The following is a 72,089-nucleotide window of genomic DNA, read 5'->3' on the forward strand; positions in this document are numbered from 1 at the left end:
TAGTACACCCACTATCAATAATCCATTCTGAAGCAGCTGGTGTCGTACCCTACAGTGCAGTTAGGGGGATATGCTTCACGAAGAGAATTGTGAAGCATAAACATTTGACGAGCAAGTGGATTATGAAAGCTTAGATCAAGGTTAGGACTGATCGGCAAGTAGCAAGCGACTCAGGAACAAAATACATAATAAGACCATTTGGGCATTTGATCTTGCGCCCTACAAGATGTTTAAGGTCCCCAACAATAGCTTCAGACGATTTTGGTTTTCGGCTGGAGACCTTTCCCTGCAAAAGAGAGTTAAGCTTTCTTAGCCACCCACATCTTCAAGGGTGGCTTCGAAGCAATGAGTCTAAGTGCAACATCTAAGAACTTTGGCTTTGGAGCCCTAGCAAAAAGTCTTGCAGGTGGACAATAGTACTCATAAGAATAAGCAGAGTAGTTCTTGGTCTTATGAACATGGCGGTTTGATGAAATGCGCTCATATTCATAGGCCTGAGTATGGCTTCCCTGCAAAACATTTGCATTAGTGCGACTCAGGTGAGTCCTTTGTCTGTAGGAAGCCTTTGGACCATATGAAGCCTGTGGTCTGGGGGTTGTCTTCTTCACTTGTGGTGTCATGACGACATTCACAGGAAGATTCTCCAAACACCTTTTCGGCACCCAGACTTTCTTCATAGGCGGCCCATTCCTGCAGTTAGTACCAACATACCTGGCAAACACTTCACCATTCTGATTCTTAAACAATTTATAGTTTGCATCAAAGGATTCATCAATAACAATGGGATTAGCACAAGTGAAGCCAGATAGGGTGGATGGATCCACTGAAGGTTCCTTTGCAGCAACCCATGTGGTTTTGGGGTACTGCTCAGGTTTCCAGTAAGAGCCATCAGCATTCATTTTCCTTTCGAACCCAACACCCTCTTTCCTAGGGTTTCGGTTCAGGATCTTCCTTTTGAGGACATCACATAGTGTCTGATGCCCTTTGAGACTTTTGAACATCCCTGTTTCAAGCAATGTCTTCAACCTAGCATTTTCATCAGAAATAGCTGTGGCATCCTCAGCAGAGGGGTTAGTTACCACATCAACAGTTGAAGATATTGCAACAGTAGTAGCAGTAGAACATTCAGCAACAGAAGTAGCGTTATCACGCTCAAGGCATTTAAGACACGGTGGTTCAAATCCTTCCTGAGCGGGACTGATCTGTTCAGCGCGAAGTGACTCGTTTTCCTTTTGAAGATCTTCATGAGCCGCTCTCAATTTCTCAAGTTCTTGCTTCCTTTGAAGATAATCATAGGAAAGCTTTTCATGAGTTGTTGAGAGCGTTTCATGACGACTTTCAAGTTCCTCATACTTAACATGAAGATTTTTTATGTCTTCAATTAAGGACTGAGATCGAGTCATTTCAGCGTCCAACAGGTCATCGTTTTTGTCTAACAGTTTTTGAATATGTTCCATAGCTTTCTGTTGTTTAGTGGCAAGGGAAGCAAGTTTGACATAGCTGGGTCCAAATTCATCACCAGATTCATCATCACTGGATTCAGATAGATAGCATTCAGTTACCTTAGCATCTTTTGCCATAAGGCATGATGCAGAAGATGATGATTCTGGTTCGAATGTCATCGCTTTGAGAGATTCCTTAAAGTCCTCAAACCAAGGATCATGATGAGTTCGATGACCTTCATAGACCTCAGAGAGACGGTCCCAGATAAGCTTCGCATGATCGAGATGCATGATATTCCTGAACTGATTTTGAGACAGACAGGAGCAGATGACGTCCTTCGCTGTGAGGTTGAGAAGAGTGTACTTGCGAATGTCATCAGCTTCCGCCATCTTGCACAGATCGGTCAGACCAATCTCAGTGACGGTCCACAGCTCGCTGTTCATCGCCATGAGGCGCTTCTTCATCATGGCCTTCCACTTGGGATACTCGTGACCGTCAAAGATGGGGCATGACACAGTCTTCATTCCTGTGGTCGACATAACTAAAACTCCAGGCGGTTAAACCAAAATCACATAGAACAAGGGAGTACCTTGCTCTGATACCAATTGAAAGTGCGTTATATCGACTAGAGGGGGGGTGAATAGGCGATTTTTAAGAAAGTCTTCAAAACATGGAAGTTTCGAAGACAAAAGATAGAAATAAACCTATTACCATGCAGCGGAAGGTAGACTACACTAGGCAAATCATAGTCAAGTATTCAATGAAGTGAAAGCACAATGACTAATAGCAGCTAGGCAGTAAAGATCAGGTAGGAAGATATTGTGAAGCCAATCAGAACAAGCAGTCACTCAGTGAAGACAAAAGATAATGCAATCATACAATGACTTCACGAGGACCAACAGTAAGTAAAGGTAAGGGAAGGATGAAACCAGTGACTCGTAGAAGACAATGATTTGTTGGACCAGTTCCAGTTGCTGTGACAACTGTACGTCTGGTTAGGGCGGCTAGGTATTTAAACCTGAGGACACCCAGTCCTGAACACGCAGCTCAGGACAACCAGTCCTCACCGTATTCCTCTTGAGCTAAGGTCACACAGACCTCGCCCAATCACTCTGGCAAGTCTTCAAGGTAGACTTCCAAACCTTCACAGACTTCATTCACCGGCGATCCATAATGACTCTTGTTTGCTCAGAACGCGACGCCTAACCGGCTGGAGGATTCACAGTCTTCAAGTGTAATAAGTCTTCAGATCACACAGACAGGAAGACTTAAGTGATGCCTAACACTCTTTGGCTCTGGGTGTTTAGGGCTTTGTCCTCGTAAGGAATTCTCTCTCAAAGGCTTCGAGGTGGGTTGCTCTCAAACGACAAAAGCCGTACTCTAACTCTGAGCAGCCAACCGTTTATGGTTGTAGGGGGTGGGCTATTTATAGCCACTAGGCAACCCGACCTGATTTGTCCGAAATGACCCTGGGTCACTAAGGAACTGACATGTGTTCCAACGGTCTGATTTCAAACACACACGTCAACTTTACTTGGGCTACAAGCAAAGCTGACTTGTCCAACTCTGAACAAGATTCGCTCTCATAGTCTTCACTCGAAGACATAGGATTTTGGTTAAGCATCAGTTTAGTCATTCTGACTGGTTCTCTTGGACCCCACTTAACAGTACGATGGTGCCTATGAATCAACACAGAAGAAAAAGAACTACGAAAGATCTAAGTCTTCGCGCTCCATAGTCTTCATGCGATGTCTTCTCTTGTCATAGTCTTCAATGTGAATGTCTTCACATACCACCTTTGACTTTGATGTCTTCATACTTTTTAGGGGTCATCTCTGGTACGAAAACCGAATCAATGAGGGACTTCTACCTGTGTTATCCTGCAATTCTCACGAACACATTAGTCCCTCAACTAGGTTTGTCGTCAATACTCCAAAACCAACTAGGGGTGGAACTAGATGCACTTACAAACCTTATGTCACATGCCATAGAGTTCTATAAAAACCTATTCGGCCCAGCTTCGAGCAACTTGTTTCGCATGGACCCTGGCTCGTGGGATGAATCATAAAAACTCACTCAAGAGGATAATGTTGATATGACTAGAACCTTCTCAGAAGAGGAGTTGAAAGAGGCCTTGTTTGCAATGGATGTTAATAGAGCACCTGGCCCCGATAACATTCCTGTGGAGTTTTATCAACATTGCTGGAACATTGTTAAAAGTGACATTATGCGGCTGTTCAGCCACTTCCATGCTAGAACACTTGACGTGCAGCGCCTTAATTATGGGGTGATTACTCTTCTCCCTAAAGTGTCAGGTGCGGATCGCATTCAGCAATTTCAGCCTATTTGTCTCCTTAGGTGCCCATATAAACTGATTACTAAGACGATGAATCGGAGAGTAGAAAAATACGCTGACAAACTGATAAGCTTGTCACAAAATGCTTTTGTAAAAGGGAGGAATATTATGGATGGGATCATGACTTTACATGAGCTCCTCAATTACACCTATGTCAAGAAAAAAGTAGGGGTGGTGCTTAAGCTCGATTTCGAGAAAGCATACGACAAGGTTAACTGGGAGTTTCTGTTGGATTGTCACAGAATGAGGGGCTTCAACGAAACCTGGTGTGGGTGGGTGAATCAAATCCTATACAATGGTATTGTTAGTATCAAGCTTAATAACTTAGTGGGCCCATATTTCCAAAGTGCTAAAGGGGTGCGCCAAGGAGACCCCCACTCCTCCTTTTTGTTCAACCTAGCTGTAGAATGTCTCAGCAAGATGATCCGTAAAGCGCAGCAGAATGGCCTCCTAACTGGACTAGCATCTGATCTTGTCCCGAATGGGGTGGAAGTTCTGCAATACGCAGATGACACGATCATTGTCTCGAGCATGATGTGGAAAAAGCTTTAAATCTGAAGCTCCTCTTATACATATTCGAGCTCATGTCTGGACTGAAAGTAACTTCCAGAAGAGCGAGATCCTGACTGTCGGGGGGACACTGACATTGATAGCAAATATGCCGAGATCTTTAACTGCGAGATCGGGCACTTTCCAATTAAGTATCTTGGTATGCCTGTGAGTTTCACAACCCTTAAAGATTCAGTGTGGGAATTTATTGTGGATAAATACCTTAAGTGTTTCGGGTCCTGGATTGGCAATGCTGCATCCAGCGGGGGCAGACTTACTTTGCTTACCTCGGTACTGTCGCAGCTATCTTTATATCATATGTCCATGTGGCTTATGGGTAAAACTTTCATAGAAAGGCTGGACAAGCACCATCGTAAATTCTTCTGGCACGGATGCAATAAAAAGAATAGATATTACCTGGTCAAATGGAAGAGGGTGTGTAGATCGAAGGGCAAAGGGGGGTCTGGGTGTCAAAGACCTCAGGAAACAAAACACCAGCCTGATGGTGAAATGGTGGTGGAAATTAGAAACCCAAACTGGGGTTTGGCAAAACTTGGTGAGAGCTAGATATTTAGAAAACAAGTCGGTGGCAACTGTGCAACCTAGACAATCTGACTCCCCATGCTGGAAATCTCTTCTGAAAGTCAGGGAGTTGTACATGATGGGGAGAAAGATTAAACTAGGATGCGGCAACCTGAGCAGGGTGTGGAAAGACTCAATTGATGGGCTGCCCCCACTCAATTCGAGGTTCCCTCGGCTGTTTGAAATCTGTACAGATCAGGACTGTACGGTCCAAAACTTTAACAGGATAGAGGCTCCGACCTTTTTTAGAAGGCGTTTATGCCCTAACCTTAGAGAACAGTGGGATAGGGTACGACAGTACATCTTGGGGCTCAATACTATAGCTGAGGAAGATGTAGTGTTTTGGGGTCTGAGCAAGAATGCTAAGTACTCCACTAAATCTATGTATAATTGGCTGGAAAAACCTCTTCATGGAAGCAACTATAGATGGATCTGGGAGGCGAAACTACCTCTTAAGATACATATCTTCTTGTGGCAGATGGCCCAAGATGCGGTGCTCACTAGAGCGGTGATGAGGAGGAGAAAATGGCCGGAGAACCCTGTGTGTTCCTTCTGTAACAATATTGAAACTGCGTCCCATCTGTTCTTTACGTGTCCTGTGGTGCGTGTTGCCTGGAGGGCAGTTGGAGTTGTGTTGGGGACTGACTTATGCCCAAATAACATCTGGCAATTCTATGTGTGGTGTAATATGTTCCTACCCAATGAAACCAGATTTTATACCGTTGGTTTGGCGGCAGTAACTTGGGCTATTTCGCTTGCGCGTAATAAGGCTACTTCTGAAAAACAATTGATCAAATCTCTTTTTGAGATTGTGTATTCGGCTTGTTCGTTTCTCTTGTATTGGGCGGGTCTTCAGCCGGTGGAAGAAGTGGCAAGATTGCGACTCGGAGCTGAGATGATTAGAGCGAGCACAACCAAGTTGATGGCAATGTGTGAAGGGACAAGGCGCGCCACGGGAGACGAGGGTGAGGTGTTCTCTGGATGATGCTGTTGTTGTGCTCTACATTCTGCCCTGGATAGGGGGCAGTGTGCTAGGGTCTAAGTCTCAGGCTCCACTGTTGGAAAACTTTTGAAGTATACATGCTTTATGTTCTTCTGGCACCTCGTGTCTGTGCCTTTTTCCCCTGGTTTGTAATAGCTAGATTTAAACTAAGTAGGTGCTGTCAGGTTTTCGCCCCATGATGCTCGTTTCGATGGCGGGCAAGCACAGTGGGTTTCCTGGCAGTGCGTTGAACTCGCTGCTTCTCTTTCCTTGCTTCCTGGATGTATCGGAGACTGTTGTATTTCCGTTTATCTTAAATGGAAAGGGGCACGCCCGGTTAAAAAAAAAGACCGCTCTGGAGAAGGCGAAAACCACCTTGTTATTGGCTACTCTTCCCAACTCATTATTGCCTTGCGGGGATAAGTATGGCTATTCATTCATCTTTGTTGCATGTTTCATCAGCTTCTTATGCACACTGTTACTGAGTACGTACAAGTCTTGTGCCAGAGAAACAGAGGAGATCGATGTCTACATTTGTGAAGGATGCACTTTGCAATGACCATTGTGTAGGACACTGCATTTACATTCACGGCCGTCGTGCTCGTTTGACTTCTTTTGCTGTGGCATTTTCTGCACTTGCTTTGTTGACTGGCAGACTATGAGTGTACTTGCAGTCATGAGGAGGTTCAGATCTGAATTTGATTCTGGAACTCTGAGGCCGTATTGTTTTATAGAAATCAAATTAGCTTCTCCAGAGAATATCTACGATGGATGAAGGAATAAGGAGTAAGAAGAACCTAAGCTTGGGGATGCCCCGGCATTCCAAGCTATTATCCAAAGAGAGGCAAGCAGCTAAGCTTGGGGATGCCCCCGAGTGGCATCCCCTCTTTCTTCTAACGACCATTGGTATTTCATTCGAAACTATATTTTTATTCGTCAGATGATATATGTTTTGCTTGGAGCGTCTTGTATGATATGAGTCTTTGTTTATTTGGTTTTACTTTTTAAGTTATCAATCCTTGTTGTACACACCTATTAGAGAGAGCCAAAATTATGACCTGACTTGTTAGAATAGCTCTTTTTGGTTCACTTAAATTTTTATGAGCTATGGATTTGCTCTAGTGCTTCACTTATGGGAATGGGAGAATCAGAGACCATTTGCCCATTCCCTGCTTCCCTGAGGAAACTTGATGTTCACGGAGAGCCAAGCATGAAGTCAATGGCTCTGCTCCCAAACCTCACGTCTCTCACCAGTCTAAGTCTGTCAAGCTGCAGTAATTTAACAGTGGACGGATTCAATCCTTTCATCGCAGTCAACCTCGTACAAGGAAATTAACCGATGGATGGACCTCAGCTTAGACATTTAATCCGATGGATGCCAAAGGAGGGCCTCCCGGTTTCGCTGAGAAAACTACATATGGATTGTCGCAGCGCTGAGATAGACGAGCAAATTGAGACAATCAAAAGAACCAACCCAGATTTATCCATCTCATATTACCCCTCAAGCACCAGCTGTGAGATAGACCTGAGCGCTTTATTCGCATGAAGCAGTAGGACTGAGCAGGCCAATTTAACTGTTGGCGAAGAGGAGGTATTTAACTGCTGTTATTTCCTCTTACCATGAATTGAATGAATCAAGTGCCTTTATTTCCTCTTTCTTGAATCCTCTCCTTTGACAGGATGATGTTATTGTAAACGAGAGAATGCTTTCCAGTTTGTTTGATTCTTTCTTGAAAATATTTAGCCTGATATCACTGAATTACTCTTCTAACTAGGACGGAAGCAATGAGGATTATTATTTGGTCAACCACCAAGTTTAGTTTATGCTGGCTGGGGCAGAGTACTGAAACTATTGAACCCAGCTACGGTTTGATTGGCTCTATCTAAGGTAATGAATGATTGGGTGTTTAAGTTACCTTAGAGAGAGTGCTTTGTTCATACTCTGTCTGACCCAAGTTCATTTATTCTACTTATTGGATTCTGCAGTCCCACTAGTAAATTTCACAGTTGATTCAGAGCAAACAACCAGAACAGAACACAAGTGAAGCAATTGTCTGTGTTGACACTCTGTTCTCATTTTTGGGTTTCCATAATAGAACAGTAATGTAATTCTCAAACGTGTTGTGCACTGAAACATTAATTGTAATCTCTCTTTGAATTACTCGAATCTACATGTCGCTAGAATCCTCAAGCACCAGCTGATACAACAATTGTGTGTTGCCTGTTTGCAGAATAGAATATCAACGTAAGTGATGGCTCGCACTGGGATGTCCTTCTTTTAAAGAAGTGTGCTTTGTGGATGCAGAGGTATGCAGCAAACAAAGCAGAGCATAGCATTCCAAAGGCATCCAAAGGGTGCCAAGGTGCGAGGTGGTTATTGGGATTCAGCATCAGCCTCGCATGACTTGAGAATTTTTTTGTTTTGCCTCTGTAAATTAGATTGGCAGAATTGAGTTTTTTTCCTAGTGTTCCGATCATGATTTTGTTCCGTGACCACGGACCAAGTCATCAATGATGCCAATGTTGTTCGGTGTAACTGTCGTTAGCACAATGCTATTTTAAGATTTGGCAGCTTCAAATCTGAATATGATATTGAAGGCAAAAGTTGTGTGGTTAATTAATCCCTCAGTGACCCAAAATTGTGTGCCTTGAGCTTTGGGGTTAGCATCTGCTTTTGCAAATAAAAATAAAGAAAACACATTTCTACTATCTTTGTATGGTCACCTCTCTACACATCTGTTTTCAATGTATCCACTTGCAATTTCAGTCAGCCTTGCCTTTCGATGTAGATGTTCGTTGTTACACAGATTGGATTGGATTTTTGATTATTACTGGGAACAAGCATATTAATTCCGGTATAGCATCTGCTCATTTTTTTTAATAAATAAATCTAGGTACACTTGAAATTTATTTTTTGTATGGTGATTTTGACTCATCTACACATCATCTGTTTCAGTCAGCCTTTAATCATTGATGACTTTCAATGTTGATTGTTACAGTTTCATCAGACCAATACTTCAGTCAGTCACATTCTGCTGTTAGTGCTTGGAGAGAGCTTGGCTGGGGAGCAGCCATGAGCATGATTGGTGGTGTGAGGCGCCGTGGGGAAGCAGATCGCACGCTGGGGAGCTCAAGGAAGTGGCCAATACTTCAGAGATAGTGGATTCGAGGTTTTTTTGATGGTGAAACAGCTCTGTCGATACTTACTGTTGTGATTCAGAAAAAGGAACTAAAGGTCATGGTTCTTGTGCCTGAGGAGAGTCAGGTCTGACCCTGTAAGTAAGATTATTAGTTTCAACTGAATCATTTTTTGGGCAGTGATTCATTCATTCATCTATGTAAGTATTTTGTCTATTGTATTACTGCCTTTACTTTGTATGTTTATTAATGTGGCCATTAATTTTCTTCCAGTTGGACCTGCGTGTGCATATATTCAGATAGTGCATATGTTGGACCTGCCTGTGCAAAATACCACTACACAAGGGCGGCATCGCCGATCCTGCTCGTAATTAAGTTGCTTGCTTCATGATGCTTCATGACGCTGAAGGAACGGAAGCAACACAGCTCAGTCTTCTTCAAACCAATGGCCGTCTAATTTCTCCATGCTGAACTGGGAGAAGCTAGCCTTGTGGAGGGTACATACATACTTGTTCGTGATCTGGTTTCTTATATAGAGCAAAATTATATCTTCAGTTTCAATCTTGTGCTAGACTATCCGCTCTTCCATGTCTTTGTGAAAATTCAATCCAACCACCACTAGTCTACTCTTCCATCTGAGGTGATTCATTTTCCATATATACGGTACACTTCTGTTTGTACTCTCTGACATGCTAGTTTATTTTTATGGAATAATACTGGAACTGCTTGAGTCTTATGTCGTAGCCTAGCCTTGTGGAGGGTACTTACTTGCTCATCTGGTTTTTTAGAGCAAAAGGTCCATTACTAAGAATGAAACTTGACAGGTTTTACATCCTGTTTGTTTGTTTGTTTGTTTGTTTGTTTGTTTCTGAAACCTAGCTTGCCAAGCAAAGCCAAAACAGGGAAGAACTGCTAATGCATTACTGCAACCTTCATATAAGTACAAATTAAGATGATGAAGTTAGTTTCGTCTTGCAATTTTATTGAGAAAGAAAGCCCTTTGCTGTTTCCTGGAGTATTTTCTTTGGAAGCCTAACTTAATTGGTGGTGCCACCAATCCTACATTTTCCGGAAAGGGGGAAGACCCCAGCCTCTGCATCATCATGATGCACAGCCAATCCTCGATACAAATCGTTGTTTATGGTTAAATCTTGCATTGTCGGTTCATAATGGCACATGATGCCTACGTTGTTTGAGATGCGATGCGAATTGGACTTTCCACCTCTCTGGCGTGTGCCAATCTATATTTCCAGCTCCGTTTTTGCTGTACTAATTAGCTATGCTAATTTTGCATTTTCCTACTATATTTTAGCGTGTTTTTCTAGTAAATTAGTTTTCTTCTGCAAAAAGCGCATATGTTTTTTAAATTGTGAAAAATATAACGTGAATATTTTAAGAATTCTGAACATTTTTTGAAAACACAAATGTTTTGAAATTCCCGATCATTTTTAAAGAATGTGAATGTTCTCGTAATTCCCATACATTTAAAAAAATGGGATCAATTTTTTAAATGACAAACATGTTCTGAAAATCTGAATATTTTTTGTAATTTGGTTCATTAAAATAATTACAATTTTTTTTTGCAGTTTCCCAACATCTTTTACAAAAAAATAGAAGTAAAAAAAACCAGCATACGTATGCATGTCGATGTCGGCAGCCTAGCTAGCTAGGTGCTGCAGCTGGTTGCAAGTATTATTCATGTATGTACGTTCAAGTCACGCTTCAAAACTCACCTTATGTTTACAGTTCAAATGTAAACATACTACTCCCTCCGTTCCATAATATAAGACCATTTTTTGCATTAGTGCAGTGTCAAAAACGCTCTTATCACTATTGGAATTTTCATGTATCCGGATGTAATGCTTTTCGCCGAGTGCTAAACCACGGACAGTTGCCGAGTGTCCCTCTCGGCAAACCCACCGTCACGGCAAACTGACAACTTTGCCGTCACTGCCTCATGGCAAAGAGGCACCGCACGGTAAAGTTGTAGACGCCAAGAGCCGCTCACGGCAAAGAGGAGCCACGTGGCATGCCCGTCCGCAACAGACGGCTCCGTCAGTTACTGCGTACTTTGCCGAGCGTCACCCTCGGCAAAGCATATGCAACATCCTGTTTTTTTCCATGTGTGTGTTCTTTCTAACTGACATGTGGTCCCACTGGTCACATTTATCATTTGAAAAAATGACGATATCTTTGCCGAGAGCTGCTCTCGGCAATCCTTCTGACCAATACGACAGTGTGGCCCATATGGGGGCTGACACTTTACATAGCTTTGCCGAGAGCTAGGCTCGGCAATGCTCGCCTTCTTTTCCGAGAGCTGCTCTCAGAAAAGTTGTGGCACAACAGTAGTGTCCCAGATGACCATGTTTCCGAGAGGTGTTCTCGGTAGTATATCCTTTTCCGAGTGTTGCTCTCGGAAATCTTTCCCATCCATTCTGCTGTCAAGCTATTTCTCTTCTGATCCCTGCAGATAAAAACAACTGCAGTGCAATTTAATCATATATAGGCATAATTTGATCTAGTCCACACATATATAGGCATAATTAGGGATAGTCCACATATTGTCACACACAAGTCGAATGTATTATCCTAGTAGACGTCACACACAAGTCGCAAATTCATACATATTGTCACTACTTGCAAAACACGTGCACGTCACAATAGAAGTACACTTGTTCATATATAAATCATCTTGAGGAGGAGAGGCCATCGGGTTAACATTCTGGAGAAGGAGGAGGAGGGGCATCACTTGCACTGCTTCGAGATTGCATAAGAACCTATAAGATTGTTCATATATAGATCATCTTGAGGAGGAGAGGCCATCGGTTAACATTCCGGAGGAGGAGGAGGAGGAGGGGCATCACTTGCACTGCTTCGAGATTGCATAAGAACCTATAAGATGACAGTCACGTGAGGGTGGTTCGTCCATATGTAATGAATCTTCTACTCTAGTTTAGACAATGTTCTACCTGTAGTTGATCCTCAAGCAGCTTCAACCTCTTGTTCGTGTCTTCCCGTTCCTTTTCTCTGGACTCCTGCTCAGCCTGCCGCCTTTGCTCCTCTTCAACAGCCCGCTGCGCCATTAAATCCTGTAACATGGCATTAGGCTCATATAGGTTGGAACGGTGCTATTTCGAGGCATGGACATAAATGAAAGGTTAGGATGCTAACCTTGAGACGCGCTATCTCACGTGATGCGGCATTTGGGTGACTCCGTATGGACGGAGTTGAGCTGGTGCTCGACGCGCGTATCTCGTGCAGCTTGCGATGCGAGGAGGTGGCGATCGTCCCGTTGCAAAGGAGGTGGCGGCCATGGCCCTTCCCCTCGCCAGCAATGATGAGAAGCTCAGGATCAAGGGGCTTGGACGTAGGTTCGGCTTCCTGCCCATGCACCTCCTGGAAGACCTCTTTGAAGGTCCCCCACTTCTCCTCCGCCGACTCGCTGCAGAACTCGGCGCCATCCTTCCCCTTGTGGCCTTCTCTCCAGGCTTCCAGGATGTGGACCGGGCGACCAGCCTTCGCCTCCTGCAAAATTAACCATCAAGTTGAATGAACCAAGATGCACCGTGCGAAAAAGTTAACATCTTAATCCACATACCATGTATTGCTTGAGAGCGGTTAGGTTCCGGCTCCCCTGGACATGAGCCAGGCCTGGCATTTTGGCTCGTTCGTTTCCCTTCTCCACATGCTGCGCCTACCATGCTGGGTCACACCACATGTCAACCAGGGCCTCCCAACAATCCTCCTTCATCCAGGGTTCCTTCACCTAGTCAGACAAAATCGAATAATTGAGGAACAAGAGGGATGAATCAAAGTACTAGCAACCGATGTAGTCACTTACCACTGACAGGTATTCTTCTCGCGACAAGTTGGTCTGGCAAGCAGTCTTCCTTGTCATCTTCTCTCCCTTCTCATCGACCGGCCGACACTGCATCACAGCTTTGTACCACAGCGTGTGCTTGAGGTCAGAGAGTATCTTTCGGGCAGATTTCACGATGCCTTTGATCGCCTTCTGCTTCTCACCATCCACGCAAGCAAATGTTTCCTACAAGAAAGCATATGGCATCTTCTCACCATCCACGCAAGCAAGGATTTGGATATGGAAAAATGCAGTGGTCGGAGTGAAGATACTTACAAAAAAAGCATTGATGGCCCGAGTGGCCATGGTGACATTGTGCTCGTCCGTGTTGTGTAGGTAATGCTCCCAGGTTAAACATGGCGACGGCTGATCGTCATCACCCGGCTTGGACAATCCAGGGAAGTGCTTCCTCAAGAGGGAGCCGATGACGTGGTTCGGCGGGCGTGCCCCCTTAGGTTGTGTCGGGATAAATTCCCACTGACTGCATGATATAAAAGACAAGCATATGTGAGTGTCAAAGCTGTGGCATCCAAAATATGATGGAAATGAAATGCTTGCTTAACCCTCTCCTGTCGGGCAAATGACAGGACGGTTGCTGGCAGCAGTTGGTTCCGGGACCTTCCCCGGACCACGCCCGGATTTCTTCCTCTTGGAAATGTTGCTCGAGGTAGACCCCGAGTTGTCTGAGACCTCCATGTCGCCCGACTCGGTAGCGAGCGGATCTGGTCCATCTAAGTCCACTCCGACATCGCCATCCGATGATGACTCGTTGTCGGGAGTGGACTGGTGGGAGGCGGACGACTCGGTCCTACCAATCGGGACTCTCCGGTACTTACTAGTGCCCCCATCAGAATCTGAAAAACAAAATATATATGGTGAATATTAACCACACTACTTCAATAGGAATCAAACTTTTTTTTTGATCAGAGAAGGGTTTCCCCCTTCCGATTTTCATTAAAGAAAACCAAGCCAACAGGTATTCACTTTGTTGATTAGTTTACATATCTATGTTAGGGACGATGACTAGTTGGATGCTTGGTTTCATTTCAATATTTCAATATAAAAGTGGAGCCGGCCTATATGTCCAAACTAAAAAAAATGTAATTTATGTGAAAGAATGGTTTATTCAAGCTTCATTTTAACTGGATGTACTATATGCCAACAAGCATAATTCATATATGATTCCCACTCTTTAGATCTTATCAAATCTGACTTCGCACATCCAAGATTTTTGCAAACTTGTAAAACTAGAAACTACAAACTTGTAAAACTACAAACTACAAGCAAACTACAAACTTGTAAAACTACAAACTACAAACTTGTAAAACTACAAACTACAACCAAACAACAAACATGTAAAACTACAAACTACAAACTTGTAAAACTACAAACTACAAACTACTAACCTGAGGGCATCTCCAGCTGCCGCGCTACCCGAGGAGCTCCGCTATGGCGGCTGTCCTCGCGCCGCATCGAAGAACCGCCACGCCGGCCGCCGGCCATGAAGCTTGGTGGTGACGAAAGTTGGGGGCGGTGGCCGCAGTTGGTGGTGGTGGAGGAGGGGTGGCAGTGGCTGTAGTTGGGGCAGTGGAGGAGGGGTGGCGGCGGCGATTTCGGCGGCGGCGGCGGTGGTGGCGCGGTGGTGGAACAAAGAGGAGAACAATGAAGATAGAAAGAAAGGGGAACTGTTAAGATCTAGGTTAGATGCTTTACCAAGAGTGACTCTCGGAAAAAGTGGCCATTACCGAGAGCCGAGAATCGACCCTCGGTAACCACTGCTCTAATTGTTTCCCTTCTCTTTTTGTCTTTGTTTTGCACTATCTTTTTTGTATCTCATATTTCATATGATTTTACGACCAAAGTTTATAAATTCCATGACTTTTGATGAATTATTTCAAAACTCAACTTTAAAGAGTGTAAAGTAATAAACATGAGAAGAAGTAGTTGTTGAACGTGGCCTACCCCCTCTCTCGGTGCCGATCAACTTTCTAGACCGGCACCGAGAGAGAACTTTAAAGAGTGTAAAGTAATAAACATGAGAAGAAGCAGTTGTTGACCGTGGCCTACCCCCTCTCTCGGTGCCGGTCAACTTCCTAGACCGGCACCGAGAGAGAACTTTAAAGAGTGTAACGTAATAAACATGAGAAGAAGCAGTTGTTGACCGTGGCCTACCCTCTCTCTCGGCGCCGGTCAACTTCCTAGACCGCCGGGGCCATCGGATAGCCCATGCATATACATGCGATGGCCTTCTTTGAGAGCACAAGAAGTTTCGAGGCCAACGGAGCAACAGGACCCGCACTTCGTGCAGAAACCGGACACATTCCCTCTCGATACCCATAGACTATCTCGAAGAACGGGCCTAGACTTGGTCTGTTATCTCGCGATGACATGCACTAACACGGAGAAGCAGTTATTCACCGTGGACTACACCCTCTCGGTGCCGAATAATGCCCTAGGCCGCTGGGGCCACCGGATGGGTGCTCGATATAGAGACCGCCGAGGGGGGCGAGGGCACCCCTACATGCGTGTGGCCCATGCATATGCATGCAGGGGTGGTGTGCTATTTGAATAAGCAAAGCACGTCCTTGACGTGACACGTGCCTCACAAACCACACACACGGGCGGGAACGTCGAGGACCGGCTGTGTCCGTCCCCGAGACAGAATCTTCGGTGGGTGATCCCGTGACAGAACGAGCCTAGACTTGGTCTGTCAACTCGCGATGACATGCACTAACACGGAGAAGCAGTTATTCACTGTGGACTACACCCTCTCGGTGCCGAATAACGCCCTAGACCGCCGGGGCCATCGGATGGGTGCTCGATATGGAGATCGCTCGACGAGGGGGGAGGGCACCCCTACATGCCCGTGGACCATGCTGTTGGAAATATGCCCTAGAGGCAATAATAAATTAGTTATAATTATATTTCCTTGTTCATGATAATCGTTTATTATCCATGCTAGAATTGTATTGATAGGAAACTCAGATACATGTGTGGATACATAGACAACACCATGTCCCTAGTAAGCCTCTAGTTGACTAGCTCGTTGATCAATAGATGGTTACAGTTTCCTAACCATGGACATTGGATGTCGTTGATAACGGGATCACATCATTAGGAGAATGATGTGATGGACAAGACCCAATCCTAAGACCAAGAGATTTTCTAACGTCAAGTATCATTTCCTTAGACCATGAGATCGTGTAGTTCGTATGCTAAAGCTTTTCTAATGTCAAGTATCATTTCCTTAGACCATGAGATTTTGCAACTCCCGGATACCGTAGGAATACTTTGGGTGTGCCAAACGTAACAACGTAACTGGGTGGCTATAAAGGTACACTACAGGTATCTCCGAAAGTGTCTGTTGGGTTGGCACGAATCGAGACTGGGATTTGTCACTCCGTGTGACGGAGAGGTATCTCTGGGCCCACTCGGTAGGACATCATCATAATGTGCACAATGTGATCAAGGATGATCACGGGATGATGTGTTACGGAATGAGTAAAGAGACTTGCCGGTAACGAGATTGAACAAGGTATCGGGATACCGACGATCGAATCTCGGGCAAGTATCGTACCACTAGACAAAGGGAATTGTATACGGGATTGATCGAATCCTCGACATCGTGGTTCATCCGATGAGATCATCGTGGAACATGTGGGAGCCAACATGGGTATCCAGATCCCGCTGTTGGTTATTGACCGGAGAACGTCTCGGTCATGTCTGCATGGTTCCCGAACCCGTAGGGTCTACACACTTAAGGTTCGATGACGCTAGGGTTATAAAGGAAGTTTGTATGTGGTTACCGAATGTTGTTCGGAGTCCCGGATGAGATCCCGGACGTCACGAGGAGTTCCGGAATGGTCCGGAGGTAAAGATTTATATATGGGAAGTCCTGTTTTGGTCAGCGGACAAGTTTCGGGGTCACCGGTATTGTACCGGGACCACCGGAAGGGTCCCGGGGGTCCACCGGGTGGGGCCACCTGCCCCGGGGGGCCACATGGGCTGTAGGGGTGTGCGCCTTGGACTATATGGGCCAAGGGCACCAGCCCCAAGAGGCCCATGCGCCAAGAGATAAGGAAAGGAAGAGTCCTAAAGGGGGAAGGCACCTCCTAGGTGCCTTGGAGAGGAGGGACTCCTCCCTAGCCGCACCCTTCCTTGGAGGAAGGGCCAAGGCTGCGCCCCCCCTCTCCCTTTCCCCTATATATATATGTGGGGGTGGGAGGGCAGCCATACCAATGTTCTTGGCCTTTGGTGCAGCCCTTCCCCTCTCCCAAGTCCTTCTCCTCTCCCGTGGTGCTTGGCGAAGCCCTGCAGGATTGCCACGCTCCTCCACCACCACCACGCCGTTGTGCTGCTGCTGGATGGAGTCTTCCACAACCTCTCCCTCTCTCCTTGCTGGATCAAGGCATGGGAGACGTCACCGGGCTGTACGTGTGTTGAACGCGGAGGTGCCGTCCGTTCGGCACTAGGATCTCCGGTGATTTGGATCACGACGAGTACGACTCCTTCAACCCCGTTCTCTTGAACGCTTCCGCATAGCGATCTACAAGGGTATGTAGATGCACTCTCCTTCCCCTCGTTGCTGGTTTCTCCATAGATAGATCTTGGTGACACGTAGGAAAATTTTGAATTTCTGCTACGTTCCCAACAGTGGCATCATGAGCTAGGTCTATTGCGTAGATTCTATGCACGAGTAGAACACAAAGTAGTTGTGGGCGTTGATATTGTTCAATATGCTTACCGTTACTAGTCCAATCTTGATTCGGCGGCATCGTGGGATGAAGCGGCCCGGACCGACCTTACACGTACTCTTACGTGAGACTGGTTCCACCGACTGATATGCACTAGTTGCATAAGGTGGCTAGCGGGTGCCTGTCTCTCCCACTTTAGTCAGATTGGATTCGATGAACAGGGTCCTTATGAAGGGTAAATAGCAATTGGCATATCACGTTGTGGTCTTTGCGTAGGTAAGAAACGTTCTTGCTAGAAACCCATAGCAGCCACGTAAAACATGCAAACAACAATTAGAGGACGTCTAACTTGTTTTTGCAGGGTTTGCTATGTGATGTGATATGGCCAAAGGATGTGATGAATGATATATGTGATGTATGAGATGATCATGTTCTTGTAATAGGAATCACGACTTGCATGTCGATGAGTATGACAACCGGCAGGAGCCATAGGACTTGTCTTAATTTATTTATGACCTGCGTGTCAACATAAACGTCATGTAATTACTTTACTTTATTGCTAACCGTTAGCTGTAGTAGTAGAAGTAATAGTTGACGAGACAACTTCAAGAAGACACGATGATGGAGATCATGATGGTGGAGATCATGGTGTCATGCCGGTGACAAGATGATCATGGAGCCCCAAGATGGAGATCAAAGGAGCTATATGATATTGGCCATATCATGTCACTATCATTTGATTGCATGTGATGTTTATCATGTTTATACATCTTATTTGCTTAGAACGACGGTAGTAAATAAGATGATCCCTCATTAAAATTTCAAGAAAGTGTTCCCCCTAACTGTGCACCGTTGCGACAGTTCGTTGTTTCGAAGCACCACGTGATGATCGGGTGTTAGATTCTTACGTTCACATACAACGGGTGTAAGACAGATTTACACACGCGAAACACTTAGGTTGACTTGACGAGCCTAGCATGTGTACAGACATGGCCTCGGAACACAGAAGACCGAAAGGTTGAGCATGAGTCGTATGGTAGATACGATCAACATGAAGATGTTCACCGATGTTGACTAGTCCGTCTCACGTGATGATCGGACACGGCCTAGTTGACTCGGATCATGTAATCACTTAGATGACTAGAGGGATGTCTATCTGAGTGGGAGTTCATAAGATGAACTTGTTTATCCTAAACATAGTCAAAAAGGTCTTCGCAAATTATGTTGTAGCTCGCGCTTCAGTTCTACTGTTTAGTTATGTTCCTAGAGAAAATTTAGTTGAAAGTTGATAGTAGCAATTATGCGGACTAGGTCCGTAAACTGAGGATTGTCCTCATTGCCTCATAGAAGGCTTATGTCCTTAATGCACCGCTCAGTGTGCTGAACCCCGAATGTCGTCTGTGGATGTTGCGAACATCTGACATACACGTCTTTTATAAATACGTGATAGTTCAGTTAAACGGTTTAGAGTTGAGGCACCGAAGACGTTTTGAAACGTCGCGAAACATATGAGATGTTTTGAGGGCTGAAATTGGGATTTCAGGCTCGTGCCCACGTCAAGAGGTATAAGACCTCCGATGATTTTCTTAGCCTGCAAACTAAGGGAGAAAAGCTCAATTGTTGAGCTTGTGCTCAGATTGTCTGAGTACAACAATCATTCGAATCAAGTGGGAGTTCATCTTCCAGATAAGATAGTGATGTTTCTCCAAAGTCATTACCACCAAGCTGCTAGGGCTTCGTGATGAACTATAATGTATCGGGGACATATATGATGATCCTTGAGATATTCGCGATGTTTGACACCGCGAAAGTAGAAATCAAGAAGGAGCATCAATTGTTGATGGTTGGTGAAACCACTAGTTTCAAGAAGGGCAAGGGCAAGAAGGGATACTTCATGAAACGGCAATTCAGCTGCTGCTCTAGTGAAGAAACCCAAGGTGGAACCCAAACCCGAGACTAAGTGCTTCTGTAATAAGGGGAACAGCCACTGGAGCAGGATTACCCTAGATACTTGGTAGATGAGAAGGCTGGCAAGGTCGATAGAAGTATATTGGATATACATTGTGTTGATGTGTACTTTACTAGTACTCCTAGTAGCACCAGGGTATTAGATACCGGTTCGGTTGCTAAGTGTTAGTAACTCGAAATAAAAGCTACGAAATAAACGGAGACTAGCTAAAGGTGAGCTGACGATATGTGTTGGAAGTGTTTCCAATGTTGATATGATCAAATATGGTACGCTCCCTCTACCATCGAGATTGGTGTTTGCGTTGAGCATAGACATGATTGGATTATGTCTATAGCAATACGGTTATTCATTTAAGGAGAATAATGGTTACTCTGTTTATTTGAATAATACCTTCAATGGTCTTACACCTAAAATGAATGGTTTATTGAATCTCGATCGTAGTGATACACATGTTCATGCCAAAAGATATAAGATAGTAATGATAGTACCACCTACTTGTGGCACTGCCACGTAAGTCATATCGGTATAAAACACATGAAGAAGCTCCATGTTGATGGATCTTTGGGCTCACTCATTTTTGAAAAGTTTGAGACATGCGAACCATGTCTATTGGTGTATATGCATGAAGACACTCCATGCAAATGGACCGTTTGGACTCACTTGTTTTTGAATCACTTGAGACATGCAAATCATACCACATGGGCAAGATGACTGAAAGCCTCGGTTTCAGTAAAATGGAACTAGAAAGCAACTTGTTGAAAGTAATACATTTTGATGTGTACAGTCCAATGGGTGCTGAGGCGTGTAGTGGATATCGTTATGTTCTTACTTCACAGATGATTTGAGTAGATGTTGAGTACATTTACTTGATGAATCACGAGTCTGAATTATTGAAAGGTTCAAGTAATTTCAGTGTGAAGTTGAAAGATCGTCGTGACGAGAGGATAAAAGATCTATGATATGATCATAGAGATGAATATCTTAATTACGAGTTTGGCACAGAATTAAGACATTGTGGAAATTGTTTCACAACTGATACATCCTGGAACACCATAGTGTGATGGTGTGTCCGAACATCATAACTGCACCCTATTGGATATGATGCATACCATGATGTCTCTTATCGAATTACCACGATAGTTTATGGGTTAGGCATTAGAGACAACCACATTCACTTTAATAGGGTACCACATAATTCCGATGAGATGACACCGTATGAACTATGGTTTAGAGAAACCTAAGCTGTCATTTCTTAAAAGTTTGGGGCTGCGACGCTTATGTGGAAAAGTTTCAGGCTGATAAGCTTGAACCCAAAGCGGATAAATGCATCTTCATAGGACACCCAAAACAGTTGGGTATACCTCCTGTCTCAGATTCGAAAGCAATAAGGGATTGTTTCTAGAATCGGGTCCTTTCTCGAGGAAAAGTTTCTCTCGAAAGAATTGAGTGGGAGGATGGTGGAGACTTGATGAGGTTATTGAACCGTCACTTCAACTAGTGTATAGCAGGGCACAAAGAGTTGTTCCTGTGGCACCTACACCAATTGAAGTGGAAGCTTATGATATTGATCATGAGACTTCAGATCAAGTCACTCCCAAACCTCGTAGGATGACAAGGATGCGTACTACTTCAGAGTGGTACGTAATCCTGTCTTGGAAGTCATGTTGCTAGACAACAATGAACCTACGAGCCATGGAGAAGCGATGGTGGGCCTGGATTCCGATAAATGGCTCGAGGCCATATAATCCGAGAGAGGATCCATATATGAAAACAAAGTGTAGACTTTGGAAGAACTACTTGATGGTCGTAAGGCTGTTAGGTACATATGGATTTTAAAAGGAAGACAGACAATGATGGTAAGTGTCACCATTGAGAAAGCTCGACTTGTCGTTAAGATGTTTCCCGACAAGTTCAAGGGGTTGACTACGATGAGACTTTCTCACACGTAGCGATGCTAAAAGTCTGTTGGAATTATATTAGCGATTACTGCATTATTTATGAAATCTTGCAGATAGGATGTCAAAACATTGTTTCCTCGACGATTTTCTTGAGGAAAGGTTGTATGTGATACAACCGGAAGGTTTTGTCAATCCTGAAAGATGCTAATAAGTATGCAAAGCTCCAGCAATCCTTCTAAGGACTGGAGTAAGCATCTCGGAGTTGGAATGTATGCTTTGATGAGATGATCAAAGATTTTGGTGTATACAAAGTTTATGAGAAACTTGTATTTCCAAAGAAGTGAGTGGGGGCACTATAGAATTTCTGATGAGTATATGTTGTTGACATATTGTTGATCAAAAATGACGTAGAATTTCTGGAAAGCATATAGGGTTATTTGAAAAGTGTTTTTCAATGGAAAGCCTGGATTAAGCTACTTGAGTATTGAGCATCAATATCTATAAGGATAGATCAAAACGCTTAATGGTACTTTCAAATGAGCACATACCTTGACATGATCTTGAAGGTGTTCAAGATGGATCAGTCAAAGAAGGAGTTCTTGCCTGAGTTGTAAGGTACGAAGTTAAGACTTAAAGCTCGCCACGGCAGAACAGAGAGAAAGGACGAAGGTCGTCCCCTATGCTTAGACATAGGCTCCATAGTATGCTATGCTATGTACCGCACCTGATGTGTGCCTTGCCACATGTCTGGCTAGAGGGTACGAAGGTGATCTAGGAGTAGATCACCAGATAGCGGTCAAAATTATCCTTAGAGGAATAAGGATATGTTTCTCGGTTATGGAGGTGATAAAGAGTTCGACGTAAAGAGTTACGTCGATGAAAGCTTAACACCTATCCGGATAGCTCTGAGTAGAGATACCGGATACGTATAATGGAGCAGCAATTTAGAATAGCTCCAAGTAGAACAGTTATTTGGAATAGCTCCAAATGTAGCGTAGTAGTTGCATCTACAAGATGACATAGAAATTTGCGAAGTACATACGGATCTGAATGTTGCATACCCGTTAACTAAAACCTCTCTCACAAGCAACATGATCAAACCCAGAACTCTTTGAGTGTTAATCCCATAGTGATGTGAACTAGATTATTGACTCTAGTAAACTCTTTGGATGTTGGTCACATGGTGATGTGACCTGTGAGTGTTAATCACATGGCGATGTGAACTAGATTATTGACTCTAGTGCAAGTGGGAGACTGTTGGAAATATGCCCTAGAGGCAATAATAAATTAGTTATTATTATATTTCCTTGTTCATGATAATCGTTTATTATCCATGCTAGAATTGTATTGATAGGAAACTCAGATACATGTGTGGATACATAGACAACACCATGTCCCTAGTAAGCCTCTAGTTGACTAGCTCGTTGATCAATAGATGGTTACGGTTTCCTAACCATGGACATTGGATCTCGTTGATAACGGGACCACATCATTAGGAGAATGATGTGATGGACAAGACCCAATCCTAAGCATAGCACTAGATCGTGTAGTTCGTATGCTAAAGCTTTTCTAATGTCAAGTATCATTTCCTTAGACCATGAGATTTTGCAACTCCCGGATACCGTAGGAATACTTTGGGTGTGCCAAACGTCACAACGTAACTGGGTGGCTATAAAGGTACACTACAGGTATCTCCGAAAGTGTCTGTTGGGTTGGCACGAATCGAGACTGGGATTTGTCACTCCGTGTGACGGAGAGGTATCTCTGGGCCCACTCGGTAGGACATCATCATAATGTGCACAATGTGATCAAGGATGATCACGGGATGATGTGTTACGGAATGAGTAAAGAGACTTGCCGGTAACGAGATTGAACAAGGTATCGGGATACCGACGATCGAATGTCGGGCAAGTATCGTACCACTAGACAAAGGGAATTGTATACGGGATTGATCGAATCCTCGACATCGTGGTTCATCCGATGAGATCATCGTGGAACATGTGGGAGCCAACATGGGTATCCAGATCCCGCTGTTGGTTATTGACCGGAGAACGTCTCGGTCATGTCTGCATGGTTCCCGAACCCGTAGGGTCTACACACTTAAGGTTCGATGATGCTAGGGTTATAAAGGAAGTTTGTATGTGGTTACCGAATGTTGTTCGGAGTCCCGGATGAGATCCCGGACGTCACGAGGAGTTCCGGAATGGTCCGGAGGTAAAGATTTATATACGGGAAGTCCTGTTTTGGTCAGCGGACAAGTTTCGGGGTCACCGGTATTGTACCGGGACCACCGGAAGGGTCCCGGGGGTCCACCGGGTGGGGCCACCTGCCCCGGGGGGCCACATGGGCTGTAGGGGTGTGCGCCTTGGCCTATATGGGCCAAGGGCACCAGCCCCAAGAGGCCCATGCGCCAAGAGATAAGGAAAGGAAGAGTCCTAAAGGGGGAAGGCACCTCCTAGGTGCCTTGGGGAGGAGGGACTCCTCCCTAGCCGCACCCTTCCTTGGAGGAAGGGCCAAGGCTGCGCCCCCCCTCTCCCTTGCCCCTATATATATGTGGGGGTGGGAGGGCAGCCATACCAATGTTCTTGGCCTTTGGTGCAGCCCTTCCCCTCTCCCAAGTCCTTCTCCTCTCCCGTGGTGCTTGGCGAAGCCCTGCAGGATTGCCACGCTCCTCCACCACCACCACGCCGTTGTGCTGCTGCTGGATGGAGTCTTCCACAACCTCTCCCTCTCTCCTTGCTGGGTCAAGGCATGGGAGACGTCACCGGGCTGTACGTGTGTTGAACGCGGAGGTGCCGTCCGTTCGGCACTAGGATCTCCGGTGATTTGGATCACGACGAGTACGACTCCTTCAACCCCGTTCTCTTGAACGCTTCCGTATAGCGATCTACAAGGGTATGTAGATGCACTCTCCTTCCCCTCGTTGCTGGTTTCTCCATAGATAGATCTTGGTGACACGTAGGAAAATTTTGAATTTCTGCTACGTTCCCAACAGTGGCATCATGAGCTAGGTCTATTGCGTAGATTCTATGCACGAGTAGAACACAAAGTAGTTGTGGGCGTTGATATTGTTCAATATGCTTACCGTTACTAGTCCAATCTTGATTCGGCGGCATCGTGGGATGAAGCGGCCCGGACCGACCTTACACGTACTCTTACGTGAGACTGGTTCCACCGACTGATATGCACTAGTTGCATAAGGTGGCTAGCGGGTGCCTCTCTCTCCCACTTTAGTCAGATTGGATTCGATGAACAGGGTCCTTATGAAGGGTAAATAGCAATTGGCATATCACGTTGTGGTCTTTGCATAGGTAAGAAATGTTCTTGCTAGAAACCCATAGCAGCCACTTAAAACATGCAAACAACAATTAGAGGACGTCTAACTTGTTTTTGCAGGGTTTGCTATGTGATGTGATATGGCCAAAGGATGTGATGAATGATATATGTGATGTATGAGATGATCATGTTCTTGTAATAGGAATCACGACTTGCATGTCGATGAGTATGACAACCGGCAGGAGCCATAGGAGTTGTCTTAATTTATTTATGACTTGCGTGTCAACATAAACGTCATGTAATTACTTTACTTTATTGCTAACCGTTAGCTGTAGTAGTAGAAGTAATAGTTGACGAGACAACTTCAAGAAGACACGATGATGGAGATCATGATGGTGGAGATCATGGTGTCATGCCGGTGACAAGATGATCATGGAGCCCCAAGATGGAGATCAAAGGAGCTATATGATATTGGCCATATCATGTCACTATCATTTGATTGCATGTGATGTTTATCATGTTTATACATCTTATTTGCTTAGAACGACGGTAGTAAATAAGATGATCCCTCATTAAAATTTCAAGAAAGTGTTCCCCCTAACTGTGCACCGTTGCGACAGTTCGTTGTTTCGAAGCACCACGTGATGATCGGGTGTTAGATTCTTACGTTCACATACAACGGGTGTAAGACAGATTTACACACGCGAAACACTTAGGTTGACTTGACGAGCCTAGCATGTGTACAGACATGGCCTCGGAACACAGAAGACCGAAAGGTTGAGCATGAGTCGTATGGTAGATACGATCAACATGAAGATGTTCACCGATGTTGACTAGTCCGTCTCACGTGATGATCGGACACGGCCTAGTTGACTCGGATCATGTAATCACTTAGATGACTAGAGGGATGTCTATCTGAGTGGGAGTTCATAAGATGAACTTGTTTATCCTAAACATAGTCAAAAAGGTCTTCGCAAATTATGTTGTAGCTCGCGCTTCAGTTCTACTGTTTAGTTATGTTCCTAGAGAAAATTTAGTTGAAAGTTGATAGTAGCAATTATGCGGACTAGGTCCGTAAACTGAGGATTGTCCTCATTGCCTCATAGAAGGCTTATGTCCTTAATGCACCGCTCAGTGTGCTGAACCCCGAATGTCGTCTGTGGATGTTGCGAACATCTGACATACACGTTTTTTTATAACTACGTGATAGTTCAGTTAAACGGTTTAGAGTTGAGGCACCGAAGACGTTTTGAAACGTCGCGAAACATATGAGATGTTTTGAGGGCTGAAATTGGGATTTCAGGCTCGTGCCCACGTCAAGAGGTATAAGACCTCCGATGATTTTCTTAGCCTGCAAACTAAGGGAGAAAAGCTCAATTGTTGAGCTTGTGCTCAGATTGTCTGAGTACAACAATCATTCGAATCAAGTGGGAGTTGATCTTCCAGATAAGATAGTGATGTTTCTCCAAAGTCATTACCACCAAGCTGCTAGGGCTTCGTGATGAACTATAATGTATCAGGGACATATATGATGATCCTTGAGATATTCGCGATGTTTGACACCGCGAAAGTAGAAATCAAGAAGGAGCATCAATTGTTGATGGTTGGTGAAACCACTAGTTTCAAGAAGGGCAAGGGCAAGAAGGGATACTTCATGAAACGGCAATTCAGCTGCTGCTCTAGTGAAGAAACCCAAGGAGGAACCCAAACCCGAGACTAAGTGCTTCTGTAATAAGGGGAACAGCCACTGGAGCAGGATTACCCTAGATACTTGGTAGATGAGAAGGCTGGCAAGGTTGATAGAAGTATATTGGATATACATTGTGTTGATGTGTACTTTACTAGTACTCCTAGTAGCACCAGGGTAATAGATACCGGTTCGGTTGCTAAGTGTTAGTAACTCGAAATAAAAGCTACGAAATAAACGGAGACTAGCTAAAGGTGAGCTGACGATATGTGTTGGAAGTGTTTCCAATGTTGATATGATCAAATATGGTACGCTCCCTCTACCATCGAGATTGGTGTTTGCGTTGAGCATAGACATGATTGGATTATGTCTATAGCAATACGGTTATTCATTTAAGGAGAATAATGGTTACTCTGTTTATTTGAATAATACCTTCAATGGTCTTACACCTAAAATGAATGGTTTATTGAATCTCGATCGTAGTGATACACATGTTCATGCCAAAAGATATAAGATAGTAATGATAGTACCACCTACTTGTGGCACTGCCACGTAAGTCATATCGGTATAAAACACATGAAGAAGCTCCATGTTGATGGATCTTTGGGCTCACTCATTTTTGAAAAGTTTGAGACATGCGAACCATGTCTATTGGTGTATATGCATGAAGACACTCCATGCAAATGGACCGTTTGGACTCACTTGTTTTTGAATCACTTGAGACATGCAAATCATACCACATGGGCAAGATGACTGAAAGCCTCGGTTTCAGTAAAATGGAACTAGAAAGCAACTTGTTGAAAGTAATACATTTTGATGTGTACAGTCCAATGGGTGCTGAGGCGTGTAGTGGATATCGTTATGTTCTTACTTCACAGATGATTTGAGTAGATGTTGAGTACATTTACTTGATGAATCACGAGTCTGAATTATTGAAAGGTTCAAGTAATTTCAGTGTGAAGTTGAAAGATCGTCGTGACGAGAGGATAAAAGATCTATGATATGATCATAGAGATGAATATCTTAATTACGATTTTGGCACAGAATTAAGACATTGTGGAAATTGTTTCACAACTGATACATCCTGGAACACCATAGTGTGATGGTGTGTCCGAACATCATAACTGCACCCTATTGGATATGATGCATACCATGATGTCTCTTATCGAATTACCACGATAGTTTATGGGTTAGGCATTAGAGACAACCACATTCACTTTAATAGGGTACCACATAATTCCGATGAGATGACACCGTATGAACTATGGTTTAGAGAAACCTAAGCTGTCATTTCTTAAAAGTTTGGGGCTGCGACGCTTATGTGGAAAAGTTTCAGGCTGATAAGCTTGAACCCAAAGCGGATAAATGCATCTTCATAGGACACCCAAAACAGTTGGGTATACCTCCTGTCTCAGATTCGAAAGCAATAAGGGATTGTTTCTAGAATCGGGTCCTTTCTCGAGGAAAAGTTTCTCTCGAAAGAATTGAGTGGGAGGATGGTGGAGACTTGATGAGGTTATTGAACCGTCACTTCAACTAGTGTATAGCAGGGCACAAAGAGTTGTTCCTGTGGCACCTACACCAATTGAAGTGGAAGCTTATGATATTGATCATGAGACTTCAGATCAAGTCACTCCCAAACCTCGTAGGATGACAAGGATGCGTACTACTTCAGAGTGGTACGTAATCCTGTCTTGGAAGTCATGTTGCTAGACAACAATGAACCTACGAGCCATGGAGAAGCGATGGTGGGCCTGGATTCCGATAAATGGCTCGAGGCCATATAATCCGAGAGAGGATCCATATATGAAAACAAAGTGTAGACTTTGGAAGAACTACTTGATGGTCGTAAGGCTGTTAGGTACATATGGATTTTAAAAGGAAGACAGACAATGATGGTAAGTGTCACCATTGAGAAAGCTCGACTTGTCGTTAAGATGTTTCCCGACAAGTTCAAGGGGTTGACTACGATGAGACTTTCTCACACGTAGCGATGCTAAAAGTCTGTTGGAATTATATTAGCGATTACTGCATTATTTATGAAATCTTGCAGATAGGATGTCAAAACATTGTTTCCTCGACGATTTTCTTGAGGAAAGGTTGTATGTGATACAACCGGAAGGTTTTGTCAATCCTGAAAGATGCTAATAAGTATGCAAAGCTCCAGCAATCCTTCTAAGGACTGGAGTAAGCATCTCGGAGTTGGAATGTATGCTTTGATGAGATGATCAAAGATTTTGGTGTATACAAAGTTTATGAGAAACTTGTATTTCCAAAGAAGTGAGTGGGGGCACTATAGAATTTCTGATGAGTATATGTTGTTGACATATTGTTGATCAAAAATGACGTAGAATTTCTGGAAAGCATATAGGGTTATTTGAAAAGTGTTTTTCAATGGAAAGCCTGGATTAAGCTACTTGAGTATTGAGCATCAAGATCTATAAGGATAGATCAAAACGCTTAATGGTACTTTCAAATGAGCACATACCTTGACATGATCTTGAAGGTGTTCAAGATGGATCAGTCAAAGAAGGAGTTCTTGCCTGAGTTGTAAGGTACGAAGTTAAGACTTAAAGCTCGCCACGGCAGAACAGAGAGAAAGGACGAAGGTCGTCCCCTATGCTTAGACATAGGCTCCATAGTATGCTATGCTATGTACCGCACCTGATGTGTGCCTTGCCACATGTCTGGCTAGAGGGTACGAAGGTGATCTAGGAGTAGATCACCAGATAGCGGTCAAAATTATCCTTAGAGGAATAAGGATATGTTTCTCGGTTATGGAGGTGATAAAGAGTTCGACGTAAAGAGTTACGTCGATGAAAGCTTAACACCTATCCGGATAGCTCTGAGTAGAGATACCGGATACGTATAATGGAGCAGCAATTTAGAATAGCTCCAAGTAGAACAGTTATTTGGAATAGCTCCAAATGTAGCGTAGTAGTTGCATCTACAAGATGACATAGAAATTTGCGAAGTACATACGGATCTGAATGTTGCATACCCGTTGACTAAAACCTCTCTCACAAGCAACATGATCAAACCCAGAACTCTTTGAGTGTTAATCCCATAGTGATGTGAACTAGATTATTGACTCTAGTAAACTCTTTGGATGTTGGTCACATGGCGATGTGACCTGTGAGTGTTAATCACATGGCGATGTGAACTAGATTATTGACTCTAGTGCAAGTGGGAGACTGTTGGAAATATGCCCTAGAGGCAATAATAAATTAGTTATTATTATATTTCCTTGTTCATGATAATCGTTTATTATCCATGCTAGAATTGTATTGATAGGAAACTCAGATACATGTGTGGATACATAGACAACACCATGTCCCTAGTAAGCCTCTAGTTGACTAGCTCGTTGATCAATAGATGGTTACGGTTTCCTAACCATGGACATTGGATCTCGTTGATAACGGGACCACATCATTAGGAGAATGATGTGATGGACAAGACCCAATCCTAAGCATAGCACTAGATCGTGTAGTTCGTATGCTAAAGCTTTTCTAATGTCAAGTATCATTTCCTTAGACCATGAGATTTTGCAACTCCCGGATACCGTAGGAATACTTTGGGTGTGCCAAACGTCACAACGTAACTGGGTGGCTATAAAGGTACACTACAGGTATCTCCGAAAGTGTCTGTTGGGTTGGCACGAATCGAGACTGGGATTTGTCACTCCGTGTGACGGAGAGGTATCTCTGGGCCCACTCGGTAGGACATCATCATAATGTGCACAATGTGATCAAGGATGATCACGGGATGATGTGTTACGGAATGAGTAAAGAGACTTGCCGGTAACGAGATTGAACAAGGTATCGGGATACCGACGATCGAATCTCGGGCAAGTATCGTACCACTAGACAAAGGGAATTGTATACGGGATTGATCGAATCCTCGACATCGTGGTTCATCCGATGAGATCATCGTGGAACATGTGGGAGCCAACATGGGTATCCAGATCCCGCTGTTGGTTATTGACCGGAGAACGTCTCGGTCATGTCTGCATGGTTCCCGAACCCGTAGGGTCTACACACTTAAGGTTCGATGACGCTAGGGTTATAAAGGAAGTTTGTATGTGGTTACCGAATGTTGTTCGGAGTCCCGGATGAGATCCCGGACGTCACGAGGAGTTCCGGAATGGTCCGGAGGTAAAGATTTATATATGGGAAGTCCTGTTTTGGTCAGCGGACAAGTTTCGGGGTCACCGGTATTGTACCGGGACCACCGGAAGGGTCCCGGGGGTCCACCGGGTGGGGCCACCTGCCCCGGGGGCCACATGGGCTGTAGGGGTGTGCGCCTTGGACTATATGGGCCAAGGGCACCAGCCCCAAGAGGCCCATGCGCCAAGAGATAAGGAAAGGAAGAGTCCTAAAGGGGGAAGGCACCTCCTAGGTGCCTTGGAGAGGAGGGACTCCTCCCTAGCCGCACCCTTCCTTGGAGGAAGGGCCAAGGCTGCGCCCCCCCTCTCCCTTTCCCCTATATATATATGTGGGGGTGGGAGGGCAGCCATACCAATGTTCTTGGCCTTTGGTGCAGCCCTTCCCCTCTCCCAAGTCCTTCTCCTCTCCCGTGGTGCTTGGCGAAGCCCTGCAGGATTGCCACGCTCCTCCACCACCACCACGCCGTTGTGCTGCTGCTGGATGGAGTCTTCCACAACCTCTCCCTCTCTCCTTGCTGGATCAAGGCATGGGAGACGTCACCGGGCTGTACGTGTGTTGAACGCGGAGGTGCCGTCCGTTCGGCACTAGGATCTCCGGTGATTTGGATCACGACGAGTACGACTCCTTCAACCCCGTTCTCTTGAACGCTTCCGCATAGCGATCTACAAGGGTATGTAGATGCACTCTCCTTCCCCTCGTTGCTGGTTTCTCCATAGATAGATCTTGGTGACACGTAGGAAAATTTTGAATTTCTGCTACGTTCCCAACAGTGGCATCATGAGCTAGGTCTATTGCGTAGATTCTATGCACGAGTAGAACACAAAGTAGTTGTGGGCGTTGATATTGTTCAATATGCTTACCGTTACTAGTCCAATCTTGATTCGGCGGCATCGTGGGATGAAGCGGCCCGGACCGACCTTACACGTACTCTTACGTGAGACTGGTTCCACCGACTGATATGCACTAGTTGCATAAGGTGGCTAGCGGGTGCCTGTCTCTCCCACTTTAGTCAGATTGGATTCGATGAACAGGGTCCTTATGAAGGGTAAATAGCAATTGGCATATCACGTTGTGGTCTTTGCGTAGGTAAGAAACGTTCTTGCTAGAAACCCATAGCAGCCACGTAAAACATGCAAACAACAATTAGAGGACGTCTAACTTGTTTTTGCAGGGTTTGCTATGTGATGTGATATGGCCAAAGGATGTGATGAATGATATATGTGATGTATGAGATGATCATGTTCTTGTAATAGGAATCACGACTTGCATGTCGATGAGTATGACAACCGGCAGGAGCCATAGGACTTGTCTTAATTTATTTATGACCTGCGTGTCAACATAAACGTCATGTAATTACTTTACTTTATTGCTAACCGTTAGCTGTAGTAGTAGAAGTAATAGTTGACGAGACAACTTCAAGAAGACACGATGATGGAGATCATGATGGTGGAGATCATGGTGTCATGCCGGTGACAAGATGATCATGGAGCCCCAAGATGGAGATCAAAGGAGCTATATGATATTGGCCATATCATGTCACTATCATTTGATTGCATGTGATGTTTATCATGTTTATACATCTTATTTGCTTAGAACGACGGTAGTAAATAAGATGATCCCTCATTAAAATTTCAAGAAAGTGTTCCCCCTAACTGTGCACCGTTGCGACAGTTCGTTGTTTCGAAGCACCACGTGATGATCGGGTGTTAGATTCTTACGTTCACATACAACGGGTGTAAGACAGATTTACACACGCGAAACACTTAGGTTGACTTGACGAGCCTAGCATGTGTACAGACATGGCCTCGGAACACAGAAGACCGAAAGGTTGAGCATGAGTCGTATGGTAGATACGATCAACATGAAGATGTTCACCGATGTTGACTAGTCCGTCTCACGTGATGATCGGACACGGCCTAGTTGACTCGGATCATGTAATCACTTAGATGACTAGAGGGATGTCTATCTGAGTGGGAGTTCATAAGATGAACTTGTTTATCCTAAACATAGTCAAAAAGGTCTTCGCAAATTATGTTGTAGCTCGCGCTTCAGTTCTACTGTTTAGTTATGTTCCTAGAGAAAATTTAGTTGAAAGTTGATAGTAGCAATTATGCGGACTAGGTCCGTAAACTGAGGATTGTCCTCATTGCCTCATAGAAGGCTTATGTCCTTAATGCACCGCTCAGTGTGCTGAACCCCGAATGTCGTCTGTGGATGTTGCGAACATCTGACATACACGTCTTTTATAAATACGTGATAGTTCAGTTAAACGGTTTAGAGTTGAGGCACCGAAGACGTTTTGAAACGTCGCGAAACATATGAGATGTTTTGAGGGCTGAAATTGGGATTTCAGGCTCGTGCCCACGTCAAGAGGTATAAGACCTCCGATGATTTTCTTAGCCTGCAAACTAAGGGAGAAAAGCTCAATTGTTGAGCTTGTGCTCAGATTGTCTGAGTACAACAATCATTCGAATCAAGTGGGAGTTCATCTTCCAGATAAGATAGTGATGTTTCTCCAAAGTCATTACCACCAAGCTGCTAGGGCTTCGTGATGAACTATAATGTATCGGGGACATATATGATGATCCTTGAGATATTCGCGATGTTTGACACCGCGAAAGTAGAAATCAAGAAGGAGCATCAATTGTTGATGGTTGGTGAAACCACTAGTTTCAAGAAGGGCAAGGGCAAGAAGGGATACTTCATGAAACGGCAATTCAGCTGCTGCTCTAGTGAAGAAACCCAAGGTGGAACCCAAACCCGAGACTAAGTGCTTCTGTAATAAGGGGAACAGCCACTGGAGCAGGATTACCCTAGATACTTGGTAGATGAGAAGGCTGGCAAGGTCGATAGAAGTATATTGGATATACATTGTGTTGATGTGTACTTTACTAGTACTCCTAGTAGCACCAGGGTATTAGATACCGGTTCGGTTGCTAAGTGTTAGTAACTCGAAATAAAAGCTACGAAATAAACGGAGACTAGCTAAAGGTGAGCTGACGATATGTGTTGGAAGTGTTTCCAATGTTGATATGATCAAATATGGTACGCTCCCTCTACCATCGAGATTGGTGTTTGCGTTGAGCATAGACATGATTGGATTATGTCTATAGCAATACGGTTATTCATTTAAGGAGAATAATGGTTACTCTGTTTATTTGAATAATACCTTCAATGGTCTTACACCTAAAATGAATGGTTTATTGAATCTCGATCGTAGTGATACACATGTTCATGCCAAAAGATATAAGATAGTAATGATAGTACCACCTACTTGTGGCACTGCCACGTAAGTCATATCGGTATAAAACACATGAAGAAGCTCCATGTTGATGGATCTTTGGGCTCACTCATTTTTGAAAAGTTTGAGACATGCGAACCATGTCTATTGGTGTATATGCATGAAGACACTCCATGCAAATGGACCGTTTGGACTCACTTGTTTTTGAATCACTTGAGACATGCAAATCATACCACATGGGCAAGATGACTGAAAGCCTCGGTTTCAGTAAAATGGAACTAGAAAGCAACTTGTTGAAAGTAATACATTTTGATGTGTACAGTCCAATGGGTGCTGAGGCGTGTAGTGGATATCGTTATGTTCTTACTTCACAGATGATTTGAGTAGATGTTGAGTACATTTACTTGATGAATCACGAGTCTGAATTATTGAAAGGTTCAAGTAATTTCAGTGTGAAGTTGAAAGATCGTCGTGACGAGAGGATAAAAGATCTATGATATGATCATAGAGATGAATATCTTAATTACGAGTTTGGCACAGAATTAAGACATTGTGGAAATTGTTTCACAACTGATACATCCTGGAACACCATAGTGTGATGGTGTGTCCGAACATCATAACTGCACCCTATTGGATATGATGCATACCATGATGTCTCTTATCGAATTACCACGATAGTTTATGGGTTAGGCATTAGAGACAACCACATTCACTTTAATAGGGTACCACATAATTCCGATGAGATGACACCGTATGAACTATGGTTTAGAGAAACCTAAGCTGTCATTTCTTAAAAGTTTGGGGCTGCGACGCTTATGTGGAAAAGTTTCAGGCTGATAAGCTTGAACCCAAAGCGGATAAATGCATCTTCATAGGACACCCAAAACAGTTGGGTATACCTCCTGTCTCAGATTCGAAAGCAATAAGGGATTGTTTCTAGAATCGGGTCCTTTCTCGAGGAAAAGTTTCTCTCGAAAGAATTGAGTGGGAGGATGGTGGAGACTTGATGAGGTTATTGAACCGTCACTTCAACTAGTGTATAGCAGGGCACAAAGAGTTGTTCCTGTGGCACCTACACCAATTGAAGTGGAAGCTTATGATATTGATCATGAGACTTCAGATCAAGTCACTCCCAAACCTCGTAGGATGACAAGGATGCGTACTACTTCAGAGTGGTACGTAATCCTGTCTTGGAAGTCATGTTGCTAGACAACAATGAACCTACGAGCCATGGAGAAGCGATGGTGGGCCTGGATTCCGATAAATGGCTCGAGGCCATATAATCCGAGAGAGGATCCATATATGAAAACAAAGTGTAGACTTTGGAAGAACTACTTGATGGTCGTAAGGCTGTTAGGTACATATGGATTTTAAAAGGAAGACAGACAATGATGGTAAGTGTCACCATTGAGAAAGCTCGACTTGTCGTTAAGATGTTTCCCGACAAGTTCAAGGGGTTGACTACGATGAGACTTTCTCACACGTAGCGATGCTAAAAGTCTGTTGGAATTATATTAGCGATTACTGCATTATTTATGAAATCTTGCAGATAGGATGTCAAAACATTGTTTCCTCGACGATTTTCTTGAGGAAAGGTTGTATGTGATACAACCGGAAGGTTTTGTCAATCCTGAAAGATGCTAATAAGTATGCAAAGCTCCAGCAATCCTTCTAAGGACTGGAGTAAGCATCTCGGAGTTGGAATGTATGCTTTGATGAGATGATCAAAGATTTTGGTGTATACAAAGTTTATGAGAAACTTGTATTTCCAAAGAAGTGAGTGGGGGCACTATAGAATTTCTGATGAGTATATGTTGTTGACATATTGTTGATCAAAAATGACGTAGAATTTCTGGAAAGCATATAGGGTTATTTGAAAAGTGTTTTTCAATGGAAAGCCTGGATTAAGCTACTTGAGTATTGAGCATCAATATCTATAAGGATAGATCAAAACGCTTAATGGTACTTTCAAATGAGCACATACCTTGACATGATCTTGAAGGTGTTCAAGATGGATCAGTCAAAGAAGGAGTTCTTGCCTGAGTTGTAAGGTACGAAGTTAAGACTTAAAGCTCGCCACGGCAGAACAGAGAGAAAGGACGAAGGTCGTCCCCTATGCTTAGACATAGGCTCCATAGTATGCTATGCTATGTACCGCACCTGATGTGTGCCTTGCCACATGTCTGGCTAGAGGGTACGAAGGTGATCTAGGAGTAGATCACCAGATAGCGGTCAAAATTATCCTTAGAGGAATAAGGATATGTTTCTCGGTTATGGAGGTGATAAAGAGTTCGACGTAAAGAGTTACGTCGATGAAAGCTTAACACCTATCCGGATAGCTCTGAGTAGAGATACCGGATACGTATAATGGAGCAGCAATTTAGAATAGCTCCAAGTAGAACAGTTATTTGGAATAGCTCCAAATGTAGCGTAGTAGTTGCATCTACAAGATGACATAGAAATTTGCGAAGTACATACGGATCTGAATGTTGCATACCCGTTAACTAAAACCTCTCTCACAAGCAACATGATCAAACCCAGAACTCTTTGAGTGTTAATCCCATAGTGATGTGAACTAGATTATTGACTCTAGTAAACTCTTTGGATGTTGGTCACATGGTGATGTGACCTGTGAGTGTTAATCACATGGCGATGTGAACTAGATTATTGACTCTAGTGCAAGTGGGAGACTGTTGGAAATATGCCCTAGAGGCAATAATAAATTAGTTATTATTATATTTCCTTGTTCATGATAATCGTTTATTATCCATGCTAGAATTGTATTGATAGGAAACTCAGATACATGTGTGGATACATAGACAACACCATGTCCCTAGTAAGCCTCTAGTTGACTAGCTCGTTGATCAATAGATGGTTACGGTTTCCTAACCATGGACATTGGATGTCGTTGATAACGGGACCACATCATTAGGAGAATGATGTGATGGACAAGACCCAATCCTAAGCATAGCACTAGATCGTGTAGTTCGTATGCTAAAGCTTTTCTAATGTCAAGTATCATTTCCTTAGACCATGAGATTTTGCAACTCCCGGATACCGTAGGAATACTTTGGGTGTGCCAAACATCACAAGGTAACTGGGTGGCTATAAAGGTACACTACAGGTATCTCCGAAAGTGTCTGTTGGGTTGGCACGAATCGAGACTGGGATTTGTCACTCCGTGTGACGGAGAGGTATCTCTGGGCCCACTCTGTAGGACATCATCATAATGTGCACAATGTGATCAAGGATGATCACGGGATGATGTGTTACGGAACGAGTAAAGAGACTTGCCGGTAACGAGATTGAACAAGGTATCGGGATACCGACGATCGAATCTCGGGCAAGTATCGTACCACTAGACAAAGGGAATTGTATACGGGATTGATCGAATCCTCGACATCGTGGTTCATCCGATGAGATCATCGTGGAACATGTGGGAGCCAACATGGGTATCCAGATCCCGCTGTTGGTTATTGACCGGAGAACGTCTCGGTCATGTCTGCATGGTTCCCGAACCCGTAGGGTCTACACACTTAAGGTTCGATGACGCTAGGGTTATAAAGGAAGTTTGTATGTGGTTACCGAATGTTGTTCAGAGTCCCGGATGAGATCCCGGACGTCACGAGGAGTTCCGGAATGGTCCGGAGGTAAAGATTTATATATGGGAAGTCCTGTTTTGGTCATCGGACAAGTTTCGGGGTCACCGGTATTGTACCGGGACCACCGGAAGGGTCCCGGGGGTCCACCGGGTGGGGCCACCTGCCCCCGGGGGCCACATGGGCTGTAGGGGTGTGCGCCTTGGCCTATATGGGCCAAGGGCACCAGCCCCAAGAGGCCCATGCGCCAAGAGATAAGGAAAGGAAGAGTCCTAAAGGGGGAAGGCACCTCCTAGGTGCCTTGGGGAGGAGGGACTCCTCCCTAGCCGCACCCTTCCTTGGAGGAAGGGCCAAGGCTGCGCCCCCCCTCTCCCTTGCCCCTATATATATGTGGGGGTGGGAGGGCAGCCATACCAATGTTCTTGGCCTTTGGTGCAGCCCTTCCCCTCTCCCAAGTCCTTCTCCTCTCCCGTGGTGCTTGGCGAAGCCCTGCAGGATTGCCACGCTCCTCCACCACCACCACGCCGTTGTGCTGCTGCTGGATGGAGTCTTCCACAATCTCTCCCTCTCTCCTTGCTGTATCAAGGCATGGGAGACGTCACCGGGCTGTACGTGTGTTGAACGCGGAGGTGCCGTCCGTTCGGCACTAGGATCTCCGGTGATTTGGATCACGACGAGTACGACTCCTTCAACCCCGTTCTCTTGAACGCTTCCGCATAGCGATCTACAAGGGTATGTAGATGCACTCTCCTTCCCCTCGTTGCTGGTTTCTCCATCGATAGATCTTGGTGACACGTAGGAAAATTTTGAATTTCTGCTACGTTCCCAACACATGCATATGCATGCAGGGGTGGTGTGTTATTTGAATAAGCAACGCACATCCTTGACATGGCACGTGCCTCACAAACCACACACACGGGCAGGAACATCGAGGACCGGCTGCGTTCGTTCCCGAGACAGAGTCTTCGGTGGGCGATCCTGTGACAGAACGGGCCTAGACTTCGTCTGTCATCTCGCGATGACATGCACTAATGCGAAGAAGCAGTTATTCTCCATGGCCCACCCCCTCTAGGCGCCGAACAACGCCCTAGACCGCCGGGGCCAACGGATGGGTGCTCGATATGGAGACCGCCTGAGGGGGGAGGGCACCCCTACATGCGTGTGGCCCATGCATATGCATGCAGGGGTGGTGTGCTATTTGAATAAGCAACGCACTTCCTTGACGTGGAATGTGCCTCACAAACCACAACAGGCCTAGACTTGGCCTGTCATCTCGCGATGACATGCACTAACACGAAGAAGTAGTTATTCCCCGTGGCCTACCCCCTCTAGGTGCCGAACAACGCCCTAGACCGCCAGGGCCACCGGAGCAACATGACCAGCACTTCATGCACAAAACGGACACATTTCGACACCATTAATAAAAAAACACTGGCATCCACCATTAATAAGAAGGCTATCACTTTGAATGTGCTCTGCTCGAGACAGGTGAACATTCAAAGTGATAGTCCATCTCCTTAACAAGGGTGTAATGGATACCGAAGCTTACTGCATCTGGACTATCCCACTATTTAAATAGGTTTTGTTGCTTGTCTCTAGGCAAGGTGGGACTAAACTTTGATGGTGCCCTGATCATTATAGAGAGCTACTCTCGGAAAAGGTAGCCATTGACGAGAGCCGAGAGTAGGCCCTCGGTAACCACTGCTCTACCGAGAGTCCTCTCGGCATAACTGCAACAGCCAAGTGCCTTCAACTCCCAGCGCATGCCTCTTTGCCGAGTGCCGCCCTCGGTAAAATTTTGTTCCCAGTTCTATTCATACTGTTTTTTGCTTGAGTTGGTGCAGCAAAAACATTTATACAATACTCAAACTTGCATTTCAAGTCACACAGGTTAACAATAAACTCACATAAGCATTAATCCATAAATAGTTCACACAAGCTTCATTTCAAATCACAAAGTAGCTCTTTAGTACAAGTGCCTACTTACTAATTAAACAACAAAGTGGTCTACATGCATGCACCATATGATAAAAATCAACACCAGAATTATGACAAACTGAAAGGGAATTACGAAGTTCTTCAACCCACTGAACCAGCTAAGCCGTGTCTGGCTTGCACCATTGCATAATTCTGTTTTTCTCTTTTGCTTAAGCAAATACTGATTGTAATGATACTCTGTCGTCTCTCTGTTGTTGAATGAGGCGAAGGAGTTGCCTTCATAATGAAGTATTTGATCATTGCATTCCGACCATGAATTGTAGACTCCTGGACATCGTCCTCTGTACACCACATTGATGGGGAACGTAGCAGAAATTCAAAATTTTCCTACGTGTCACCAAGATCTATCTATGGAGAGACCAGCAACGAGGGGAAGGAGAGTGCATCTACATACCCTTGTAGATCGCTAAGCGGAAGCGTTCAAGAGAACGGGGTTAAAGGAGTCGTACTCGTCGTGATCCAAATCACCGGAGATCCTAGTGCCGAACGGACGACACCTCCGCGTTCAACACACGTACAGCCCGGTGACGTCTCCCATGCCTTGATCCAGCAAGGAGAGAGGGAGAGGTTGAGGAAGACTCCATCCAGCAGCAGCACAACGGCGTGGTGGTGGTGGAGGAGCGTGGCAATCCTGCAGGGCTTCGCCAAGCACCACGGGAGAGGAGAAGGACTTGGGAGAGGGGAGAGGGCTGCGCCAGAACATTGGTATGGCTGCCCTCCCACCCCCCACATATATATAGGGGCAAGGGAGAGGGGGGGGGGCGCAGCCTTGGCCCTTCCTCCAAGGAAGGGTGCGGCTAGGGAGGAGTCCCTCCTCCCCAAGGCACCTAGGAGGTGCCTTCCCCCTTTAGGACTCTTCCTTTCCTTATCTCTTGGCGCATGGGCCTCTTGGGGCTGGTACCCTTGGCCCATATAGGCCAAGGCGCACACCCCTACAGCCCATGTGCCCCCCCGGGGCAGGTGGCCCCACCCGGTGAACCCCCGGGACCCTTCCGGTGGTCCCAGTACAATACCGGTGACCCCGAAACTTGTCCGATGACCAAAACAGGACTTCCCATATATAAATCTTTACCTCCGGATCATTCCGGAACTCCTCGTGACGTCCGGGATCTCATCCGGGACTCCGAACAACATTCCGTAACCACATACAAACTTCCTTTATAACCCTAGCGGCATCGAACCTTAAGTGTGTAGACCCTACGGGTTCGGGAGACATGCAGACATGACTGAGACGTTCTCCGGTCAATAACCAACAGCGGGATCTGGATACCCATGCTGGCTCCCACATGTTCCACGATGATCTCATCGGATGAACCACGATGTCAAGGACTTAATCAATCCCGTATACAATTCCCTTTGTCTATCGGTACGATACTTGCCCGAGATTCGATCGTCGGTATCCCGATACCTTGTTCAATCTCGTTACCGGCAAGTCTCTTTACTCGTTCCGTAACACATCATCCCGTGATCAACTCCTTGATCACATTGTGCACATTATGATGATGTCCTACCGAGTGGGCCCAGAGATACCTCTCCGTCTACACGGAGTGACAAATCCCAGTCTCGATTCGTGCCAACCCAACAGACACTTTCGGAGATACCCGTAGTGTACCTTTATAGCCACCCAGTTACGTTGTGACGTTTGGCACACCCAAAGTATTCCTACGGTATCCAGGAGTTGCACAATCTCATGGTCTAAGGAAATGATACTTGACATTAGAAAAGCTTTAGCATACGAACTACATGATCTAGTGCTATGCTTAGGATTGGGTCTTGTCCATCACATCATTCTCCTAATGATGTGATCCCGTTATCAACGACATCCAATGTCCATGGTTAGGAAACTGTAACCATCTATTGATCAACGAGCTAGTCAACTAGAGGCTTACTAGGGACATGGTGTTGTCTATGTATCCACACATGTATCTGAGTTTCTGTCAATACAATTCTAGCATGGATAATAAATGATTATCATGAACAAGGAAATATAATAATAATCAATTTATTATTGCCTCTAGGGCATATTTCCAACAGTCTCCCCACTTCATCTACAAAAGAAAAAGAAATAAGGCACATCATACATAATCAACATAAGCATTCATCACTCATACAATCAAAAGCATCGCAAGTGGCCATCCAAGTCCATATCAGGAGGTACATAACTATACCACTAAATCAACGTCAAACTATCTAGGTGACTACTCCGAGGTGTAGTCGGTGAAACCAGCGATCGTCGAGTCAGAGCACGTGGGGGCATCCCCCACAGTGGAGGACCAAGCATCGTCGGGAATGATGGTCGGTGGACTCAATGGCTCCTTGCATGGTGGAGCCTTGCCCCCCTTAGCTGGGGGATTTTTCTTGGCGAGATCCACAAAAAACTTCATTAGGATCAGCTGTGGGTTCTTCTCAAGGAGTTCCTCCAAGCGGTCCTCGGAGCTCTTCTTCGTGTCCGTGAAGTCGACCCTAATGGAAGCTTCGTCGTTGGAGGAGGCCATAGCCAAAAAATCGATCGATGCTAACACCTTTCATCACACAACGGAAAATAACATAAGAATCAAACATGAAAGATATAACATGAAGAGCTCACGTAGATCGACCGCCATCATCAAAAGTCGATTTTCTTCCTCCAAGAACAACTCTCAGCGACACTCTATCACGTATATACGGTGGACACTCTCGCTGGTGGTGGTATATATGGTGGACACTCTCTCACGGGTATTTCAACTTTCGGTGATGGTTGAGCTGGGTGAGCCCCTCGTGCATTATCAAGATATAACATGAGGAGCTCAGACAGATCAACCGTCATCGCTCAAAAGTTGATTTTTCTTCCTCCAAGAACAACTCTCATCAACACTCTCTCATGTATATACGGTGGACACTCTCGCTGGTGGTGGTATATATGGTGGACACTCTCTCACGGGTATTTCAAGTTTTGATGATGTTTGAGCTGGGTGAGCCCCTCGCGCGTTATCAAGATATAGCATGAGGAGCTCACACAAATCAACCGTCATCGCTGAAAAGTTGATTTTTCTTCCTCCAAGAACAACTCTCATCGACACTATCTCACATATCTCATCGGTCACATCCGCACATAGCATCCATGCATACAACATTATTACAATTATCTACATTTTTTCTTTTGAAAAAAATGTATCTACATGGCATCCATCCATCTATCAATCCATCCATCTATCTATGCACCCATCTATCAATCCATCCATCTATCTATGCATCCATCTATCAATCCATCCATCTATCTATGTGTGACGCCCCAAGACCGGAGCTTCAGATGCCTTCCATGTTTCCGAGTGTTGTCGGGTGATTCGTTCTGGTTCGTTGCATCATGTCATAAGTCTTTTTGCATCATAACTAAATAACCGTAGCTCCAAATTTAACAAACTTTATATGTAAATGGGGTATAATTTTGCCTAGTTTATCATGGTGACATTGTTTTGCATGCCTAACAACTCTAAAATATGGTTTAGGGAAGAACAGGACCTAACCTAATATATGCACATGAGGAGTTTCCGGACTTGTTGTTTTGTTGTTCCGGCCTCATTTAAACTTGACTAGATGGGTAGTTTTCATTTGCTTCACCCTCTTGCCATGTTTAACAATATTTAATATTGTTGGGTACATAAACGAGATCGAACTAAATAATTGATGTGGTGTTCCCTCAATATGCAACTCGTTGCATATTGAGCTCCACTTAATTTGTAGGGTTGTTTGTGCACTTTGCCATGCCATGCATATTTAACCCGGACATGCATCATACTTGGTTGTGCATCATGCCATGTTATGTGGTGGTTGTTTACTATGTTGTGTGCTTCTTTCCGGTGTTGCTTCTTCGGGTTGTTTCCGGTAACGTTGCATTGTGAGGATCCGTTCGACTACGCCCGTTTGTCTTCTTCATGGACTCGTTCTTCTTCCTTGCGGGATTTCAGGCAAGATGATCATACCCTCGAAATCACTTCTATCTTTGCTTGCTTAGTTGCTCGCTCTTTTGCTATGCCTATGCTGCGATACCTACCACTTTCTTATCATGCCTCCTAATTTGTTGAACCAAGCCTCTAACCCACCTTGTCCTAGCAAACCGTTGTTTGGCTATGTTACCGCTTTGCTCAGCCCCTCTTATAGCGTTGTTAGTTGCAGGTGAAGATTGAAGTTTGTTCCTTGTTGGAACATGGAGATGTTGTTCCTTGTTGGAACATGTTTACTTGTTGGGCTATCACAATACCTCTTATTTAATTAATGCATCTATATACTTGGTAAAGGGTGGAAGGCTCGGCCTTATGCCTGGTGTTTTGTTCCACTCTTGCCGCCCTAGTTTCCGTCATATCGGCGTTATGTTCCCGGATTTTGCGTTCCTTACGCGGTTGGGCAATAATGGGAACCCCTTGACAGTTCGCCTTGAATAAAACTCCTCCAGCAAAGCCCAACCTTGGTTTTACCAATTGCACTAACAACCTACCACCTTCCCTTGGGTTCTGCAGACTCAAGGGTCATCTTTATTTTAACCCCCCCGGGCCAGTGCTCCTCTGAGTGTTGGTCCGAACTGAGCTGCCTGCGGGGCCACCTCGGGGCAACTTGAGGTTTGGTTTTACTCGTAGCTAGTCTCATCTGAGTGTGCCCTGAGAACGAGATATGTGCAGCTCCTATCGGGATTTGTCGGCACATTCGGGCGGTGTTGCTGGTTTAGTTTTACCTTGCTGAAATATCTTGTAACCGGGATTCCGAGTCTGATCGGGTCTTCCCGCTAGAAGGTCTATTCCTTCGTTGACCGTGAGAGCTTGTCATGGGCTATGTTGGGACTCCCCTGCAGGGATTTGAACTTTCGAAAGCCGTGCCCGTGGTTATGGGCAGATGGGAATTTGTTAATGTCCGGTTGTAGAAAACCTGAAGTTGACCTTAATTAAAATGCATCAACCGCGTGTGTAACCGTGATGGTCTCTTTCCGGCGGAGTCCGGGAAGTGAACACGGTGTTGGAGTTATGTTTGACGTAGGTTGTTTAGGATCACTTCTTGATCATAGTTTCTCGACCGTGTTTGCCTTCTCTTCTCGCTCTCATTTGCGTATGATTATCCACCATATATGCTAGTCGCTTGCTGCAGCTCCACCTCATACCTTTACCTTACCCTTAAGCTTAAATCGTCTTGATCGCGAGGGTGCGAGATTTCTGAGTCGCCGTGAGTCATAGATACTTCCAAAACCAGCTTGCAGGTGCCGTTGAACCGTGTAGATGATGCAACCAAGCTCAAGGAGGAGCTCGATGCAGATCTTGTCCTTTGTGTTGTTTCGTTTTAGTTGATCAGTAGTGGAGCCCGGTTGGGGTCGATCGGGGACCTTGTCGCATTTGGGGTTCTTCTTTTATTTTGGTTCCGTAGTCGGACCTTGATTGTATTTGGATGTTGTAATGCTTTATTCATGTAATTGTGTGAAGTGGCGATTGTAAGCCAACTATGTATCTCTTTCCCTTATGTATTACATGGGTTGTGTGAAGGTTACCTCACTTGCGACATTGCTTTCAATGCGGTTATGCCTCTAAGTCATGCTTCGACATGTGGGAGATATAGCTGCATCGAGGGCGTTACACTATGCATCCATCTATCAATCCATCCATCTATCTATGCATCCATCTATCTATACACACATGGAGAGGAGGAGGGGGGCTCACCGGAGGGAGGAGCTCGGTGTGGTGTGGGGGGCGGCGATGGAGGGGGAACCGGTCAGTGGAGGGGCGCCGGTCGGTGGGGAGCAGAGGAGGAGGGGCGCCGGTCGATGGGGAGCTGAGAGAAGAAACAACAGGGGGGGATATGCTTAAGTAGTCGACGTCACATTTGCCGAGTGCTTGTCGGTGCTGCCCTCAGAAAAGAAATCGACTCTAGATCTAGGTTAGATGATTTACCAAGAGCGGCTCTCGGAAAATACGTCCCCTAGATCTAGGTTAGATGCTTTACGGAGAGTCACCCTCGGAAAAAGTAGATATTCCCGAGGGCCGTCAGTCGACCCTCGGTAAGTTCTGCTCTAATATTTTTTTGTCTTTGTTTTGTTTTGCACTATCTTTTTTGTATCTCATATTTCATATGCTTTTACAACCAAATTTTATAAATTCCATGACTTTTGATGATTTTTTCAAAACTCAACTTTAAAGAGTGTAAAGTAAAAAAACATGAGAAGAAAGCAGTTGTTGACCGTGGGGGTAGCAATGCCACCGGAGCACCGCACCGGGCCCTCATACATGCCGTACGGTGTGGTGGCATGTCCGAAGAGGCGGCACGCGTCTCCGGGGTGTGGCCCCCCTCACGGACAGCGATGACACAGTAGTAGACGTTCTGCGGTAACGATGCGGCGTGAATATTATTAAATACTCGGAGCGCGATAAAATCATGAGTTTATGACCAAAGTTTATAAATTCCATGACTTTTGATGAATTATTTCAAAACTCAGCTTTAAAGAGTGCAAAGTAATAAACATGAGAAGAAGCAGTTGTTGACCATGGCCTACCCCCTCTCTCGGTGCCGGTCAACTTTCTAGCCGGCACCGAGAGAGAACTTTAAAGAGTGTAACATAATAAACATGAGAAGAAGCAGTTGTTGACCGTGGCCTACCCCCTTTCTCGGCGCCGGTCAACATCCTAGACCGCCGGGGCCACCGAATAGCCCATGCATATACATGCGATGGCCTTCTTTGAGAGCACAAGAAGTCTCGAGGCCAACGGCACAACAGGACCCGCACTTCGTGCACAAACCGGACACATTCCCTCTCGATACCCATAGACTATCTTGAAGAACGGGCCTAGACTTGGTCTGTCATCTCGCGATGACATGCACTAACACGGAGAAGCAGTTATTCACCGTGTACTACACCCTCTCGGTGCCGAATAATGCCCTAGCCACCGGGGCCACTAGATGGGTGCTTGATATAGAGACCGCCCGAGGGGGAATGGCACCCCTACATACGTGTGGCCCATGCATATGCATGCAGGGTGGTGTGCTATTTGAATTAGCAACGCACGTCCTTGACGTGACATGTGCCTCACAAACCACACACAAGGGTGGGAACGTCGAGGACCGGCTGTGTTTGTCCCCGAGACAGAATCTTCGATGGGTGATCCCGTGACAGAACGAGCCTAGACTTGGTCTATCAACTCGCGATGACATGCACTAACACGGAGAAGCAGTTATTCACCGTGGACTACACCCTCTCGGTGCCAAATAACGCCCTAGACCGCCGGGGCCACTGGATGGGTGCTCGATATGGAGACCGCCCGACGAGGGGGGGAGGGCAGCCCTACATGCGTGTGGCCCATGCATATGCATGCAGGGGTGTTGTGCTATTTGAATAAGCAACGCACGTCCTTGACGTGTCACGTGCCTCATAAAACAACACACACGGGCAGGAACGTCGAGGACCGGCTGCGTTCGTCCCCGAGATAGAGTCTTCGGTGGGCGATCCCGTGACAGAACGGGCCTAGACTTGGTCTGTCATCTTGCTATGACATGCACTAACACGAAGAAGCAGTTATTCCCCATGGCCTACCCCCTCTAGGTGCCGAACAAGGCCCTAGACCGCCGGGGCCACCGGAGGGGTGCCGGTCTCTAGAATCGGACGAGGCCCATCCGAAGAAGAAAACACAGGACGGTAATTATGATGTGCTAAGGTTGTTTGCCAAGCATGAAAGAAAACAACAACAAAAAGTATAATACATATTATCGACAATGGACAAGAAGGAACGATATCTAGCTAGGTTAGATGCTTTGTCGAGAGCAACTCTCGGAAAAGGTAGCCATTACCGAGAGCCGAAAGTCGACCCTCGGTAACCACTGCTCTAATTTTTTTCCTTCCCTTTTTGTCTTTGTATTGCACTATCTTTTTTGTATCTCATATTTCATATGCTTTTATGACCAAAGTTTATAAATTCCATGACTTTTGATGAATTATTTCAAAACTCAACTTTAAAGAGTGTAAAGTAATAAACATGAGAAGAAGCAGTTGTTGACTGTGGCCTACCCCCTATCTCGGTGCCAGTCAACTTTCTAGACCGGCACCGAGAGAGAACTTTAAAGAGTGTAACGTAATAAACATGAGAAGAAGCAGTCGTTGACCGTGGCCTACCCCCTCTCTCGGTGCCGGTCAACTTCCTAGACCGCCGGGGCCACCGGATAACCCATGCATAGCCCATGCATATACATGCGATGGCCTTCTTTGAGAGCACAAGAAGTTTCGAGGCCAACGGAGCAACAAGACCCGCACTTCCTGCACAAACCGGACACATTCTCTCTCGTTACCCATAGACTATCTCGAAGAACGGCCCTAGACTTGGTCTGTCATCTTGTGATGACATGCACTAACACGGAGAAGCAGTTATTCACCATGGACTACACCCTCTCGGTGCCGAATAATGCCCTAACCGCCGGGGCCACCGAATGGGTGCTCGATATAGAGACTGCCCAAGGGGGAGAGGGCACCCCTACATGCGTGTGGCCCATGCATATGAATGCAGGGCTGGTGTGCTATTTGAATAAGCAACACACGTCCTCGACGTGACACGTGCCTCACAAACCACACACACGGGCGAGAACGTCGAGGACCGGCTGCGTCCGTCCCCGAGACAGAATCTTCGGTGGGTGATCCCGTAACAGAACGAGCCTAGACTTGGTCTGTCAACTCGCGATGACATGCACTCACACAGAGAAGCAGTTATTCACCGTGGATTACACCCTCTCGGTGCCGAATAACGCCCTAGACCGCCGGGGCCACCGGATGGGTGCTCGATATGGAGACCGCCCGACGAGGGGGGGGGGAGGGCACCCCTACATGCACGTGGCCCATGCATACGCATGCAGGGGTGCTGTGCTATTTGAATAAGCAACACACGTCCTAGACGTGGCACGTGCCTCACAAACCACACACACGGGCGGGAACGTCGAGGACCGGCTGCGTTCGTCCCTGAGACAGAGTCTTCGGTGGGCGATCCCGTGACAGAACGGGCCTAGACTTGGTCTGTCATCTCGCGATGACATGCACTAACACGAAGAAGCAGTTATTCCCCGTGGCCTACCCCCTCTAGGTGCCGAACAACGCCCTAGACCGCCGGGGCCACCGGAGGGGTGCCGGTCTCTAGAACCGGACGAGGCCCATCCGAAGAAGAAAACACAAGACGGTAATTATGATGTGCTAAGGTTGTTTGCCAAGCATGAAAGAAAACAACAACAAAAAGTATAATACATATTATCGAGAATGGACAAGAAGGAAAGATATCTTGCTAGGTTAGATGCTTTGTCGAGAGCAACTCTCGGAAAAGGTAGCCATTACCGAGAGCCGAGAGTCGACCCTCGGTAACCACTGCTCTAATTTTTTTCCCTTCTCTTTTTGTCTTTGTTTTGCACTATCTTTTTTATATCTCATATTTCATATGCTTTTACGACCAAAGTTTATAAATTCCATGACTTTTGATGAATTATTTCAAAACTCAACTTTAAAGAATCTAAAGTAATAAACATGAGAAGAAGCAGTTGTTGACCGTAGCCTACCCCCTCTCTGGGTGTCGGTCAACTTTCTAGACCGGCACCAACAGAGAACTTTAAATAGTGTAACATAATAAACATGAGAAGAAGCAGTCGTTGACCGTGGCCTACCCCCTCTCTCGGTGCCGGTCAACTTCCTAGACCGCCGGGGCCACCAGATAGCCCATGCATAGCCCATGCATATACATGCGATGGCCTTCTTTGAGAGCACAAGAAGTTTCGAGGCCAACGGAGCAATAGGACCCGCACTTCCTGCACAAACCGGACACATTCTCTCTCGATACCCATAGACTACTCGAAGAACGGGCCTAGACTTGGTCTGTCATCTCGCGATGACATGCACTAACACAGAGAAGCAGTTATTCACCATGGACTACACCCTCTCGGTGCCGAATAATGCCCTAGCCATCAGGGCCACCGGATGGGTCCTCGATATAGAGACCGCCCGAGGGGGGAGGGCACCCCTACATGCGTGTGGCCCATGCATATGAATGCAGGGGTATTGTGCTATTTGAATATGCAACACACGTCCTTGACGTGACACGTGCCTCACAAACCACACACACGGGTGGGAACGTCGAGGACCGGCTGCGTCCGTCCCCGAGACAGAATCTTGGATGGGTGATCTCGTGACAGAACGAGCCTAGACTTGGTTTGTCAACTCGCGATGACATGCACTAACACGGAGAAGCAGTTATTCACCGTGGATTACACCCTCTCGGTGCCGAATAATGCCCTAGACCGTCGGGGCCACCGGATGGGTGCTCGATATGGAGACCGCCCGACGAGGGGGGGAGGGCACCCCTACATGCACGTGGCCCATGCATATGCATGTAGGGGTGGTGTGCTATTTGAATAACCAACGCACGTCCTTGACGTGGCACGCGCCTCACAAACCACACACACGGGCGGGAACGTCGAGGACCGGCTGCGTTCGTCCCCGAGACAGAGTCTTATGTGGGCGATCCCATGACAGAACGGGCATAGACTTGGTCTGTCATCTCGCGATGACATGCACTAACACGAAGAAGCAATTATTCCCCGTGGCCTACCCCCTCTAGGTGCCTAACAACGCCTAGACCGCCGGGGCCACCGGAGGGGTGCCGGTCTCTAGAACCGGACGAGGCCCATCCGAAGAAGAAAACACAAGACGGTAATTATGATGTGCTAAGGTTGTTCGCCAAGCATGAAAGAAAACAACAACGAAAAGTATAATACATATTATCAAGAATGGACAAGAAGGAAAGATATCTAGCTAGGTTAGATGCTTTGTCGAGAGCAACTCTCGGAAACGGTAGCCATTACCGCGAGCCGAGAGTTGACCCTCGGTAACCACTGCTCTAATTTTTTTCCCTTCTCTTTTTGTCTTTGTTTTGCACTATCTTTTTTATATCTCATATTTCATATGCTTTTACGACCAAAGTTTATAAACTCCATGACTTTTGATGAATTATTTCAAAACTCAACTTTAAAGAGTGTAAAGTAATAAACATGAGAAGAAGTAGTTGTTGACCATGGCCTACCCCCTCTCTAGGTGCCGGTCGACTTTCTAGACCGGCACCGAGAGAGAACTTTAAAGAGTGTAACGTAATAAACATGAGAAGAAGCAGTCGTTGACCGTGGCCTACCCCCTCTCTCAGTGCTGGTCAACTTCCTAGACCGCCAGGGCCACCGGATAGCCCATGCATAGCCAATGCATATACATTCGATGGCCTTCTTTGAGAGCACAAGAAGTTTCATGGCCAACGCAGCAATAGGACCCGCACTTCCTGCACAAACCAGACACATTCTCTCTCGATACCCATAGACTATCTCAAAGAACGGGCCTAGACTTGGTCTGTCATCTCACGATGACATGCACTAACACGGAGAAGCAGTTATTCAGCATGGACTACACGCTCTCGGTGCCAAATAATGCCCTAGCCACCAGGGCCACCGGATGGGTGCTCGATATAGGACCGCCCGAGGGGGGGAGGGCATCCCTACATGCGTGTGGCCCATGCATATGCATGCAGGGGTGGTGTGCTATTTGAATAAGCGATGCATGTCCTTGACGTGGCACGTGCCTCACAAACCACACACACGGGCGGGAATGTCGAGGACCGGCTGCGTCCGTCCCCGAGACAGAATCTTCGGTGGTGATCCCGTGACAGAACGAGCCTAGACTTGGTCTGTCAACTCGCGATGACATGCACTAACACAATAAAATCATGAGTTTTTTACACGACGTGGGCACATGTGCTATAGGAATGATGGTAATTTTTCATAATTTTTGGTGATGGAGAAGTATCTCATAAACTTCCCTCTCCGCGGGTTGCTCTTCGCGTGCCTACGACTCTGACCGGCGGCCTCCGGGGCCTAGCACATGCCGCCAAATCTGGCGTAGGCGGCCTCTCACAAGTCTGGAAAGTGTTGTGGCATTTGCAAACGCCCGACACGCGTCTCCGGGGTGTGCCCCCCTCACGGATGGTGCCGCCGCCGGCACCTGGAGGAGGGAAACGGACGCGTCAAGTCTACACGGATGGGGTCTTGCTGTGGCTTTGGCCCGGATGTTGCTCCAAAGTGTTCCGATGGGCTGACCTAACACAACCATGTGCAGAGTTCCACTGGTCAAGCCCGTCCATGCAAAGTCAAAGGGCTAGATCCCGTGGTCAAACGCTACAGAGTTAGGCGGGACGGGGGCCCATGGGGGGGTAGCAATGCCACTGGAGCACCGCACCGGCCCCTCATACATGCCGTACGGTGTGGTGGCATGTCCGAAGAGGCGACACGCGTCTCCGGGGTGTGGCCCCCCTCACGGATGGGATCTTGCTGTGGCTTTGGCCTAGACTTGGTCTGTCATCTCGCGATGACATGCACTAACACGGAGAAGCAGTTATTCACCGTGGACTACACCCTCTCGGTGCCGATCAACGCCCTAGACTGTCGGGGCCACCGGAGGGGTGCCGGTCTCTAGAACCGGGCGAGGCCCATCATTTGAAAAAGAAAACACAAGACGGTAATTATGATGTGCTAAGGTTGTTTGCCAAGCATGGAAGAAAACAACAAAACAAGTATAATGCATATTATGGAGAATGCACAAGAAGGATGCTTTACCGAGAGTCACTCTCGGAAAATGCCGCCATTGCCGAGTGCTGCTGGATGACCCTCGGTAAATTCTGTCGGTGCGTCTCTCGGAAAATCCCCCGAGATCTAGGTTAAGACTTTTACCGAGTGTCATTAAAAGTTGGCTCTCGGAAATGTTTCCCACCGAGCCCCCCACCGCCACGTCCACCGAGCTCGTCCACCGCCACCATCTCGGCCAAGCTTCACCGAGCACCACCGGCGCGGCATCCCCTCCACTGAGCTCTACCTCGTCCGGCATCCACCTCCCCCGCCGCCCCCCTGCCCCGTTGGTGAGCCCCCACTGTGGTCGTTTTTTTGAAATAAAAGGGGTTTCCCCCCTCTCCATTACAACAAAAGTGTCGTGGAATTGTCACGGTAGATGTCCTCGTGAAAGGACTTAGTCGCGGAGCCATCGCTACGGGTTAGCTTGAAGGGGTTAAACCGGACAAGGGGACACGGGAGTTTATACTAGTTCGGCCCCTTCGATGAAGGTAAAAGCCTATGTCTAGTTGTGATTGGTATTGCTAGGGTTTCGAAGGCCAGGGAGCGAATCCGCTTTGTCTAGCTCTCGAGTTGTTGTTCTCTCTCCCTGAACCGCCACTGGGTCACCCCTTTATATACTCAGGAGGATCCTGGCTGGTTTACAGAGTCCCGAGGCTGGCTCATACAAGTTTCCGCCTCGGTCTCCTCTTTTCTATCTTACAATGCAAATTTATACAATCATGGCAGTTTACTACCATGGGCCCTAAACCGCCTGCGGGCTCTGGGCCTCTAAGCCTCATCCGTAAAGCGCCATCTTCTGGGTTTCCTTGGGCTTCAGTATAGGTGAAGGTGAACCGGCCCCTCCTGGGCGGTTTACCCTTAGTAGTTATATCCTCAACATTAGGCCCCAGATTGATTTGAACCTGTTCATGTCAATCTTCAATCCTTAGCAAAACTACCTAAATTTCTGAAAATTCTCGTAAACCGCCATATTGTCTTCTCCCTGTGAACTTTGGTGAATCGCCATGACATCATCTTCTGTTACTGCAGTAAATCATTGTGACGTCATCCCTGTATAAAAAGATTTATAAAGATTCCCTTCTCTTTAATTAATTCCCGAAGATCGAGGCTTCAGCTGCATCCTCTTTTGCCGTTTCTGACTGCTCGATTTTCGCGCCTGCTGTTTTATCCCACTTCCCTTACAAATAAGACCGGGGCGCGTTCCATTTACCCCCTTTCCAACTTGCATCGTATTCCTCCTCGCGACCCGAAGACCTCAAGCATCGCCGCCGCCGCCGTCATTGATCTTCCAGTCCACACCAACCAGGCCGCTGCATCACCCTGTTCATACCAGATCTCTGAAGATACTCCGCCGCTGCGTGTCTCTGGTAAATACTCCTTCCCGTTACTTGTAAAATCTACACTAGGGTTTCGAAGCTTCTTCGGTGTTCGTCAGTGTTCATCAGCACTTCCTCTGCTTTTCCTTTAGCATCGTACTGAATCTAGCTAGGCCTGATAGTTTCCCCTTGCGGCTGGATCTGTAGCTTTAATCTGCCATACTACAGCATCTTCATGTTCCTGTATAAATCCTTATCTGAATCTTCTCTGTTCTGTTTAACACCATTGTAAAGCTCAGAAAAATTTGCCTTTTGAACAACGGTAGATCCAAAATTATATCACCATCTTATGAAACTAGTTTTCGCAACACTTCACAAATTTTCAGATTGGGTTCTACCTCCAATGGGCGGTTTATCCTTTGGTATTGATAATCCGTCGTATGTCATTAGCCCTCTCTTAAACCGCCATCTAGACATTGAACAGCAATGCCTGGTTCACTTCATACGTATACCTTGAATTGCCGGTTTAACATTTGACAAACACATATGAACCGCCAATCGTAAACCGTCCATCTTCCTTTTACAGACTTTGTAAGATGACGAAGCAATTTGCTGCTTGCAAATGGGTTCCGTCTCGGATCACAGAAACGCAAATCAATGAATATGTCACCACCGGCGCTTTAGCTTCAAAAAATGTCCTCCATTGGAGAGTTCCTGGCCCTGAGTGCCCCCCCTGAACCTCAATATGGAGAAGTGATTGTGTTCTTGCAACATTTAGCTCGAGGTTTTAGTCCTCCCGGATCAAAATTTTTCCGGGATGTTCTTGCCAGGTTCCAACTTCATCCTCAAGATATTGGACCAAATTCCGTGTCCAACATATGCGACTTCCAAGTATTCTGCGAGGTTTACCTGCAAGAAGAACCAACTGTCGACCTCTTTCAAGATCTTTTTCACTGAAACCGCCGGACTGAATTTTCTGATGGACCCAATACTGAACTTGGCGGTGTGTCGATCCAAAAGAGGAAAGAGGTTGAATTTCCTCACGCCAAACTTCACAGCCATCCAAACGACTAGAACCAAACCTGGTTCTACTATCAGAATACTGCCCCTGCTGAGGAGAATCCTTTACCGGGCTACCGTCCGCACCGCTCAACAATAATCACCCTTCACCTCAGAGATTGTCTGCCAAAGACCGACAAGCTTATGCACCTCAACTCGCCAAACTCCGGGCTCTCCTTGCCAACGGTTTAACTGGTGTTGATCTCGTCCGTTGTTGGATTTCATGGTGCATTCTACCTTTAAGCCGCCGGCCCGGATTGATGTTTGAATATACCGGCAATACCAATGATCCACAATGGTTTAATGAAATAGAACTGACTGATGATGAAGTCAGTGAAGGCGTAAAGAAAATACTTGACGAACCGCTCACCGTATGTACTCAGATTGGTCTGCGTCCTTTTTATGCCTCCAACGAACCGCCAGCGGTAAAAACTTTAACCCTGTACTTTTCCTGATCCATCTCCGCCTTGACACTGCTATAATAACCCTTTTGTGCAATCTCATAGGCCAATAGCTCCTTCTGGAAAAGGAAATCTCAAGAAAAAGCGGCTAAGGCTCCTCGTGGTAAGACCAAGGTCATCAAGAGAGCTGCCAAAAAGAAAACCGCTGAGTCTTCGGTGTTGGGGAACGTAGTAATTTCAAAAAAAATTCCTACGCACACACAAGATCATGGTGATGCATAGCAATGAGAGGGGAGAGTGTTGTCTACGTACCCTCGTAGACCGAAGCGGAAGCGTTGACGCAACGTAGAGGAAGTAGTCGTACGTCTTCCCGGTCCAACCGATCCAAGCACCGTTACTCCGGCACCTCCGAGTTCTTGACACACGTACAGCTCGATGACGCACCCCGGGCTCCGATCCAGCAAAGCTTCGGGGAGGAGTTTCGTCAGCACGACGGCGTGGTGATGATCTTGATGTTCAACTGTCGCAGGGCTTCGCCTAAGCACCACTACAATATGATCGAGGTGTAATATCATGGAGGGGGGCACCGCACACGGCTAAGGAACGATCACGAAGATCAACTTGTGTGTCCATGGGGTGCCCCCTGCCCCCGTATATAAAGGAGTGGAGGAGGGGAGGGCCGGCCCTCTCTATGGCGCGCCCTAGGGGAGTCCTACTCCCACCGGGAGTAGGATTCCCCCTTTCCTAGTCCAACTAGGAGTCCTTCCATGTAGTAGGAGTAGGAGACAAGGAAGGGGAAGGGAGAAGGGAAAGAAGGAGGGGGCGCGGCCCCTCCCCCTAGTCCAATTCAGACTAGGCCTTGGGGGGGGGCGCGGCCTGCCCTAGGCAGCCCCTCTCTCTTTCCCGTATGGCCCAATAAGGCCCAATACTTCTCCCGGTGAATTCCCGTAACTCTCCGGTACTCCGAAAAATACCCGAACCACTCGGAACCTTTCCGATGTCCGAATATAGTCGTCCAATATATCGATCTTTACGTCTCGACCATTTCGAGACTCCTCGTCATGTCCCCGATCCCATCCGGGACTCCGAACTCCTTCGGTACATCAAAACTCATAAACTCATAATATAACCGTCATCGAAACCTTAAGCGTGCGGACCCTATGGTTCGAGAACAATGTAGACATGACCGAGACACGTCTCCGGTCAATAACCAATAGCGGGACCTGGATGCCCATATTGGCTGCTACATATTCTACGAAGATCTTTATCGGTCAGACCGCATAACAACAAAAGTTGTTCCCTTTGTCATCGGTATGTTACTTGCCCGAGATTCGATCGTCGGTATCCAATACCTAGTTCAATCTCGTTACCGGCAAGTCTCTTTACTCGTTCCGTAATACATCATCCCGCAACTAACTCATTAGTTGCAATGCTTGCAAGGCTTAAGTGATGTGCATTACCGAGAGGGCCCAGAGATACCTCTCCGACATTCGGAGTGACAAATCCTAATCTCGAAATACGCCAACCCAATATGTACCTTTGGAGACACCTGTAGAGCTCCTTTATAATCACCCAGTTACGTTGTGACGTTTGGTAGCACACAAAGTGTTCCTCCGGCAAACGGGAGTTGCATAATCTCATAGTCATAGGAACATGTATAAGTCATGAAGAAAGCAATAGCAACATACTAAACGATCGGGTGCTAAGCTAATGGAATGGGTCATGTCAATCAGATCATTCAACTAATGATGTGATCCCGTTAATCAAATAACAACTCTTTGTCCATGGTTAGGAAACATAACCATCTTTGATTAACGAGCTAGTCAAGTAGAGGCATACTAGTGACACTCTGTTTGTCTATGTATTCACACATGTATTATGTTTCCGGTTAATACAATTCTACCATGAATAATAAACATTTATCATGATATAAGTAAATAAATAATAACTTTATTATTGCCTCTAGGGCATATTTCCTTCAGTCTCCCACTTGCACTAGAGTCAATAATCTAGATCACATCGCCATGTGATTTAACATCAATAGTTCACATCTTTATGTGATTGGTTCACATCTCCATGTGACTAACACCCAAAGGGTTTACTAGATTCCATAATCTAGTTCACATCACTATGTTATTAAGACCCAAAAAGTGATCATGTTTTGCTTGTGAGAGAAGTTTAGTCAACGGGTCTACCACATTCAGATCCGCATGTATTTTGCAAATTTCTATGTCAACAATGCTCTGCATGGAGCTACTCTAGCTAATTGCTCCCACTTTCAATATGTATCCAGATTGAGACTTAGAGTCATCTGGATCAGTGTCAAAACTTGCATCGACGTAACCCTTTACGACGAACCTTTTGTCACCTCCGTAATCGAGAAACATATCCTTATTCCAGTAAGGATAATTTTGACCGTTGTCCAGTGATCTACTCCTAGATCACTATTGTACTCCCATGCCAATCAGTGTAGGGTATACAATAGATCTGGTACACAGCATGGCATACTTTATAGAACCTATGGCTGAGGCATAGGGAATGACTTTCATTCTCTTTCTATCTTCTGCCGTGGTCGAGCTTTGAGTCTTACTCAATTTCACACCTTATGACACAGGCAAGAACTCTTTCTTTGACTGTTCCATTTTGAACTACTTCAAAATCTTGTCAAGGTATGTACTCATTGAAAAAACTTATCAAGCGTCTTGATCTATCTCTATAGATCTTGATGCTCAATATGTAAGCAGCTTCTTCGAGGTCTTTCTTTGAAAAAACTCCTTTCAAACACTCCTTTATGCTTTGCAGAATAATTCTACATTATTTCCAATCAACAATATGTCATTCACATATACTTATCAGAAATACTGTAGTGCTCCCACTCACTTTCTTGTAAATACAGGCTTCACCGCAAGTCTGTATAAAACTATATCCTTTGATCAACTTATCAAAGCGTATATTCCGACTCCGAGATGCTTGCACCAGTCCATAGATGGATCGCTGGAGCTTGCATATTTTGTTAGCACCTTTAGGATTGACAAAACCTTCTGGTTGCATCATATACAACTCTTCTTTAATAAATCCATTAAGGAATGCAGTTTTGTTTATCCATTTGCCAGATTTCATAAAATGCGACAATTGCTAACATGATTCGGACAGACTTAAGCATAGATACGAGTGAGAAACTCTCATCGTAGTCAACACCTTGAACTTGTCAAAAACCTTTTGCGACAATTCTAGCTTTGTAGATAGTAACACTACTATCAGTGTCCGTCTTCCTCTTGAAGATCCATTTATTTTCTATGGCTTGCCGATCATCGGGCAAGTCAACCAAAGTCCACACTTTGTTCTCATACATGGATCCCATCTCAGATTTCATGGCCTCAAGCCATTTATCAGAATCTGGGCTCATCATCGCTTCCTCATAGTTTGTAGGTTCGTCATGGTCAAGTAACATGACCTCCAGAATAGGATTACCGTACCACTCTGGTGCGGATCTCACTCTGGTTTACCTACGAGATTCGGTAGTAACTTGATCTGAAGTTACATGATCATCATCATTAGCTTCCTCACTAATTGGTGTAGTAGTCACAGGAACAGATTTCTGTGATGAACTATTTTCCAATAAAGGAGAAGGTACAATTACCTTATCAAGTTTTCTACTTTCCTCCCACTCACTTTTTTGAGAGAAACTCCTTCTCTAGAAAGGATCCATTCTTAGCAATGAATGTCTTGCCTTCGGATCTGTGATAGAAGGTGTACCCAACTGTCTCCTTTGGGTATCCTATGAAGACATATTTCTCCGATTTGAGTTTGAGCTTATCGAGATGAAACTTTTTCACATAAGCATCGCAACTCCAAACTTTAAGAAACGACAGCTTAGGTTTCTTGCCAAACCATAGTTCACACGGTGTCGTCTCAACGGATTTATATGGTGCCCTATTTAACGTGAATGCAGCTGTCTCTAATGCATAACCCCAAAACTTTAGTGGTAAATCGGTAAGAAACATCATAGATTGCACTATATCCAATAAAGTACAGTTATGACTTTTGGACACACCATTATGCTATGGTATTCCAGGTGGCATGAATTTGTGAAACTATTCCACATTGTTTTAATTGAAGACCAAACTCGTAACTCAAATATTCATCTTCTGCGATCATATCGTAGAAACTTTTATTTTTGCTACGATGATTCTCCACTTCACTCTGAAATTCTTTGAACTTTTCAAATGTTTCAGACTTGTGTTTCATCAAGTAGATATACTTATATCTGCTCAAATCATCTGTGAAGATCAGAAAATAATGATACCTGCCATGAGCCTCAATATTCATCGGATCACATACATCAGTATGTATGATTTCCAACAAATCTGTTGCTCGCTCCATTGTTCCGGAGAACGGAGTCTTAGTCATCTTGCCTATGAGGCATGGTTCACAAGCACCAACTGATTCATAATCAAGTGATTCCAAAAGCCCACCAGCATGGATTTTCTTCATGCGCTTTACACCAATATGACCTAAACGGCAGTGCCACAAATAAGTTGCACTATCATTATTAACTTTGCATCTTATGGTTTCAATATTATGAATATGTGTATTGCTATGATCGAGATCCAATGAACCATTTTCATTGGGTGTGTAACCATATAAGGTTTTATTTATGTAAACAGAACAACAATTTATTCTCCTACTTAAATGAATAACCGTATTACAATAAACATGATCAAATCATATTCATGCTCAACGCAAACACCAAATAACACTTATTTAGGTTCAACACTAATCCTGAAAGTATAGGGAGTTTGCGATGATGATCATATCAATCTTGGAACCACTTCCAACACACATCGTCACTTCACCCTTAACTAGTCTCTGTTCATTCTACAACTCCCGTTTCGAGTTACTACTCTTAGCAACTGAACTAGCATCAAATACTGAGGGGTTGCTATAAACTCTAGTACAGTACACATCAATAACATGTATATCAAATATACTTATGTTCACTTTGCCATCCTTCTTATCCACCAATCACTTGGGGTAGTTCCGCTTCCAGTGACCAGTCCCTTTGCAGTAGAAGCACTTAGTCTCAGGCTTAGGATCAGACTTGGGCTTCTTCACTTGAGCAGCAACTTGCTTGTCGTTCTTCTTGAAGTTCCCCTTCTTCCCTTTGCCCTTTTCTTGAAACTAGTGGTCTTGTCAATCATCAACACTTGATGTTTTTCTTGATTTCTACCTTCGTTGATTTCAGCATCACGAAGAGCTTGGGAGTTGTTTCCGTTATCCCTTGCATATTATAGTTCATCACGAAGTTCTACTAACTTGGTGATGGTGACTAGAGAATTCTGTCAATCACTATCTTATCTGGAAGATTAACTCCCACTTGATTCAAGCGATTGTAGTACCCAGACAATCTGAGCACATGCTCACTAGTTGAGCGATTCTCCTCCATCTTTTAGCTATAGAACTTGTTGGAGACTTCATATCTCTCAACTCGGGTATTTGCTTGAAATATTAACTTCAACTCCTGGAACATCTCATATGGTCCATGACGTTCAAAACGTATTTGAAGTCCCGATTCTAAGCCATTAAGCATGGTGCACTAAACTATCAAGTAGTCATCATATTGAGCTAGCCAAACGTTCATAACGTCTGCATCTGCTCCTGCAATAGGTCTGTCACCTAGCGGTGCATCAAGGACATAATTCTTCTGTGCAGCAATGAGGATAAACCTCAGATCACGGATCCAATCCGCATCATTGCTACTAACATCTTTCAACACAATTTTCTCTAGGAACATATCAAAATAAACACATAGAAGCAACAACGCGAGCTATTGATCTACAACATAATTTGCAAAATACTACCAGGACTAAGTTCATGATAAATTGAAGTTCAATTTAATCATATTACTTAAGAACTCCCACTTAGATAGACATCCCTCTAATCCTCTAAGTGATCACGTGATCCAAATCAACTAAACCATGTCCGATCATCACGTGAGATGGAGTAGTTTCATTGGTGAACATCACTATGTTGATCATATCTACTATATGATTTACGCTCGACCTTTCGGTCTCCGTGTTCCGAGGCCATATCTGTATATGCTTGGCTCGTCAAGTATAACCTGAGTATTCCGCGTGTGCAACTGTTTTGCACCCGTTGTATTTGAACGTAGAGACTATCACACCCGATCATCACGTGGTGTCTCAGCACGAAGAACTTTCACAACGGTGCATACTCAGGGAGAACACTTCTTGATAATTAGTGAGAGATCATCTTAAAATGCTACCGTCAAACTAAGCAAAAATAAGATGTATAAAAGATAAACATCATATGCAATCAAAATATGTGACATGATATGGCCATCATCATCTTGCTTCTTTGATCTCCATCTCCAAAGTACTGCCATGATCTAAATCGTCACTGGCATGACACAATGATCTCCATCATCTTGATCTATATCAATGTGTCGTCACGTGGTCGTCTCACCAACAATTGCTTTTGCAACTATTGCTATCGCATAGAGATAAAGTAAATCAATTATTGGACGCTTGCATCTCATGCAATAGAGAGACAACCATAAGGATTTTGCCAGTTGCTGATAACTTCAACAAAACATGATCATCTCATACAACAACTTATATCTCATCACGTCTTGACCATATCACATCACAACATGCCCTGCAAAAACAAGTTAGACGTCCTCTACTTTGTTGTTGCAAGTTTTACGTGGCTGCTACGGGCTTAAGCAAGAACCAATCTTACCTACGCATCAAAACCACAACGATAGTTTGTCAAGTTGGTGTTGTTTTAACCTTCGCAAGGACCGGGTGTAGCCACACTCGGTTCAACTAAAGTTGGAGAAACTGTCACCCGCAAGCCACCTATGTGCAAAGCATGTCGGGAGAACCGGTCTCGCGTAAGCGTACGCGTAATGTCGGTCCGGGCCGCTTCATCCAACAATACCGCCGAACCAAAGTATGACATGCTGGTAAGCAGTATGACTTATATCGCCCATAACTCACTTGTGTTATACTCGTGCATATAACATCAACACATAAAACCTAGGCTCGGATGCCACTGTTGGGGAACGTAGTAATTTAAAAAAAAATTCCTATGCACACGCAAGATCATGGTGATGCATAGCAATGAGAGGGGAGAGTGTTGTCTACGTACCCTCGTAGACTGAAGCGGAAGCGTTGACGCAACGTAGAGGAAGTAGTCGTACGTCTTCCCGGTCCAACCGATCCAAGCACCGTTACTCCGGCACCTCCGAGTTCTTGACACATGTACAGCTCGATGACGCACCCCGGGCTCCGATCCAGCAAAGCTTCGGGGAGGAGTTTCGTCAGCACAACGACGTGGTGACGATCTTGATGTTCAACTATCGCAGGGCTTCGCCTAAGCACCACTACAATATGATCGAGGTGTAATATCGTGGAGGCGGGCACCGCACACGGCTAAGGAACGATCACGAAGATCAACTTGTGTGTCCATGGGGTGCCCCCTGCCCCTGTATATAAAGGAGTGGAGGAGGGGAGGGCCGGCCCTCTCTATGGCGCGCCCTAGGGGAGTCCTACTCCCACCGGGAGTAGGATTCCCCCTTTCCTAGTCCAAGTAGGAGTCCTTCCATGTAGTAGGAGTAGGAGACAAGGAAGGGGAAGGGAGAAGGGAAAGAAGGAGGGGGCGCGGCCCCTCCCCCTAGTCCAATTCGGACTAGGACTTGGGGGGGGGGGGCGCGGCCTGCCCTAGGCAGCCCCTCTCTCTTTCCCGTATGGCCCAATAAGGCCCAATACTTCTCCCGGCGAATTCCCGTAACTCTCCGGTACTCCGAAAAATACCCGAACCACTCGGAACCTTTCCGATGTCTGAATATAGTCGTCCAATATATCGATCTTTACGTCTCGACCATTTCGAGACTCCTCGTCATGTCCCCGATCCCATCCGGGACTCCGAACTCCTTCGGTACATCAAAACTCATAAACTCATAATATAACTGTCATCGAAACCTTAAGCGTGCGGACCCTACGGTTCGAGAACAATGTAGACATGACCGAGACACGTCTCCGGTCAATAACCAATAGCGGGACCTGGATGCCCATATTGGCTCCTACATATTCTACGAAGATCTTTATCGGTCAGACCGCATAACAACATACGTTGTTCCCTTTGTCATCGGTATGTTACTTGCCTGAGATTCGATCGTCGGTATCCAATACCTAGTTCAATCTCGTTACCGGCAAGTCTCTTTACTCGTTCCGTAATACATCATCCCGCAACTAACTCATTAGTTGCAATGCTTGCAAGGCTTAAGTGATGTGCATTACCGAGAGGGCCCAGAGATACCTCTCCGACATTCGGAGTGACAAATCCTAATCTCAAAATACGCCAACCCAACATGTACCTTTGGAGACACCTGTAGAGCTCCTTTATAATCACCCAGTTACGTTGTGACGTTTGGTAGCACACAAAGTGTTCCTCCAGCAAACGGGAGTTGCATAATCTCATAGTCATAGGAACATGTATAAGTCATGAAGAAAGCAATAGCAACATACTAAACGATCGGGTGCTAAGCTAATGGAATGGGTGTCGGGTGGTGGGTGCGACATATGCCAATGGATGGCTTATCTTTGTGGGAACCAGTAAGACATCGCCGGTGCCTGGAAGCGGGATAAGGCGAAGACATGCACGCCGACGGATCTTACCCAGCTTCGGGGCTCTCCGTGGAGATAACACCCCTACTGCTGCTCTGCGGGGTCTCCGCATGCTCACTCGATGAATCAAGTAGCTACACAACGCTCCTGGAGCTGTTTTGGGGGGAGGAGGAAGAGAGGACACGGCTAGCCTGCTTCTTCTCCTTGTATGGTGTCTAGAACTAGCAGGGGGTCCCCCCTTTGCATGGGTGCCCCGGGGGGTTTATATAAGCCTACCCCCCGAGGGTACAATGGTAATCCGGCTGGGCGCGGGGCCCAGCCGTCTGTGACTGCGCTCGCCGGCTCTTGCGCCGGCTGCTGGGGCCCGCCGATTGGTGGGTCTCGCCGGCTGCCAACTCCTTGGTCACTGTGGCTTCATCTTGCTGACGTGAGCTTCATCGTGGTAGGCGCGGCTACAGTACCGCCGCCTGTCGGACGATCGCTGTAGCCTTACCGCGTCTTGTCTCCTTAATGGGGCGTCCTCTTCGAGCGAGGTGGCGAGCCGGCTGCGGGGAGCCGGCTCCGTCTCGGGCTGGCTGGTTGGAAGCGTGGCCGCCTTCGGCCGTCTCTCTACTTTAAGGGGCCCACCGCCTGTGGGCCACGCTGGCGGCCCGTCGTGGGTGACGCCAGGGTCAACATGGCAACAGTGCTGCGCCGGATGGGTCATGCCTACCTCGTACGGCGCACTGTGCCAGGCGTGCCCCGGGATTCGGGGGTGGCAGGCTCTTCTGTAGCCACGCCCCGTCGCACCGCCGTAGGTGGGTGCAAACTTTGTGGGTACGGTCTTGACTGCTTTACGGGGATCCGGCTCGAAGGAGCCGCCTTCTCACAGCCGGCTTCTTGGAGTCGGCCCTCTCATGAGGGTTAAAGTCGGACCGCCTTCCGAAAGCCGGCCTTGAGAGCAGCCGGTTAGGGGAAGGCGGCCCCATGTCTTGGACTCTTGTGAGCCGGGCGGGCTCACAACTTTTTCAGAATGGCCAGGGGAAGCCGGCTAGGCTACCCATGGCTGTTTACTCCGACAGTAGTCCCCGAAGCTGATCGAGCTCCGAGGTGAGCAGTGGGGACGAGAAGCTTGATCAGCTTCCTATCCTGAGGAGCCGGCCTCGCGGGCGTACGCCGACTTCAGATAGCCCCGCGCAGGCGGGAGGAGAGGGGACCTGCGTGCTGACCACGGGCCCTCTCGCGGCCACGTGGCGGCAGGATCCTACGAGCGCACGCGCGCGACGGGATGCCGCCGCAGGCCCGGGCCCGCCACTCGCGAGCCTCGGTCCGGGCGCGGATCTCCCGTGGCCCACAGGGCCGCTCGCCTTCTCAGGGCAGTTTTCGTCTCGCCATTAAGGGTCGATAATCGTGGGGCGTGGGGAGTGGGCACGATCGATCCCCACGCTTCCCCACACCGCGCCTCCTCGGCTCCGCCACGTGAGCCTATAAGTAGGGGAAGGAGGGGGAGCGACAGAGGTTCGCGCGCTCCCTCCCACTCCGCCCCTCCTAACCCTCGTCTTCTTCCTTTTGCTGCCGCCGCGGCCTCCCGTCTCAGCGCCGTCGCGTCTCCACGCCACCTTGCTCCCATGGCATTGTCAAGCTCTTGGGACGGCTCCAACGTCCATGAGGATCACGTGGAGTTCCTTCACCAGACCCGGCGCCTGCCCGGCGCCGACGGCGTACAGGTCCGCCTGGCGCCCGAGAGGGAGATCTCGTCGGCGCCGGAGGAGGGCGAGCGGGTCGTCTTCCGCTTGCACTGCCTGCGCGGCTTCGGCCTCCCGGCGAGCGGGTTTCTGCGTTCCTTCCTCGACTTCTACAACCTCCAGCCGCATCACCTCACGCCCAATGCGGTGATGCTGCTGTCGGCCTTCGTCTCCCTCTGCGAAGGCTTCTTGGGGCTGCTCCCCACGCTGGAGCTCTGGGGAGAGTTCTTCCAGAGCAAGCTCGGCACAGTCGTCGCCGGCGTGCCCGCCCCCTGCGGAGCCTTCATCGCCATGAGGAGGGCGAGCGAGAACAATCCGTTCCCGCCCATCCCCCTGATCCAGTGGTGAAGGTCTGGCAGAGATCTTATTTCTATGTGAAGAACGTCGCCGAGCGAGAAGACTACATCAACCTGCCGGCCTACGTAGCCGGCCCGCCGGCTGGGAGGCAGCCCTCGTGGAGCTTCCGATCCCGGTCATTGTCCCCGGCCGGGAACGCCGCCATCTCCCGGCTTCGGGTGCTGATTCAGTCGGAAGGCTTGCGCGGGGCCGACTTGGTGGCCGCCTTCGTGGAGCGCCGCATCCTTCCTCTCCAGAGCCGGCCCCATATGATGTGTCAGATGAGTGGCCGCTTCGACCCAAGCCGGCTGAGCACATGGGAGATGCCCCACGCGGAGGTGGCGCTCATGGTCAACTACATTGCCAATTGCAAGCTCAGTGGGGACTGGCAATACGGCAAGGCGCCGTATTCTCGCGCAAATCCTCCACCCGTGGTAAGTTTCTCTCTTTATCTTCTTTTTCGTCGTCAGCCGGCTTCGCGATGGCCGGCTTCTGACCAGCCGGTTCTCTGTGCAGAACCCTCTTCTTGCGCCACCGGCCGGGGTGGCCGGGACCGAACGCCAATACGCCCCCGACCGCATGGTGGATGATGTTGACGACCCGGACTTGGGGGCGGCTGCCATGGAAGACGCCGTCGTGGGGGACAGCGCCGAGCCCAGAGGCTCAAAGTTCACCGCGAGCTTCGAGGACTGGCCGGACGATTTCGAAGCCGAAGTCGCTCCGCGTCGCCAGCCGGCGGCCGACCAACAGGGCGCGGGCTCGTCTGTCGCGCCGGCTGCCGGCGGCGCGCAGAAGCGCCGGGCCGCTCTAGGCCTCTTCGGCAGTCAGCTGAAGAAGTCCAAGCCTTCCGCCGCGGCGACAAAGCGGGATGAGGCGGCCGCGAAGGCGGCCCGCTTCCACAAGGCTGTGAAACAGCCCCAGGCGGTCTCGGCGTAAGTCTTCAATTTCCTTGCCGCAGTCTCGTTATTGTTCTCTTTTTCTTCAAATGTCTTCTTAACTTTCCTCGCTTCCTGGACAGGGAGCCGCTTTCCCTTGAGCGGGGCCCGGGCGGCTCCGTCGTGGGGCCGGCTGGAGGGTCTTCGAGCTCCCGCCGCGTGGACCCCCGCGCCGATCTTAGGGAGGCCACAGAGCGGAACGCCCGCGAAGCGCGGGAAGAGCGCGAGGCGGCGGAGAAGGCGGCCGCCCAGGTGGCAAAGGGGCAGGCTGAAGTGGTAGCCAAGGCCCAGAGGGAGGCGGCTCCCGCAGAGACGGAGGCGGAAAGCTCGCGCAGCCAGCCTCCGCTGCTCGCCGTTCCTCTCCGAGCCGTGGCCCCCGACACGCCGTTGCCCTTGGCGAAGGAGATCATCCAAGACCCGCCGCTGTTGGAGAGGGAGGAGGACCCCGTGGCCTTGGCGAGGAGAGCGCCGCCTGTGGCGCCAACCGGAGCGGGCCAAGGTGGTCAGTCATCAGCGGCGCCAGAGGAGCCGGCCGGAGGTGAGCCGGAGAGCAGGGCCGGCCTCAAGGTGCAGCTGGTGCCGGGCCGGCGTGCTGGAGGAGGCGCCGCTCCGTCGGAGTTGCGCCGAGCCGCGGGCGCAGGCCAGCCGGCTGGAGATCTGGAGGCGGCCAGCTCCGCCGTGTCCGAGTGGACTCCCAGCGGGGGGACCGACGAGCTGGAAGCGGCGGCTCAAGGGGTCCGGAGCCGGCTACGAGCTCAAGCCGCCCTGCTGCAACAGCTCAACCAAGAGTTCTTGTCGACGCGAACCACTGTCCGGGTGAGCCCTTCGCTCTGGCTGCTTTGCTTTCTTGATTTCTTCCGTGGGGGCGCGTCAGCGCACCCACTGGGTGTAGTCCCCGAGATTCGGGCCGACTGCTGCGCAGTCGGGTCGGATCTTTCTCGACGGCCACCTTACTTTGCTTTCTTTCTAAACTTTCAGGAATACCACAACCTTCGTGGTGCCGCCTTCGACTCCCAGGCTCGAGAGTTGAGCCGGCGGACCGACGACCTGGCCGACAGCCGTAGTAAGTACTTGGTTTTGTTTGTCTCCTGTGGGGGCGCGTCAGCGCACCCACTGGGTGTAGTCCCCGAGATTCGGGCCGACTGCTGCGCAGTCGGGTCGAATCTTTCTTGACGACTCTTTTCTTATTGATTTTTCTTCTTCTTTGTCTTCAGGGGCCAACGCCGACTTGAGGAAGGAGCTTGGCGAAGCGAAAGCCGCCCTTCACACCAAAGAGGCCGAGTGCGCTGCCTTGGTCTAGGAACGAGATCGCTTGGCCAAGAAGCTGGCCGACCAAGAGGAAAGCCACAAGGCGGCCCTGCAGGCGGCGCGGGAAAGTGAAGCCACCTTGCTAGCGGAATATGAGATGGAGGCGTCGAGCTGGTCTGAGACCCGGCGAGCTCTGGACGAAGGCTTCGGCCGGATCGAGGACTTGATCGACAGTGAGTTGCCTTCCTCGGCCCTTCTCCTGCCCCCTGCCGCCTGGGTCTTTTGACTTATCTTGGGCTGTTGCTTGTTGTTTCTTGCAGATTACTTCCCGGGCTACTCCGCCGTCGCCGCCCAAAGCATTGAGGCCCATCGCGAGGCGCGCCGGCAAGCGGGGGCCGACATCGCGCCGGATGCAAACCGGACCCTTGAGGAGCAGCTCCTGGCTGTCCAGGCACGGTTGCAGCCGGCTCATCGGATGCTCCACCGGCTCCAACTTGCCGGGGCGCAAGTGCTGGCCGCCCTCTGGCCCGGCGAGACGATCCCCCGCACTCCAAGCCGAACCGCCGACTGGCTGGAAGTCACAGTTGGTCGCTTCAAGGCTTGGAAAGCGTCAGCGGCCCGCCTCGGAGCCGGGCGGGCGTTGGAATTCGTCCGGGCTTGGTACCCAGGGCTGAGCCTGGACCAGCTGCGCACTTGGCAGATGGAGGCCGACGCGGAGCTGGAGGCGGTGAGGCCGGCTATCGCCCAGCGGGCTTCGACGATCGCCGAGTGCACCGACATCAGCGTTTTCGCACTCGAAATCGATGATGACGGTGTCGCTCAGCCGGAGGAGTGGTTCGGGCTGAACCCGGCGGTGGGCGAAGATTCGGCGGAAGAGATCGCCTCCAGCGACGAGGGCGAAGAAGACGAAGACGACGACGGCGGAGACGTCGAGCCGACTGGTGGAACAACCAGCCGACCTCAGGCCGACCGTGCCTCCAGCAACGAGGCGCGTGGAAGCGCGCCCTCTGCAGGAGGCGGCGACCAAGCCGAAGTTCGTCAGCCGGCCGCTCCTTCAGCCGGCACGACCGTCTCCGCCAACCAGTCTGGCTTGTCGGCCGCTCCGCCAGCTTGACCTGCCGTCTTTATCTTTCCTGCTTTGTTGTCTTTGAACAATCTTTGGTTAAGTTTCGCAGTTCCACCCACTGGGGGTGTATCCAAACTATGTTGAATGCTGGCCTCTTGGAGGTCTTTAATGTAAATATTATCATGTGCATGTTTGGTTTCCATTCGCGTATGCTTGTTTATCCTTAGGCTTTTTCCTTTGCCGCCTTCCCTCTTTGGGGAGGCAAGTACTTGAGCTTTCTTGGATTTAAAGTAGAGTGAATGGAAACCGGCCGGCCGGCTACTCTGGTAGCCAGTCGGCGGTGTGGGAAAAAAACGGCTTTTGTTATATTAGTCCATTAGTCGCTAGCCGTTTTTCGTGTGGGCGGTCGTTCCTACCTTTAACCCTTGCCAGCCGGACAGCCGGTTCTTCGAACTGCGGCCTTTGGCAAGAGAAGGCTTGAGAGCCGGCACACTACTTGTCTGACTGCGGGTAGGACTTCTAATATAACTTCAGTCGGCCAGTCCCCGAGCCGACTAGTCGGACTCGGTGCCGGACGGAATAAGTAAATGATACGACAAGGTCATAAGCATGATACTTTTCATTCATAAATAAGGGATGGCAGTCCCCGAGCCCTCCTCGGGGAGCCTATTGTCTTGTACTTAATACAAAAGTTAGCGTGATACATACTGCCTTTCAACTGTAAAATCTTCGAAGGAGGTTGGCGTTCCATGGCCGTTCCGACTCCTTGCCGGAGTCGTCTCTCTTGCGTGCCTTCGGCTTCTGTGCGTCGATCAGGTAGTAGGAGTCGTTGCCTAGAGCTCTGCTGATGACGAAAGGGCCTTCCCAAGGGGCTGAGAGCTTGTGCTGGCCGGCTGTTCACTGAATCAGCCGGAGCACAAGGTCGACTTCTTGGAAAGATCTTGGCCTGACTTTGCGGCTGTGGTAGCGGCGCAAACCCTGCTGGTAAATTGCAGACCGGCTGAGAGCTAACAGCCGGCTTTCTTCCAGCAGGTCGACGCCGTCTTCTCGTGCTTCCTTGGCCTCCGCTTCCGTGTACATGGTTACTCGAGGCGAGTCGAATTCGATGTCAGTTGGGATGACCGCCTCGGCACCATACACAAGGAAGAAAGGGGTGAAGCCGGTTGACTTGTTTGGTGTAGTGCGCAGACTCCAGAGGACAGCTGGCAGCTCATCGAGCCAACAGCCGGCTGAGCGCTCCAGAGGTACAACCAGTCGGGACTTGATGCCGGAAAGGATGAGGCCGTTGGCTCGCTCGACCTGGCCGTTTGAATGCGGGTGGGCGACGGACGCTAAGTCCAGCCGGATACCTTGGGCTGCGCAGAAACGTGCCAAGGTTCCTTTGGCGAAATTCGTGCCATTGTCGGTGATGATGCTGTGCGGCACGCCGTACCGAGTTGTTATGTCCGCGATGAACGTCACGGCAGTCGGCCCATTCAGCTTCTTGATCGGCTTCGCCTCAACCCACTTGGTGAATTTGTCCACGGCGACGAGCAAATGCGTCATGCCGCCGCGCGCCGTCTTGAATGGGCCTACCATGTCCAGGCCCCAAACGGCAAAGGGCCAGGTGAGGGGAATTGTCTTGAGTGCCGAAGCCGGCATGTGTTGCTTGGAGCTGAAGAGCTGGCATCCCTTGCAATGCTTGACTAATTCTTTGGCGTCGTCCAAAGCAGTCGGCCAGAAGAAACCATGGCGGAAGGCTTTGGCGACAAGTGATCTTGAGGCCGCATGGTGGCCGCATTCTCCTTGGTGAATGTCTGCGAGGATTGTGATGCCCTTCTCTTGCTCGACGCATCGCTGGAGGACTCCGGTGACGCTGCACTTGAGTAGTTCTCTGTTGACGATTGTGTACGCTCCGGCTCGATGCTGGATTTGTCTTGCTTCTGTTTCATCAGCCGGCAGGTCTTGGTTTATGAGGAAGTTGAGGATGGACTGCGCCCATGACGAGGCCGTGACTTCTTCTACTGCCAAAGTGGCTACTGCCACCAGGGTGGGCGGGCTGGGCTGTGAGGTGCTGGTGTCAGCCGCCGGCTGTAGTGCTAGTGCAGTCCCCGAGCCGGCTACCGCAGTCCCCGAGCCGGCTACGGCAGTCCCTGAGCCAGCTACCGCAGTCCCCGGGCTGGCTACCGCAGTCCCCGAGCCGGCTGCCGAAGTCGCCGGGTTGGCTTCTTGATTCTTTGAGCCGGGCCTGGCCGCATCGGGGTCAGGCGGCACGAAGATGGAATCGGATTCCGGAGACGGCTTGATGGACGGCTTGAGGAGGCGTTGTAGAGCGACGCCGGTTGGAATTGCTTGCCGAGTGGAGCCTATTCGAGCCAGGGCATCGGCTGGCTCGTTGTCGGCTCGAGGTACATGGAGGAACTCGCATCCTTCAAAGTATCCGCTGAGTTGTTGGACCAGGAAGCGGTAGCTCGCCATATTCGCGTCCTTGGTGTCCCAGTCGCCGGATGATTGCTGGATTACCAGGTCCGAGTCGCCATAACATAGGATCCGGCGAATGCCAAGTTCTTTGGCAAGCCGGAGCCCATGTATGAGCGCCTCGTACTCGGCCACATTGTTGGAGGCGGAAAAGTGGATCTGTAGCGTGTATCTGAGCTTGTCGCCTTTGGGAGAGGTAAGGACGATGCCGGCTCCCAAGCCGGTGCGCATCTTGGACCCGTCGAAGTGCATGCGCCAATGGGTGGAGTCGGGAGCCGGCGGCAGGTACTGGGTCTCGGCCCAGTCGACGAGAAAGTCGACCAGTGCTTGGGACTTGATGGCAGTGCGGGGCTGATAGAAGATCGTGTACGGGGCCAGCTCGATGGCCCATTTCGCCACCCGGCCGGATGCATCTCGGCTGCCTATGATCTCGGCTAGCGGGGCAGTGCATACGACCGTGACGGGATGCTCTTGAAAGTAGGGCTTCAGCTTCTTGGCGGTGAAGTACATGCTATAACACATCATTTGGTAGTGCGGGTAGTTCTGTTTTGAGGCGGACAGCACTTCGCTCAAATAATACACCGGCCTCTGGACCGGCTGGGCTCGGCCTTCTTCCGGGCGCTGGACTACGATGACGGTGCTGACCACCCGGCTGGTTGCAGCGATGTAAAGGAGCATGGGCTCTTTCTCGGTCGGCGCCGCGAGGACAGGCGGCGTGGCCAGCATCTTCTTCAGCTCGTGAAAAGCTTGGTCGGCCTGGTCGTTCCACTCGAAGTGAGTGCTTTTCTTCATGAGGCGGTAGAGGGGGAGAGCTTTCTCTCCG

The sequence above is a fragment of the Triticum urartu genome, chromosome 4A, assembly GCF_056163025.1.
Source record: "Triticum urartu cultivar PI428250 chromosome 4A, HENAU_Tu73, whole genome shotgun sequence".
Classification (NCBI taxonomy): domain Eukaryota; kingdom Viridiplantae; phylum Streptophyta; class Magnoliopsida; order Poales; family Poaceae; genus Triticum; species Triticum urartu.